Genomic DNA, 68,875 nt, shown 5'->3' with positions numbered 1-68,875 from the left:
GAGTTAATTAACGAGTTCTACTATATGGACTCTTAATTTTTACGTACTCCCTAATGTGGAAAGAGCTGATATGTTATCTTCATAACGTGAGTTTCAAAGAAAATATCAATATCAATATAAAAGCATGAAACAGAATTTGGGAGCCCAGATAATATTTTTTAAGGTTAACTAATAAAGATGGATGGCATATGATGAGACTAATGGTAGGTATATGTTTATAGTATTTTATAGGGTAGTGTGAACACTCTTCCTAGCTTATACTTGCTACTTCGGTCCAAGATAACCTTTATTCAGCTCCATATATCAAATGATATTATTAATATTTTATATCGATAAGCTTTCATGACTTAATTAATTGCAAAAAAAAAAAAAAAAAAAAAAGAATTATTACTATTCTTATCAATTGCTTTCAAAGTATGCCATTAAATCTAATGTAATAATAATTACATAAAAGGAAGGGTATACCAGGTGGTCCAAGAGCATATTACAAGAATCCCATGCGCCCACTGAATCCACCCACCACCACCATCATTCATACCCTGCATCTTATTCTGTTCCTTACATTTTGTCACAACCTCATTTTTCAGCTATTTTTTTTTTCCACATCTTAATTTAAAATTTATTTATTATATTGACAAAAAAAAAAAAAATCACCCACCTTTTTAAGTGTGACGGACTAGATGGAGCATGATTTTCGTAGTAAAAGATCACAAGTTCAATTTTGTTAACACATTCTCAATTGAGTTCTTTGTAGAAGATCTTCCTAATAAAACAATAGAATTTAATTTATCCACCTGTCTGCTGAGCCCACTGTTGTAAAAATCAGCCTAGGCGGCGCCTAAGCGCCTCTAGGCCGTTCCGCTTTCACTATTAGGCGCCCAAAAATCGACCGGGCGCCTAGGCGAAGAAATCGGTCAAAATTGGCCTAGTCGGCCAACTCGGCCGAATCGATCGATTTCGTCTGGTCCAGCCATCCATAGACTAGTTTGATGATTTGAATCTTTGGATGATTGAAGTTTTTGAGTATTTTTATTTTTTAATATTATTTTGATGTTATGACTTATGAATTATCATTATTTCATGTACTTCGATGTGTTATTTGATTGAATGTTGAAAACAGTCTCATTAAAATTGTCAAACTGCAAGTCTCCCACTATTTTTTGACGCCCGACTAGCGCCTAGCGCCTAGCGCCTAGCGCCTACTGCAACCATGGTTGGGCCATTGAATTACTGTGATTTACATTCTCCCAAATGCTTTATCAAATTTGGATGTGAGGCCTTAATTTGGGTTAAAAATTCAACCTTTTGAAAGAATAATTTAATTTATATAGACGCATCCTAATAATGATCGTAGATTTGTCTCGCTGTAACAAAAATCGATCTTTTATTTGATTGAGTCTCAATCTAAATGACAATATTAAATTCATTTAGGTAATGAGTAGTTTAGGAAAGTTATTATAGTTTGAAAAGTGTGGCATTTATATTTCCGGATATCGATCAATGAGGATCCAAAATCTTGCAAGATCATTAATCATTAAAGGTGACAACTTAATCATTTTTATGGATTGACATGATTTACCTAATTAGGATTCCATTCCAATCAAGCCACAATAACAAGAGTGCGCATTGATTAAACTCTACTTTTGTATAATAAGTCAAAAATTAAACATGAGAAATACACCGTATTAGGAAGGCCCTATGTAACATGTTTAACTAAAAAGTTATTGACAAGAATTGAATCGTGATTTTTGAGGGAGATAATTATGTTCCACTTACTCGATCACAATAATTTAATCTTTTTAGGCAACTTGCAGCCACGTGTTACATTAATTAACTATATGGCAAATTAATATAATGATGGTGACATGTTTTACGTGCGTGGAGGTTTTGAGTGATATTATTTTTTTATGATTGAAGTTAATCTAATCATGATCAACAATACTATAATCATATTACGAATTTTAAATTATTGAAATTAGTAATGTCACTTTTCTCCAATCTTTTCATAGAGCTTTCTAGTCATGCTTCAAATTATGTGAGTCCACTTGATCAATTTGTTGTGGATTTCTCTTGGTTATGGTTTCATTGGCTTCTCTTGGTTATGGTTTCATTTGGCAGTGTGTTTATGTTAATATTACTATGTTACAAAGTCTGTGTATAAAGGCTAGCTATTTACTGTGTTAATGTTACTGGCAGTTTACAAAAGGTTGTTTATGTTAATATATATTACTATGTTACAAAGGCTTGTTGGTATTTAATATTTTGTTATGGATATTTTTAAATTCATTTTAACTTCTCATTATTCTCTCCCACTCAAATAAAATTTTGGATCTGTTCCCGCATGTGTGCTCAGGTAATATGTAGGAGCGTAGAATATGATGAAATATTCATAAATATTTCAAATATATTAAACTGATTAAACATGAAATACTTGATAAAATGTGTTGAAATTCATATATATATATATATATATATATATATATATATATATATATATATATATATATCTACTATACTAATAAGAGCCCAAAAGAGTTAGGCCTATAATGGGTAGAAAAAATGGCGGTCACAGATTTTAATCAAATGTATGGCTCAGATTGATTAAAAGATTGATCAGATTTAAATTTTACACTAAAATTTACTAAAATACCCACACACCATTACTAATTCCGCTAAAATTTTAAGAATTGCCGTTAGTTCACCGTTAACTTACTCATTGATTTCATTAATAAAAAAAAAAAAAAGGTCTTAGGTTCGAACCTCATCCCAATCAAAGTTGGCATAATTAGTACTCTATTTTACTCTTATTAAATTATATAAATAATAATTTAGTAGTTACAACGAAAAATAATACATATGCATTTATTTAATTTAGAATTATGTGTCCACAATGTCTTTATTCAAAAAAAAATTATTCATTATCAATAAATTAAATAAGAGAAATAATTTTATTAGTTATATTGTCTTTATTTTTCTTCAATATAAAAATTCTTTATATTCAAATTTATTAATTGATTATATTCGCTACATTATCCTTACAATGTCTTTATTCAGTGAAAAAAAATTATTAATTATCAATAAATTAATTAAAAGAAATATTTTCATTAGTTATATTGTCTTTATTTTTCTCAAATGTAAAAATTTTTACATTCAAATTCATCAATTGATTAATTATATTCACTACATTATCTATTATATTTTTTGTGCACTATTTTTCTAATTAAATATCAAAGTTATAATACAAAATAATGCTATATATTTATTTACCAAGTATTTTATTAATACCATGAAAAAATTAAAAAAAAAAATTAATAAAGCCAACCATATTAACTACTTGAGAGATTTTGTGACAAAGAGAGTATTCAAATCACACAACAAATTGAAGTGAGAACTACCTCGCAATGTCCTTGTTTGACAATCAGCAGTTAGCGGTTAGCGTTAGCGGATTATACTAGCGGATTTGACCAGCGAATTTATTTAATTATTAACATTGGGTAAAAAAATGACCGCCAAATTATTAAATCAAATGAATGGTTCATATTGTTCAGGTTTTAATTTTTTTTCTTTTAAGATTTTATAATTTATCCTTAATTATATGATTATCCATTTAACTTTTCCGTTAATTCACCGGTAGTCTAATTCTAATATTAAAGTCTAATATAGAATTATAACTACACCATTAATCTAATTCTAATATTAAAGCTAAGTCTTAATAGAACTTAACCACAAATCCTAATGTCGGAATCTCCTCAAACAATATTAGTATATATTTAATATTTTATGCCCTAATTTTTATTTGTTTTCCCTTATGTCCCGTATTTGGTTTCAACCATACCTATACAATTATTTTATTGACAATTATAATCAATCTTGACTATATTATCTTGCATTTGTAAACTTAGAATTACCTATTTAACCTGCACGGGCTTAGCTCAATGGTTTAGTGGGTAGTATTTGGGAGAAGAGACCAAGATTTGAACCTCGGCAGCGGCAGTGCGGGAATTATGTCCAAAGTGGACAGATTCCTTGTGCGTATCAGCATTTGGCCCTGTCTGTTGAACCATTGAGTCACTGTGATTTACAACTTCCTACAATGCTCTGTCGGGTCGGAGTGTGGGAGGCCCTTGGGGTTGGGGACTCAACCTTTGGGAGAAGAATTACCTATTTAAATACGCAAATTCAACCTTCAATTATCTATGCATGAACAATTTCAATATAATCCTGCCTTAATATACTTTAAAGTACTTATTTAAAAAAAATGCATTGGGCATTATCCCAATCGCGCATTGCGCGTAAAAAACTAGTATGTATATATATATATATATATATATATATATATATATATATATATATAGCATAACCAAATGAGTAAAATTCGAATATATGTTGTCGTTTTTGCCTTTCTTACTCCAAAAGGCTGAATCCCCGACTCGAAGGGCCCCCACATTCCGACCCGACAGAGCATGTAGGAGGATGTAAATACTCAATGAGTTAGTAGATAGGGCCAAATGCCCGTGCACACAAGGAATCTGTCCACTTTAGACATAATTCCCACACTGCCGCCACCGAGGTTCAAACCTTGATCTCTTACCTCAAATACTGCCCACTAAACCATTGAGCTAAACCGGTGCGGGTAAAATGAAGTCAAATTCGAATATATGTTGTCGTTTTTGCCTTTCTTGTTTTGTCGTTTTGGATTATTACTTATTTACTTTTAACACAAAGCACTATGCAAGATATATGCGGCGAGCCGGCGAGGGAGATCAGTATGGACCACGACATGAAACGCACGGTTCAAACTTCAAACACGGCGACATTCGGCAAATTATACCATGGATCAGGGTATATCTTGCATTATAGATTTTAATTCAAAAATAATCTTCAGATTCTGCATCTATAGTTGACACATTTTGTATCTGTAGTTGATAGTTCTGTACATGTAGCTATCATATTGTGTGTCAGCAATTATCAGGTCAGATTCTGTATCTATAGGTTATATATTATGTACATGCAGTTAATAGTTTCTTTATCTGTAGCTATCATATTATGTGTCAGAAATTATCAAGTTATTTATTTACATGTACATAAATTGTTAACTATAAGTACATAATGTGTTAATTGAAGATACATAATTTTTGTATCAAAGTTCACAATGAAATATAAATCTTGGTCCATGGTATAACAATTGGCCACGTTCCATGTTGGCCGGCCTGCTCGCTAAAGAGCCATGCTCGGACCACCTGCGCACCGGTGACCCACTTCCTACTTTGAACTGGATCCCTCTTAAATCCATGGTTGACCAGAACAAGAATGTTCCCCCAAAAAAAAAAAAAAAAAATTTAAGAAAAGAGACAGAGAGAAATGCTTCACATTTTGTAAACTTTTGTATCTCGTGGTTATCGCTTCTGATTCCTTCCCTCCAGCGGTGAATTGGTTGATTCCCACCAATACTAAATTTAATTATGTACTTTGCGATTACTAAGAAAGTAAAGTTTATGAAACTCGATGAATTGAGTATGTAGCCAAATCAGTGGACGGACTCGGCTCATGTAGTTAGACTCGATAGCGACCAAAGTGAGCCGATCCTACTAATGTTTAAAAGGCAATAAGATATATTCTTCGAATATATATATATATATATATATATATATATATATATATTTGTGTGCATTAGAGGGATCAAAAGGTCCCGAGAATTAATAAATTCTTCTAGTGGCGATACTCTTACTTACTATATGAGCGGTTATGTTGGCCTGCCCTCTTAATTGTGAATTGAAATCAATAAAACTATTTTGAATTAGTTATTAACCAGTTGAGTTTTTTTTTATTAACCAGTTGAGTTGTAATATGCAAAATTTGGTTATCTAATAATAGTTTTACATATATATATATTTTTTAAAATACTGAAAATTGATGATAATATCTAATCATTTATTTGCAATCGTTAGGCTGTGGAACCATGTCCACCTTGCAAGGTGTACATGATTTTATATTCATAATAACTAAACTATATGTTCATAATTATAAAGCTATATATTCATAATTTTTGAACTTCATATTCATAATTATTGAACTCTATATTCACAATTACAGAACTCTATGTTCATAATTACTAACTATATGTTCATAATTATAAAGCTATATATTCATAATTTTTGAACTTCATATTCACAATTATTGAATCTCTATATTCATAATTACAGAACTATATGTTCATAATTATGTTCACAGCTCTATGTTCATAATTATAGAATTATATGTTCATAATTTTTAAATTATTATATTCATAATTATGAACATTTTTGAAACTGTGTCCACCTTACAATGTGGACACGGTTCCACAACATAATTTGCCATTTATTTGTGGAGAAATGTTGGGCCACTGGGAAAAGTTTGGTTTTTAGGCATGGGAGAGTATAAAAAAAAGGCCTTGAAACAAACCTGTTGTGGATAATGTTATATCTTATTGTGGGCTTCTCATTGTTCTTGTTGTCCTTGTGCCACAATGTAAATCGAGGAGCAAAAATATGTGCAGATTGAATGATCTCTCTTGCTTCAATGAGATTCAACGATTGATGTCACCCAATGTTATTGGCGTTGTTTATCCACGGTTTATGTTATCAAGAATTATACCATGGACCAAGGTTCATCTTACAAGATAGATTCGAGTTCAAAATACACAATTTACATAATGAATGTTTACAATTTACATACATAATTTATATACTTAATATTCACAATTTACTTTTTATAAAATTGTGAACATTCAGTATGTAAATTGTGTGTTTTGGATCTGCATCTATCTTGTAAGGTAGACCTGGTTCCACGAAATAATTTGCCTTATATTCTATATCAATAACTTAGTTTGGATAAGTTGGGGTCCATGATATTTACATGGTTACATAACTTACATTTAGTCAAATTAATACATTATAAAAATAAATTATATCAGGATGGCTAAATAACGAAAATGAAAGGTGTTAAGGTGATATAAGGTGTGTAGGGCGGCCGCTGATCGCACGTAATAATGAGCTGTCAGCTGTCCCCCAATTATTAATTTTGGTCAGCATATATATATATATATATATATATATATATATATATATATATATAGTTAATACCTAAAATAGTCCCTCGACTATGTCGTAATTATCAATTTGGTCATCGACTATCATTTTTACCCAATTAAGTCTTCAACTATATAATTTTTATCCAATTTAGTCATTTGTCAATTTGACTGTTTGTTGATTGTCAAAAGTGGAAATAAAGTTGTAATTTTACAAGTTTTCTCCTTCCTCCTCATTTAGCAGCGCCAAACCATGTAACAATAAGCTCCGGTTGGGTTCTAAACCTGTCAGTATCGAAGTAGTGGTTATGCATCGGATAGCCCATGAATTTGATTTCCAACGATTTTTTGACGATCGAAATCTGATCGGAGTGTATTACTGCATGGTTTGGCGCTGCTAAATGGAGAGGAAGGAGAAATCTTGTAAAATTATAATTTTATCCCGACTTTTGACAGTCAACAAACAGTCAAATTAATACAGATGACTAAATTGGGTAAGAATTGTATAGTTGAGGACTAAATTGGGTAAGAATTGTATAGTTGAGGACTTAATTGAGTAAAAGTTACATAGTTGAGGACTTAATTGAGTAAGAATGGTAGTTGAGGACCAAATTGGTAATTATGGCATAGTCGAGGGACCATTTTGGGTATTAACTATATATATATATATATATATATATATATATATATATATATATATATATATATAGCCCTGTTTGGTAAATGTCTGTTAGCTGATAGCTGTTTCTATTAGTTGATTGGATTAATTAGAGGATAAAACTAGTTAATAACATTAGATGATTGTAGAAAGGTGTTTGGTAAATTAATTGTTAGCTAACACTTGTTTGGTATAATTTATTTTCTCAAAAAAGCTAGTTGAAAAAGTTGTTTTGAATAGCTTTTTGAATTTTAACATTTTATAGTTACAAAAAGCTAATTAACCAAGTATTTATATTGAATTTAACCAAATTAAAGAGATAATAATGGTATTAAAATTAATCTCTAGATTAACTATTTTACCAAACAGGACCATAGAGAGCTGACTATTCTTTAATGTTTACTTTGTTTCTGGCCTTATATTCTAATTGTGAATTTTAGATAAGATTTATATATAGGTGGTATTTGCCCACAAGTTAAGTAATCTTGACTATCAAAAGTCACACTGTACTATTTAAGTATTTTAAATTATCCATAACGTATAAAACTATTAGCTGTCTGGTCAAAATTTGACCAAATTAGAGTCATGAGTCATAAATACAAGCATATAATCATATCCCTATTAATTATATATAAAGAAAAAAACTATAATGTTGATTAATAATGGTGTTTCTTGCATGATTACAGTTTACAACTAAAAAAAGGTTTGGGGTTATCGTATACCTTTTTATATTAATTTTTGGAATAAGGTTCAAATTGACCACTGAACGTAACTTGAAAATGTAATTAGGCCACTGAACGAAAAAAAAAAAAAGTGCAATTAGGCCACTGAACACTCCAAAAACGTGCAATTAGGCCACTGAACTCTTCAAACGTGTGCAATTTCACCGGATAGCAGGTTACCATCAATTTTAGCAGGTTACCTGCTTACGTGGCAGCTGAGTTGGCATTTTTAATAAATTTTAAATAATTTTTAATAATTAATTTTAATAATAAATTTTATAAAAAATTGGAAAAAAATAAATAAAAAATAAAATAGTCGTTTTTATTTTTTAAAAAAAATTTATTAAAAAATATTTAAAATTTATTAAAAATGACAACTCAGCTGCCACGTAAGCAGATAACCTGCTAAAATTGAGGGTAACATGCTGTCAGGTGAAATTGCACATTTTTGGAGTGTTCAGTGACCTAATTGTACTTTTTTTTTCGTTCAGTGGCCTAATTGCATTTTCAGGTTACGTTCAGTGGCCAATTTGAACCTTATTCCTTAATTTTTAATTGTATTTAGCTTAATTCACACTTTAAATCTGTCTCCAAAATTTAATATATAATAAATCACCACCTAAGAATGTATAGTGAGTAAACCTCATTTCATGATTCTAGCTAGCTGGTAAAAGAAACTCCAAAAAAAAAAAAAAAATTGTAAATCTACTTTTTTTTTAATGTACTTAAATTATTCATAATTGCACTTTCATGGTTCATAATAACGGTAAATAAGTAATCCAAATATATTTGAAAAGAAATACTTAACCAAAGTAGTATCTCTAATGGGGTGTTTGGTTGGGAGGAAGAAATTAGGAATAAAAGGAATTGTAATTTTGTGGGAAAAAAATAAGGTAGAAATAAAGAAGAATTCAAATTACATTGTTTGGTAAGGAATAATGGAATTATTGGGGATGAGAAGGAAAAAGTTGTATAAAGACTAAAATGTCCTTGTGTATTAATAATAATAACAATCAAAAAGGGTATTTTTGTCATTTCTTACATTTTTCCTTTCCCAAAAACATTGAATTGCAATTCACGGGTTTACCCCATGAATTGCAATTCAACAAAAGGAGGGAATTGCAATTCCAACCAAACACTGTAATTGAAGTCTTCATTGAATTACAATTCAATTACAACTATATTACATCCAACCAAACACCCCCTAAGAGTTTAAGTACAAGTTTGTGTATGTACGTGTCCACCCTGTTGTCATAGGGGTTCAACTTTTATGCCAGAGAATGAGTTACTAAGTATAACGGTTACAATAATGGTACAACGGCTCCCCGGCCTTACTAAGTGTCGTGACTCCTTAGTAATTGGTTTGCGCTCTCTTCCATAACTTATGTTCTTTGTCGGTCGGCATACCAATAAATGTGCTTTAAGTGTACTGTTCCACTTACTATCTGACCATGATTGTTATTATTTGATTGTCTTTACTGCTTTAACATGTTAGATCAAGAGCGTCAGGTCGAGTCCGATGCCTTGTCCAATTATCCTGTCACCCAATTATCAAATATTTGTAAGAGTTTTACTACATATACTCTCATTTCTCTCATTTTCTACTCTCTTACGTGACAATCATTGATCAATTATCTTTATTTTGTGATCTTAAAAAGAAAACATCTACATTCAAAGTTTAAATGAGTGAATTAAAGTTGAAAGTATAATTAGAGAATCCAACTAGCATTTTTCCATTTGTAAAGTAATCTACAAAAGAAAGCTTTATGCCTCGGGCCAGCCACTTGTTTGACAAGCCAAGAAGGTTCCTCATTAGCCTACCATCTTTGAATAGTCCTATTTGACAACTGTTCTCCGCGTACGTGTACGGATCACTCTCCACTGATACGTATAAATTATGGGCATTTCTTGCAACCTGCAACTCAAGCTACCTCTCAGCATCTACAATGGCGGCTTCTTCCATTATTCAGTTCTTGTCCTTCTCCTTCCTTCTCTTTCTCTGCTCCTCTTTTGCCCAAACCTCCTTTCGCCCTAAAGCTCTCGTCGTCCCCGTCACTAAACACGCTTCCACTCTCCAATACGTTACCAAAATCAACCAAAGAACGCCTCTTGTGCCGGTGAACCTCGTCGTGCATTTAGGCGGCGAGTTTCTCTGGGTTGACTGCGATAACGGCTACGTTTCGTCGTCTTACCGCCCGGTCCGGTGCCGGTCCGCGCAGTGCTCACTGGCGAAGTCCGCCGCGTGCGGCGATTGCTTCTCTGGGCCGAGGCCCGGGTGTAATAATAACACCTGCGGCGTGTTTCCGCATAATCCGATTATCCGGACGTCCACGAGCGGCGAGCTGGCGGAGGATGTCGTGTCGGTGGATTCGACGAACGGGTTTAATCCGGGGAAAGCGGCGGATGTTTCGCGTTTCATTTTCTCCTGCGCGCCGACTTCGCTGTTGGAAGGGCTAGCCACCGGCGCGGTTGGAATGGCGGGGCTTGGCCGGACCCGTATAGGACTCCCGTCGCAATTCTCCGCCGCTTTTAGCTTCCACCGGAAATTCGCCGTCTGCCTGTCGTCGTCCACCGGCGTTATCTTCTTCGGCGACGGGCCGTACCATTTCCTGCTAAACGTGGAGGCGTCGCAGCTCTTAACGTACACTCCGCTTCTGATCAACCCCGTCAGCACCGCCGGCGCTTCCGTCGCCGGCCAACCCTCGGCGGATTACTTCATCGGCGTCAAGTCAATCCAAGTCGAAGACAAATCCGTGGCGGTGAACACCTCACTGCTTAAAATCGACAGCCAAGGCAACGGCGGCACGAAAATCAGCACCGTCGATCCTTACACCGTCCTGGAAACCTCCATCTTCAAAGCCGTGACAAACGCCTTCATCAAAGCCGCCGCCGCGAGGAACATCACTAGAGTGGCGGCGGTTAAGCCGTTTAAGGTCTGTTTCAGCCCCGACAACGTTCTTGCCACGCGGCTCGGGGCGTCGGTGCCGTGGATCACTCTGGTCCTGCAAGGGCAGAGCGCGAGGTGGACGATCACCGGCTCGAATTCCATGGTGGACCTAAGGGACTCCGGGAAGAATGCGCTGTGCCTTGCGGTCTTGGACGGCGGCGTAGAGCCTAGAACTTCCATTGTTATCGGCGGTTACCAGTTGGAAGACAATCTTTTGCAGTTTGATCTGGCAACCTCGAGATTGGGTTTCAGTTCGACGCTGCTAGGAAGACAGACAACCTGCGCAAACTTTAACTTCACATCCAATGCTTGAGTGCATGGAATTGAATCTCATCACGTTATATATTGCTGCACAAGATTGCAATAAAAGGATCTTTCATGCCATGGGAGTTTCGGTTTGTTTTGTTTATATTTAAGATTTCTATGTTCTTTTTGTAACTTTTGTAGTATTGTCATGATGATAAAGAAAATAAATGAATAAAATACGATAATTATTGCACGAAATGTCATATTATACGATACAAAGTATTTATGTTATGGTTGGCGTGCAGTGGTGCAAATTGGGAGAAGCGGTCCCAATCACATTAATTAGGCATAATGTTTTGTATGTATACTAAATGGTAATGGGACATAATATAATGATGATAAAGTACGGAGTAGTACATCGCATTCATTGATTAGACACTCAAATTGGTCATAACACTTTATAAGTTGTTGAGGTGATGACGAAGTTGACCTACCTAACACTAATGGTCAAGAAATTTATTACTAATACATAGGTCGATAAGTCTACTAACATGAAGGTCGGTAAATTTACTAATGTAGAGCTGAAGTCGACAAGTAAACATGTACACTCTTGGGTTAGGAAATACACCCAAGTTACATCTATAAATACCCACTATGTTAGGGATTGCACATGTAGACTTCAGGGGTCGAGATGTAGACATGTAGACCCTCAACGGGGGTCGAGAAGTGTATATATAAGACCCTCATGAGATCGCGAAGTATACATGTAGACCATGTAGGCTTACTCTGGCAAATTATATCGTGCACCAGGGAGCACAATGCATTGTGCGTCCTGGCCAAAACGACGTCGTTTTGTATCTGTTTTTTTAAAAGAAATTCGTTTCCTATTTCTGCCGTTAATTTCTAAACAAAAAAAATCATCTGTTTCGAATGTACATAAACTCATAACAAAATACACATAATCTAATATAATACATAATACACAAACTCTTAACAGAATACACATAAATTCCTAACATAAAAACGACGTTATTTTAGATAGGACGCACAATGCATTGTGCGCCCTGGTGTACGATATAACGATATGCTTGCTTTATAACCCTATCAAAATGAATATATTTACTCAAAATTACGGATTTTGTAAGACCATATGGCCCATTTTTACTATTGGGCCACATAATTTTAGGCCCATAGGCTTTAGAAGGAACTTTACTATGTATATATAGCAAGACCCAATGCATAAAGTCGTTGCTCCGCCTGAAGATTGAAATTGCCCTAAGCGCCTAAAACCCTTCGCTCCAGCAAAGGCTCTGTAAGACCTAACGATTTTGTTCACTCTCTCTCAACGATGAAGCTCGTCAGGTCTGTTTTTCTTTCTTACTAATTTATTTTTATGAAAATTAGCATATTTCTGCCAAAATTAATCGCATAAAGCTTTCCGCTCAATGATTTACGCATTCATTTCAGGTTTTTGATGAAATTGAACAATGAGACTGTCTCCATCGAGCTCAAAAACGGCACTGTCGTTCATGGAACTATCACTGGTATCTCTCCGTCTACCTTATCTTTTGTTGTTATTTCTTGCAATCTCCTTTTTTTTCGAGCTGGATAGTGTGTGTTGTGATTTTAGGTTTTCACTAGGATTAATGGTTGTGGTGACAGTAATTGCGACTCTGTGAACTAGAAATGCTTGAACAGTCCACCCTTAAAGAATCAGAAGAACAGCTGTAGTAAAGATCTTCCTGTTTTATCTAAATCCTACTAGTTCTAATACTGGAGCAGGACTGGTGCAATGCACAAAGAAATGACAAAAGGAAATTGTTAATAGAAAGTTTAAGTGATAATACAATAAAATCAGTTGCATATATTGACTTGATTTGAATCTCTAGATTGAGTCAAGTGATTAGTTTTTGTTTAGAATGGCTAGTGGAAAAGTCTGGAATGTTGCATTTCCAAAATCAGGGGATCAATTTTTCGGTGTTCCTAATTTGTTGCATATAGGTAAGGGACTATAATACTGTATAAGCCTTTTCTGGTCCCATATTGATGGGGAAAGGGGCTATATAAGCTTTTCTAGTGACCAAGTGGCAAATGGGCTGTATAACTTTATATTTGTCTGTTTGTAGTAATTGAGCATTTAGATTCTTTAGAATGCCCGGGTTTCTATTGTTGAAATTGTTCTTATATGCATTGATTAGTTCATGGATGTCTTTGCTGCTGCTTAGTATACCACAATAGCATGATGCACAAAGTGGATGTGATTATGAATTCATATATATTATGTTATGAATTGCAATTTGCTTGTCATTTTCAGGTGTTGATGTCAGCATGAACACACACTTGAAGACTGTAAAGCTTACACCAAAAGGGAAGAATCCCGTGACAATGGATCACCTGAGTGTGAGGGGTAACAACATTCGTTATTACATACTGCCGGACAGTTTAAATCTCGAGACTTTGCTGGTGGAAGAAACACCTAGGGTGAAGCCAAAAAAGCCCACTGCTGGTATGGCCGTGTGTACTCCATTAGTTTTCGTATGCCTGCACTACTCCAATTCACTAACAACGTGCCTATATTTACTTCTAATGTTGTCTCCATTGTTTTGCTGTTTCAGGACGGGCAATGGGGAGGGGCCGAGGACGAGGGCGCGGGCGTGGACGTGGGCGAGGTCGCTAGATGGCTTCCACTGCTATCTCAGTGTTTTGTGTCATCTGTTCATGTACACATATATGTACCAATGCAGAGTTTATTTCAATCTATTTTACTAACCATGATTGGAATTATCCAATTAATCCAATTGTTCTTACATTCTAAGGACTCCTGCCGAATTATGTTATGTTTGAGCCTTGTCGGAACAGTTTTATTTCCTTTTTTTTTTTTTTTTTTTTTTCCCCACCTCACCATATTGGATTACCAGTAGACATGTAATTCTGGTAAAAAAGAATTTCTTGTCTAAAGCTTGCAACCATTATTTATTAGTATCATTGCAGGTATAAAAGTGACCTTAATTTCCTCTTTCTCCTTGACCCTTTAAAAGCATTTACCTCATTAGCTGCTTTAAAAAGAGTTATTTAGTGATCATTGATCAATCAACATATAGGCATATGATTGCCTATTAGAAGATTTTTGGAAAATTTTAGTATGGCTATTGTATTAGGTATAACTAAAAATGAATGTAAAAAATTTTGAGATTCATACTAGAAGATATAGTATACATTGTTAATACCATCTGAGGTCCTCTGAGTATAGTAGTTTTGCCACGTTTAGTTATAAATTTTCAAATTGACCATCTGTGGTCCTTCAACTTTCAAATTTAACCATTCGCGGTCCAAGTTAACCACCCGTGGTCCTTCAAGTTTCGAAATTTAACCAGCTATGGTCCTCTTGAAAGGACCATGGTTGGTTAAAATTTAATAGTTTAAGGACCATGGGTGGTAGATGGTCAATTTGAAAATTTAAGACTAAACGTGGCAAACCATTATACTCAAGAAGACCTTATATGGTATTAACTCTAGTATACATATCCCAAGTTTATATATACATTTTAGCTTCCATCTAAGTCCCGTACCCCAACTTTGATCATTCCTTGCGATAGCTTCAAACATCTTCCGGCGGCAGGGGTACATTCATTCTTTTAGGAACAGTTACATCACCCTAGCTGGGGTTTTCCGGCATTCTCACCGGCCGATATCTTTGGGTTTTCCATGATTCCTTCATATTCAATACGCCTCACTTTTCCTAGTTTTGATGAGGGGATTCTCCTAGTGAATATTGATAATTTGATTTGAGATTATAACTATTTTGCCTACTTATATATATTTTACTACTTTATTATCATATTTATGTTCCTTGATAATGACAAAAATGGGGGTAAATTTAAAGGAGTTAGATAATGACAAAAATGGGGGTAAATTTAATGGAGTTAGTTAGATAATTGATTTTGTATCATAAGGTTTTGCCTATTTGTCTTATTAGTTTGAGCCGATCAATTATGAACCAGTTATGTTGACTAAGGTTACAAAGTGGGCCCTAGGTCTTGTGGTCTTTTATCGATTAGGTTTATAAAGTGGATGAATTTTATGCTGGTTTATCTCATTGTGATATTTTATTGACTAAGATTACAAAGTGTGCTTTACTTATACGCACTTTTGGGTAATGGTAAATTGGTAATGACTCATTACCCTTCCCCTTTTTTGTATTTTTGGACTGAGAAATTCTATTTGCACCACCCTATTTGCTATTTACACCACCCATTTAAAAGGGGTAATAGCTTTATAGGTGGTGCAAATAGAAAAGTGTTATTTGCTCTACCTCATTAAATGTAGTCAAACATTAATCTTTATTATTTATTTTTATTTAATAATCAATCTATTAATTAAACAAAAAAAAAACATCACCTTCCCCCGCTGCCTTCTCACCGGAGACCCAGGCAGCCTTCTCCGGTGAGAATTTTGTTTGCGTTCTGGAGTTCCGTTTTATGGATTTAATCTGTTCTCTTCCGTTTTAAATTTACGTTGCTTTGTGCTTTTGAATTTAAAATGATTTATGAGCTTCCAGATTTCACGGTGACCATAGGTCTGTGCTCGGGTTGGTGGTGGATTCTTCATCTCAGGTACCTCCCTGTTTTTCTTGCTTTTTTCCTCTCATCGCTGGCGGGTTCTTGTGGTGGTTGGTCTATCCGGTGGTTTGGACTCATACGGCGAGAACCCCTCTTGGTTCTTTGACCTCTTTCTTGAACCTTTCTTTCTTGAAAATGGCGGCTGGAGTCCAGACTGAGATGGGGTGGCCGTTGGTGCATCTGCTCACTCTTTTCGTTGACATCCACGTTTTTCCGGTCATTTTTGGATGGGTATTTGGTTCGAGTTCATGGTGGTCTTTGTTCCCGGCGGTGTTCGTTGCTAGCTTCCATGGTTTCTTGCTCTGGCCACGACTTTTCTGGAGACTCTGCGTCGTATGGTTGCTTCTCCGGCGTTGAAATGTTTTCCGGCGTTTAGACAGTGGCCGGCAACCCGCCTTCTCCGACGGTTTCTTAGTTTTTTTTTTTTTTTTTTTAATATTTTATTTAACTAAATTTTGAATTAAAAATTATTAATTTAATTAAGGTGGTGCAAATAAGTACTTTGAATACCCCTTTTACCTATTTACATCACTTATGTAATTATTAAAATCTTTTACTTTTTTACAATTCTAAAGTACTATATATCAACTTTTGACCAAAGAGTGGTGCAAATAGCAACATCTATATAAATATGGATACAAAAGTTTAAAAGTCATCCCATTTATTTATTTATTTGTTTTTATTTTAATTATAGTTATTATTATTGTCAAATCAAGGAAAAGACAAAAAAAAGTATTTTAATTGTGAATATTTAATTTCAACCCCAAAATTTTTTTGAAATTTAAATTTGATTGTGAACCAAACACCCGGTCCGATTTCCTATGCGGCCCGGAAGTACAAATTTGGTCCGACAACCTATACGATATTACGATTTACCCTCTTTTGCAGCAGATTTACCCTCGTCTGCACCAAGAACAAGGGAGCAATAGTCGTCTTCTTCGCATAAACGATTGTTCGTTGTCGAGATAAACATCATGAAGAGGAAGCCCAAGGCTGCAAAAGAAGCTTCAGCAGACAAGGTATATATATCATATATGTTTGGAACACAAAAACGAATTCCAAGTTTCAGTCTTTTTCTCATTGTGTGTGGGTTTGGGGTTTGGGTTTACCTGGAATTGAAAAACGGGGCTTGGGGTGGGAGAACTTTGGGCGTTTTGAGCTTTAATTAATGCTGTAGTTCATCACAGAACCAGATGGTACAATGTAGTATGAAACTGTTAAGGATTCAGGATTGTGAGTTTTGGGTGTTATCTTTGAGACTGTAAAGACTGGAACTTTTTTGCAGTAATTGAAAAGTACAAAATCAGTTTCTGTACTTGTTTTCCTTTCCCTTTGTTGGTCATGTGGGAGTCACAAATGGTAGCTGCTTGGTGATATATTTTGTGTTTATTTAATGTAAAGCATTTGAAAATTTATAGATCTTGAAAATTAAGTGGATAGTGACTCTCTGGTTTAAGTAATAGGGCAGAAGATTTGGTTTTAGATTGCAAGTCTCTGCTCAATCAGACCATATTGAATTATATTTTGAATTTTGGTTAAAATCCTTGTTTGCAGGCCATGGAAAACAACCAAATAACGGTTTCAAAGCCCTCGAGCCCGGTGTCAAAGAAGACAGCATCCAAGTACATTGGTTCTGATGTTAGACGATCTGGTCGGCTTCAAAAGATAGTCTCACCTGCTGGGAACAAGCGTGTTGCTAAGGAAGTTGATCTTACTGATAACAAAATGGAAGAGGGGCGGGACCCTCACGCTGAGGAGCGGGGAGGGACCACTGAGCTCGCGCTGGAGACTGATCATGGTGATGGAAAACCCGAGGAGGTGCAGATTGTTGAGCCATTTATCGCCAATCCAACTGAGGAACAGATAGCCATGGAAGAGAAAATCGACTACCTGTATCAGACAGCAAAAGACCTAAAAGCTAAGGTACATATATATATATCCTAGTTGTTCTGTTCTTGGTTATGCTTTATTGTACGAGTATATTCTTTAATCCAATTCGTGAACAGGCTGCCAAAAAGTCGGTACCAAGTGGAACAACTACATGTGAAGACCTGAAATACAAGGACTTGTATATTGACTCGGAGAAAAAGGTTTAGCTTCTTAAATCGTTTTTACCCCTTTGTTTGTTTGATTCTTCCATAAGTGTTGCCTCATTTAGATTATTCTGATCGATTTTAGGTTGAAGAATTAACCCACGTAAACTTTCAGCTAGCCAAGGATTTGGAGTTTGCCCGTGGCAAAATCGAAGCTGTGAGTTAACAATACCTAATAGCTTATCAACATTCATAATTCGTTATTCTAACTATTGATAACTGCAGATTCTTGGAGTATGTTTCATTGCATATTATCTGTTCTTGTTTTCAGTATGAGAGATTTATTGATGCTTCCACGGGGAAGGTAAAGGAAATGATTGTTTTGACAAATTTTGAGAGAGTTGCTGAAACTGTCCTAAACCTATCTGAAGACGAACTAAAGAAAAGTTATGCAAACAAGAAAAGCGGTGCAGATACTGAGGCTCCTAATCCTTTGCCTCAACCGAAGATCGCCCACACAAACGCTCCGTCTGCAGCAAGAAATGCGAAAAGGAAGAAAACCTCTCAATAGCATAAGGAAAACGGAAAAGACCCTTGGTTTTGGTTGTATGTTTAATGATTATTCGGCATTGTAACGGGTAGAAGTCTTAACTGATATGGTTTTGTGGAAATTTTGTTTCCTGGAGAACAATGATCTGGTAGGAGGATTGATTGTGCTTTAGGCTTAATGACTTGAAAATTGGTAAAAACATCCGGCCCCTTTTACCTTAGAAAACTATTCTATGTTATCTGTTTTTTAATTTTTCTGTTTCCATTCTCTGTTTTTTTGTTTAGAAAATTTGTTTACTAACACTCATTTTTTTTAATTTATTTTTCCATAGAACAAGGTACTGCTCTTGTATTATAATAGTCTCTACTCGAGAACTGTATGAAAAATTGGATCATGGCAAAATGCGCCAAAAGCACAACATATATACTTTTTTTTTTTTTTTTTTTTAAGTGACGAAAATGCACGCAATTACTAAATTCTCACCTTGTGATTAAACCAGCTTAAGCTACCCATAATTAATTTGTCAAAACCAAGAAGGGCAATAAACCAAAACATTGTGGTTTTCGCTTGTGATTAAACCAGCCTAAGCTACCCATTATTCATTTGCCAAAATCAAGAAGCCCAATAAACCGAAATATTATGGTTACTTAGCTTACCAACTTGACTGAGATTGCTCTCTACAAAGCCTCTCTTTGACATCTGACCATGCATGCTAGTTAGCTCATTCTTATCGCCACCTTCATCCTATCCATGCATGCATGTGAATATATAGGCATCATGCATGCTTTAAGGAAAAACAGAGAGCAAAGAAGAAGAAAAACTCATGCATGCAGATACCTAATTCCATGGCCGTAGAAATTTTTGTGTGGAGTAGGTGAGAAGGAGCTATATATATATATATATATATATATATACCTGTTCCTACGGCGCATTAAAAACTTGCAGCTACTCACTGCTCCTATGGCGCATTTAAAACCCGCAGCTACTCACTCACTCGTAGCTATCTCGTCATATCACCATTCTATCTGGGAAGAAGATCGATCGATTGATCAGAATCATCATTATCCATCAAGATGTCTGGGCCTCAATGCTGTGAGAATCCACCCACTTTGGATCCAAGCGCCGGAGTTGGGTCGGTGGTGGAGCTGGGCGGCCTCAACTCATATGTTACCGGTTCTTCCGATTCCAACCTCGCTATCCTCCTCGCCTCCGACGTTTTTGGTACGAATTTCTCAGACCCACATACATACTTTGGGTTTCTTGATCTGCATTTAATTGTTCAAGAAATTAAACTGAGAATTGAAAGATTACACCTTTGTTGTTCTTCCATATATATATTCACTTTCCTCTCTTTCACTCTTGTTCTAATTTGCAGGTTTTGAAGCTCCAAATCTCAGGTACCCTCATCATTTCTCCTCATCAAACTGTTTCGCTGCTAGTACATACTACTGTTTGGTTTTCATCAGACTTATTATATATGCTGTAATAATATTATATATGAAGGAAGATAGCTGACAAAGTTGCAGCTAATGGATATTATGTTGTGGTTCCTGATTTCTTCTATGGAGATCCCTATGTTTCTGGCAGTTCTACCGATGACTGGCTTCAAGAGCATGGAACAGTATGTATATATTCTGTACTCATACGTACTGCAATAATATTGCCATACATATATACATACTCCTTAAGCCTCAAGTGAACTATTTCATTATATTGTGCAGAAATTTCCCATTCTTGCTTTATGATCTTTTTGTGTAGGAAAAAGGATTTGAAGACGCGAAATCTGTAATTGCTGCTCTAAAGAGCAAAGGAATCTCTTCCATAGGAGCTGCAGGATACTGCTGGGGTGGTGAGTATCAGATGAGATCAGATTAGAAATCCCATAATATATATATCCTCTTGTTTCAGATTGTATGTAATTATTGTGGCATCTGAATCTCTTTGCAGCTAAGCCTGTTGTGCAGCTGGCTCAGTCTAAGGATTATATTGAAGCTGCAGTTTTATTGCACCCATCATTTCTTACAGGGGATGATTTCAAGGGTATGTATGTACCATTGAAATTTGCATTGCACCAGGCAATCCAACCAAGTTGGTCATATAGTCTGACTTGATAACTACAAAGTTACAAGTTCGACTCACAGTGAAAGCGGCCTATTGGCCTTCATGGTTTAAGATGGTCAGCTATTGACAACTTAGACTAGTTTACCTCCTTGTGGTTCTTTGCTGGCTAAGGTCACAAGGCGGGGTTTACCTAGTGTACACCCTTTGGTATCACTCGCAAAAAAAATAAAAAATTGATTTGTTTTCAGAGGTGAAGGTTCCTATTGCTATTTTGGGGGCTGAACTTGACCAATTAACTCCACCAGAGATTATTAAAGAATTTGAAGAGATCCTTTCATCACAATCTGAGGTGACATTGCATGAAACTTATGGTCTGTCTGTTATGTAATTGGTATCTTCTCATAGTTTTAGGCTAAGCATATATATATATATATATATATATATATGCCTTTGTTGTTCATGGAAACAGGTGGATTACTTTGTGAAAATCTTCCCTGGTGTTGGCCATGGATGGACCATAAGGTACAATGATGAAGATGAGAAGGCTGTGCAGAGTGCTGAAGAAGCCTATCAAGACATGTTGAATTGGTTTATCAAGAACATCAAGAACTAATAATGTTTTTAGTACAATTAAGTGTTTGAATGTACTTTGCCGGCTAAACTAATGTAATTTTTAGTACAATCAGGTGTTTGAATTTGTCAAGTATCTTGTGATCTGATGACATCGTTATTAAGGTCACAGGCTTAATAAATCCCATCTCAATAAAGTATTGGAATACTTTAGACTAGAAATTTTAATTGTTCATACTTTCATCAGAGAGAACATAATTTTGATATTCTAGTCAATATAGGCCATAGAAAGATTATATGTACTCTGAAGCTTCCAGTTTACATGATTAGGCACATTTTCATCCTACTACACAGAGAAATGGACAATATAAGGCTTTCATCATTACAAGAAAACCCTAAATTTACAGCTTTGTTAATCTAGAATAGTGGCACCTGATGAAATATTTCTAACCCTAAAAATGCATTTTGGCTAGACCTCAGTTCTCGGTTTCTTGGCTACATTGCTGATGTTTACAACAAGGCAGCATCGACTATAGTCTCTGTTTCACACGCCTACCATTGGTGTCACTCCCATCTTGGATAGCTTCTTTTAACAGCTTGCTTGCAATCGCGGGGTGCTCATTCACCCTCGCCACATACTCCAACAGTTCTGTTAGGACCCGAGGACAGCTTTCTTTCAAGTATTCGAAACCATCTGTCTGCATGACAGCTGCAAAACAGTATTCAGTATATATAAGTGCCATTTATAACGGAGTTCTACTATATGGACTCCAAAATTTTACTCTCTGATGTGGCGGGCACTGATAAGCTACTTTTTTCATATGGGTCCCAATACAAGTGTCTACATCAAGATTCTGTGTGTGGGAGGATCCCTAATGTAATCCTCCTTAAAGGGTTTAATGTGATTACTGTGTGTTATGTGTTTGGCAAATCCCGACAAGTTCTTTGAAGATGAAACTGACCTCTAAGGTTTTCAGGCGACGCAATGAATTTGAGACAGACAGACTTCAGCTGGAAGCAATGGTGTTGTTCAGCTAAGGCTAAAGTTGTGGCAACAGTATTAATGGTCACGTCCTCGCACAAATTAGCCTCACAGAGCAACCTAAGCCTGTCTAAACCATACCGATCAGAAGCTGCGAGTAGATGCTGAGCCATCAAGGTTGAAGCCCACATTGAGTTCATACCCGTAAGTTCTTCCATATCAGGCAACACATCACAGTATATAAAATGCAGGAGAGCCTGAAAAGTGAAAAGCACATTCCATTAGCCAAATATTTGGAAAACTGGATTAAAGAACTTGTTGAACACCACATTCCATGAGAATTACACGAAAAAAACCTTAAAAACAGGGGCCTCCATATCTTCAACATTAATGCTCATGTTTTGATCCTTCATTGGACCAAAAAGTTGTGCTCTAAACACCGGTGACCGGGCAGAAAGTACCAACTTGTGAGCTGCAAAGGTCTCTCCATTAACTTCAAAGTTCACATCAGTCCCCTTTCCACTTTCCAGAAGCTGCCCAAAGTGCAAGCCAATGTCTGATGGCGGTACAGATATAGCGTAGGTCTTAGGCCCCTCGGTCCGAGACCTAACAACCCCAACACAACAATGAATTTGAAGGCAATCATCTTTCAGGTAGTCCGACGATTCAAGAACCGTTCTTTTGAAAAATCTTTTATATCCCCTGCATCATAATAACCCTAAACTCATCATATCATCCCAATTGAGTTAGTTCCAAACAGGCTATGAACACACAAACAAAGCTCACACTTGCAAACACACCAACAAGGCAACAACAACCAAAGCTACATCATGTTATATGGACTATATATTTAATATATAGAATCTCTATAGATTAGACAGTCTTCTAGCAAGAATTTATAGGGCTTTGTATTTCTCTTTTCTAATCTTATCTTTACTTTTAAGACATTAAACAAAATCTGGATTACAGAAAAACAAGAAAATGAAACTAACCACATGCTTCCACGGTATTTAAGGGTGTAAGGGCCGCTCTCCAACGCCCTGCCGAAATGGGTATGAACCTTATGCCTCTCCTTGCCGCTCTGATCAATAAGCGTCAATTCAAAAAGCGCCCTCACATCCGTCCCCTCGCTCGCAAGAGCGATGAACAGAGAAACGTAGGTAGCATTGTCCTCTACGCTCTTCCCGTCGGGATAGAAATAGATTGCCCAAGAAAATCCACCCACCACGAACGTATCGGAGGTCACGTACTTTCCGATCCCAATCCCCTTCGACAACGAGTACCCAGTGATCCTAAAATCGTGTGAGCCATTCACTGTCTCAGTGATCGACGTCGAAGCAGTCGCCGACGGCGATAACCTGTCATCGGTTTCTTTGTCAGCCCTTCTCATGCTCCAATTTGATCAAGCTTTCGACGATATCTTACGAGACTTTCCCGATTTGGAGTGCAATTAAAGCAATGAATTCGATTAAAGGGGTGAACTTGGGAATGGAATCCAGATCCACGGTACAGAGAGAGAAATTAAACGGAAATGGGTAAGAGAAACAGGGTTTATCTGCAGAAATCTAGGGCGTGGAAGCAATAATTCAGCGAGCTCTGGTACCCTAAAATTTCTAGGGTTTCCAACACGGAAAGAGAAGAGGAAATCAAGATTTTGAAAGAGGGGAGCAGAGACAACAATGGATTATATAGAGCAATCATTAAGCCCAGTGCAGTAATACTAGCTGACCTCGGGTCCCCATCGATACTAATGTCATATTGTATATGATACAATAATACTTATGTCATATTGTATATGATACAATAATACTTATCAAAAACTCGAATCAAGCCAGTATTGTATTATACCTAAATACAATATATCACACATATGTATATATTACAATAGCATGAGATATTGTTGAGATTAATACTGAATTGCTGATTGTAGTTGTAACAATTTGTAAGTGTTTGCAAGAAATATAATGATGCTAATAGTACTCATTATATCTTTGTGTGTACGTAGGATATAATGTAATGGCAATAAAGAGAACAAAGTGAGTGTGATTCATCTCTAATATAGTAAATACAGGTATGTCCATGAATACGTACAACCCGTAAGGTTGGGTTGTAGATGAATCCTTAATAGGTTGCTTATTAATTATAATCTAGAACTCGGGTAATGACTTGAGGTCAAAGGATCCTGAGCTATAGTGTGGTATGTAGAAATGTCAAAAGTCTCTCTGATTATATTTAATGTAGTATTTATAGCGAAAGAAACAGGAACACATGTCGGCATTCGGCATGCTCACCACGTGTCGCGCATGTAGCCGGTGGGCTCGGGAACAATGCCACGATAGCCACGTGTGTTTAGATTCCTGATTGTCCATTGAGATGGGTTCGAGTGAAGGCCAGGAATCTAGGTTCAAATTCTCAAGTGGCCCTGCTCGGGATGACCGTCTCGACCTAAACAGGTCGGAGCCGATTCTTAAGCAATGGGACACTACTGCAATATTTATTTAACCCGGTTATTGTCTTTAGGTCGGGAATATCATGCCAAATGGTCGGGAAAGATTTTTCTAGGCAATCTGACCGAATACCGAGCATGTATACAGTAAGTAAAGGAAGATATACTCAGGGAGTATTTCCTATCAATCTCTATTGTCTAATTTTCTGGTGATTACACAAGAATGAAATTTATTTTATACACGTGTAATTTACAAATAATTACACAATAGTAGAGTTTATTCATGGATACTTTTTACATAATAAATTTTTTTGTTGTAGTTAAAAAATGATAGGGTCCATTAATGAGTGTAGTTAGGTTGGCACCAACTATGAATGCATGGTCTAAGAGAGCAGGCGACGTGGGGCATCCCATGTCCGGTAGGAGATCCGTTTCCGGCAAGGATGTTCAACTTTAGTCACATTTCAGTCGTCACAACTTAAATAATTTCAATCGTCACAACTTAAATATTCTCCAATACATTGAATGATCGTAATAAACGTTACGTATGCAATTATTACAACTTATAATGGATAAAAAAAGAACGTCTAATACATTTTTACTATTGATCATCAAACTTAAATTAAAGTGACATAATTTGTAGACATATATTAAAATAATATTTAAATAATGATAATCGAACATCATATAAGAAAACAATTATAGACGAGAGGTTTGACGTAAAATATAATTCTTAAAATATTTTAAAACATTTATAATAATAATAATATAATAAGTTACACATAATAGGTAAATTACACTAAAAAGATTTTATGCAATAAAGTTGACTAGAAAATAATTAGAGTTAATTCCAGCAATGGTCCTCCGACTATATTGATTTTTCAAAATTAGTCTCTGACTTTTAATTTGGACACTTTACGTCCCTTGACTTTCAATTTCTTTCCAATTGAGATCCTTTCGTCATATTACGGTAAAATGGACTTTAAATGAAAGGGTAAAGTAGCCATTTCATCTGCTTAATGTATAATTCTTCGTATTTATTCCTTGTATACGCGACTTCGGACATCAGATTCACTTAATTGCTTAATGACATTTTGTTCTTCGAGTGAATTTATGGATTAAGCAATTAAGTGAATCTAATATCCGAAGTCGCGCATACAAGGGAGAAATACGAAGAATTATATATTAAGCAGATGAAATGACTACTTTACCCATTCATTTAAAGTCCAATTTACTGTAATTTGATGAAAGGACCTCAATTGAAAAGAAATTGAAAGTCAAAAGACGTAAAGTGTTCAAATTAAAAGTCAAAAACTAATTTTGAAAAATTAATGTAGTCGGAGGGCCATTGCTGGAGTTAACTCAAATTATTAATAAGAATTAAATTTATAATCAGTTATAATTATTCAGGTATAAAAATTAAAAATCATACTTTATCAATTTGGTTTTGTGGGGCCTATAAATTACTTAATATTTTTGTCGTTAAACAAAAAAAAAAAAAAAAAAAAAAAAACTGTGAATTTAACTGAGAAAATACATATATATATTTTTAATTAACAACTGGCTATCGCCAGGAACCACAGGAACCAATTGGATGACAGAGCTCTCATCCCGTGATATTTTGGTATCATTAGCGGTAGCAAATTCTGAGCCACTATCCGGAATTGGGAATAGAATCTCTGAAATTTGCGGTGCGGAGGAAGATAAGTCCAAAGATTACGATGATTTAACCCTCAATCCATTTCCTAACCAACAACTATAGCGACGATTAGCATTAGGGGTTGGTTGGTTGATTTCTCAACAACAAAAAATGGTTGGGTGTCTCATGGCTTCTCGTGGGTTCTCTCCTTGGCTCCTTCTCCCTCAAGAACAGGGCACGGCTAGGCTCTCCAAGGTATAAAGATCTGGTTTTGAATTTCTTATTAGTATTGGGTAGTTTCTGAATTCTGATTTCATCTCTGGTGTAGCTTGATTTAGATTTCCTATCTACAATTGTCAGTTTTTTTCCCCCAATATCTCTTTCTTCTGTGTGGTTGAGCTGCGGATTTCTTGTTCGTTTCTCCTAGAATTGGCCTCTTCTCTGCAAGATATACAAGTACCATTTGTATAACAGTATAATTAAATTAGGTAAAAAAAAAAAAATTTGGTTGCTATAGTCAAGAGATTTGAGCTGATATCTGCTATATATAATCATATCTATATGTTTTTTCGAATATGGAAGAATTTTTTTTGTGTGGCTAGAGAAACCCGCCTTGTGATCCGCTAAAGGGCAACCAACCAAGAAGGCCGATAGGCCGTTCCTGTTTGGAGTCGAATTTGTAACCTGGAAGAAGTTTAACAATGGATATAATAGATTGGGTAATTTGAAAGTTGGTTTCATGTAACTGATTACAATTGAATGCTGTAAGTAGTGCTGATATTGTACTTTAGCTAGAAGGTTCTTTATAGCAAGATGTGGATGCTTTGATATTGTAGTATATGTGTAATTTTACTGTTTTCTGCACTGCTTGGTTGGTGAAAATGGATGGTTGTGCTAATTTGTGTCAGCTTTTTTGAGAAATTTATGTGCCCTTTCAACTTTTCATTGAGGAGAAGTAATTTTCCATCTTGAAATGGCTTTAACCATACTAATCTCTGTATCTCGTGATTGCAACAATTTTACTACTCTAAATGCGATACTTTTGCATGATTACATGTTGGGTTATCTTTCGTCAATGATAGCTGCCCTTTTTTCTTGCAGAAGTTAATTAGTCTCGCGCTTTGAACTTCCATCGGTTTGCTTCATGCATAATTACACTCCCATATGGCCATATGTGTGTCTACAATTATTATTCTTTTTGTTTATGTGTGCTCCTTTCTTACAATGCTATTTTTTTCGATCTTTTTTGTTAAAGGAGCATCTGTCTTTTGTTCCAAGTCCTGGAACGAACCAAGATATACTCAAGTCAAGTTCAGTTAACCTAAGGTTGCAGCAAAAAGAGAACTTGTGGAAAACCGTGTGTATGCTCTTGGATGCTAAACAGATTATCCAGATGAATACCAACAGTGGGAGACCTGAACTAGTTGATATTCAAGGTCTGTAAATCGAGCTATTCTCGGAATATATGTTTCTGTAAATGCATCGTGCTGAAATAGTTTTCTTCGTTTTTACAGCTGAATCTCCTTCCAATTCAGAGCTCTTCAGCTTTGGGATTGCGGAACAATGCAGAAGGCACGAGAAGGTTCTGAAGTACTTCATGTCTGGTTCAAACGAAGTGGATTTGTCTACACTGCTCGATTTAACGAGTCCACAAGCTATGGCCATGCCTCAATCGCTATCTGATTCTCTTGCTGAGTCTCAGTCGTCTCTTATATACCCTAGTAGTTCGTTCTCCCTCCAGATTCCCCCTTCGGATGTTGCAGGGGCCTTGGGCCATGACCTAGAAATCGCCCCCCTTTCTGATGGACTACTGTGTCCTAGTGAATCCACTACTTTGGTCGAGATGAAGGATATACTTTCTATAGTTTCCGAGTATTATGAGTTGAAGAACTTGAACTCGATTAACGGTGGAAAGCAGTCATTGCTGGTTCCATACTTCGACAGGTATCTTATGGTTATATCGAATTCTATGGATAAGAATGTCTGGCTTTTTTTGCATTACTTTGATATGTATTCCCCGCTTCTCGTGGGCTATATCTTGTTTTTATTCATACATGATTCCAAACTGGTAATTTGCTTTGAATTCAGGAAAATGATCAGGGAAGTGAAGGCTAAACCTTCTACTCAGAAGCTTGAAAGGTAGGCAAATGCATACGCTTTTACTTCAATTGGTTATTTGACTCGATCCTTTCTTTCTGTATGAAGATGCTTTGTTCTTATAATCTTATATATCGCGCTGTTTTGTAGTCCCGAGAGATTCAAGACATCACCGAAAAAGAAAAGCAACAAAAAACTGGTCGACGAGAGAGATCTTTACAGGAACAACAATCTCCATGCCTGTGAAAGCCTCCTCTCCATAATGGTAGACAAGAAGCGACAGGGAAGAACAGCCATCGACTCGTTGAAGAAATCTGGCGGTGAGCTTCCCAGGTTTCTCACCCACTTCTCTGCTGTCATTGCTGGTACTGGCCTTGCTGTCATTTTCTCCGTCGCCTGCAACCTAGCTTGCGGGAGAGTGGCTTTCTCTGCACCCAAAATCTTCAACGCTGGGTTAGGTCTTACTCTGGTGTGGCTTTCATGGAGCGTGAACAATCTAAGGGACACGGTTATCTCGATCAGTAAATGTTCAGGCAAGGCGGGCACGAGAGAAGAGGAGATGATGAATAACCTGGACAAGAATGCGAAGGAGATTTACTTCAGGGCTGTAGCTTTCATGGCTGTTGCCGCTCTAAGGTTCATTTGACAGCAAGAACATCATAAAAGGGATCAAGAACATGGAGAATTAAATGTACATTTCCCTCGTAAAATGCTTTGTAGAATCTGTGAATGAAAACTTCTGGTCATACTAGTAGTAAAAGTAATTCCTCAGGGATTGTATTAGGCCTAGGCACATTTTTCGTGTTGTAAATCAAACTTGTTTCTAGTAAACATCAAAGCCTAGGCTTTTTTTTTTTTTGCAACTCTCTGGTCCTAAGTACCAAAGAACCATGAAACTATGTATTCAACAATAAATAACACATACAAAACATCAATAGATAAGAAACTGAAAATATGATAGTAAATTAGAAGCACTATTTATTCACTGATGCGTAGTAAAATTGTTGAGCAATTGCTACTTCAAAAACCTATAAGAAAATGCTAAAAGGGATTAAAAACCTTTTGAGTATGATGAATTTCACATCACCCTGCCTTGACATTAACCACAAATATATTTTGATCAGATGACGAGTACAAAACAAACCAAACACAGGATTGCAATGCGTAACACTAGAATAGTTCTAGTTCTAGTTCTAGCCCCTCTCTCTCCGACAAAAAGCATAGAGAAGCCTAAACTGCAATAGCATGTGCACCTCAGCTTATAACTTTGGAAACGACACCAGCACCGACTGTCCTGCCACCTTCCCTCAAGGCAAATCTTTGACCTGTGAAATGAAAAGCATCAAGTCAGTTGCTCATAGTATGTTACTATGTCGTGAAGGAAATCAAACCAATTTATAACTGGATTTGAAACAAGTTAAGCCTACAAAACAGGAAGTATTGTTCAAATCTTTCTAATATGGTAATGTGTTCACCTTTTTCCAGTGGAACAGCAGAGATTAGCTCAAAAGTAGCGGTTACATTATCCCCAGGCATGACCATCTTGACGTCTTCTGGCAACTCAACTTTACCCGTGATGTCAGCTGTCCTCATGTAAAACTGAGGCCTATAGTTTGAAAAAAATGCAGTGTGGCGGCCACCTTCGTCCTTGGTGAGCACATATATCTCTGCCTCAAACCTCTTATATGTCTTCACTGTTCCAGGCTTTGCGATCACCTGCAGAAAGAAACACAAAAAATTAAATAAACAGTGGAACTTTGTTTTATTTCAAGAACTTCATCAGAGCTAAGAAGAGCCAACATTTGCAACTATATAGGACTCCTTTCTGGATGGGTTTGGATTGTGTAAGGGAAGGTCAAAAGACTCAAAGGGGTATTAATGAGTAAAAATTCACTGCATATTAGTCACAGCTTCGCACATACCAAAAGCAATGGAAAAAAAATGCAAAATTGTAATACAAAACATGCCACTAACCATTCCTCGCTGGATATCATCACGCTTCAAACCACGCAATAGAAGACCAACATTGTCACCAGCCTAAATAAAGAAAAAAAAAAAAAATCAGTAAGTCCTACATGCAAAATTTAGGTTTAAAGTATATAATTCATCTCATGCTTACTTGTCCATAATCCAAGATCTTCTTGAACATTTCAACACCAGTCACTGTACTTTTGAGATTTCCCTAGAGACAAATACTCAAAGTCATGAGAACTGACAAATATGGCTATACAATTTAATCATACAGTGTATCCAACAATCCCACAAATCATGCTTATTTGAATTTAATAAACCACATAAACTAAATTCCAATTGAGAGTTTAAGTAGCACAACCTAGGTAGAGAAAAGCAACCTAACACACATCTATCAGTGCCATACTCGTCATAAATATATTACATATGTAGATAATGGGTCAAAGAAAAAAACAGAAACTCCCTCTAAATAGAATTCCAAAAAGTTTGTTATCAAACCAATGATCTCTCACCTGCATCAACCCCAAAATCTCCACATCTTCTCCCACCTTTATAGTTCCTTGCTCAACACGGCCAGTTGCCACAGTTCCACGTCCCTTCACAATCACAACAAACATCAATTTCATATTAGCATCAAAGCATTGGAAGGGAACTAATCACATTTTAATAAGTAACATAGATGTATCTCAACCCAACATCAATGTCATATTAGCATCAAAGCATTGACAGGGAACTAATCACCTTTTAATAAGTGACATAGATGTATCTCAACCCAAAATACATATTTCATTCAGCATTTTACATGTTACACCATCATCCTTTATTAAAAAATAATAATAATAAAATAAAAAGTAAAAAAGAGAGAAACATAAAATTTTGCTGGTGGTGCTAACAGTAAGGATTATTACAGTAGGTAAAAGATGTTGCTAGAATTCCACTAATTTGCTAGTAAACGAAATAGAACAACTGAATTTGAAGTGGAGCATCAGAGATATAACTTCAAAAGGAAATTAGAGCACCAAAATCCTGCTAAGCCAAAATAAAGGCTGAAAGGAAATTCAATGGATTCAAGAGAAATCACTGATCTATTTATTTACCTGAATAGAGAAAACGTCTTCAATTGGCATTAGGAATGGCTTATCAAGCACACGAACAGGATCTGGAATATATGCATCTACAGCATCCATTAACTTCAAAATAGCCTTCCTTCCAATTTCATCATTTGTACCCTGTAATGCTGACAGAGCAGAACCTCGAACGATAGGGATTTCATCCCCAGGGAACTTGTAGAAACTAAGCAATTCTGCAAGATTATAAATTCAATGGAAGAAAATTAAAGTTTATTCCAATCTGAAGAGTACTTGTACATAAAAGAGCATTTAAGAACAATAGAAAAGGAAAGAAAATTACTGGAAAACCAAACTTACCACGGAGTTCCATTTCCACGAGTTCAAGTAGTTCTTCATCATCAACAGCATCAACTTTGTTCAAAAAGCACACAAGTGATGGTACACCAACCTGCATCATATAGAAAGGGGAGGTTTATGTAATGACCAAAAAGTGGAATTTTATTTTTTTTATCCAAGACTGTCCATAAGTAGCAAGATCACCTGGCGTGCAAGTAAAATATGCTCTTTTGTTTGGGGCATGGGTCCATCGGGTGCAGATACAACAAGAATGCCACCATCCATTTGGGCAGCTCCAGTAATCATGTTCTGCAAATCAATTAAAAACATTTGGTGAACATAGAAATACATAAAGTCATAAACCTTCAGATTTTCAGAAGGATGCAAGTACTGAAAAAAAGGATGACTGCACAAACATTTTAAAGCCAAAGAATATAAAGACCAAGTTGTCTCACTTTAACATAATCAGCATGCCCAGGACAATCTACATGAGCATAGTGTCTCTTAGCAGTCTCATACTCCACATGAGCCTACACCATACATTTCAAATGTTAAAAAGTGAAGGAAAAACGATAACAAAAAGGAAATACAATAAACATTCTTGCTTGGAAGGTGACTGGTATTAAAATAAGTTATGTAATTTAAAGAAAATAGAGACCCAACCGTAGCAATAGTAATTCCTCTTTTTTTCTCTTCAGGAGCTTTATCAATTTCATCAAACGCAACAGCTTTAGCCTTTCCTTCTTCAGCTAGGACCTGAAGAAGAAAAATGCTTCAGAAGCAAAACCTTAAAGTATACTATTTAGACTAAGACTATGCAATATTAAAAAAAGGAACCTTAGTAATTGCTGCAGTTAGTGTAGTCTTTCCATGATCAACATGCCCAATTGTTCCCACATTAACATGAGGCTTTCTGCAATCATACACATTTTTATATACACAACTAGTTAAAATTAACATTCACTTTCTTTCTCTCAAATTTCTTAATTTTAATTTTCCGAAAACAGCAGAGCTCAATAGAAATGACTAGCAATTAGATTTGAAAAAACATTTGGTACTAGATGAAAAAGAAGCAAAAGATGAAAAACTCTGAAACATGTCTGATGAGAGTGGTGTTAAGATAGAAGTTAGAGCTCACGTTCGAGTAAAGGTAGCCATAGATCTCCACCAGGGGTTGGAGAACAAGGGAGTCTCATTTTGAGACGGCGATTCGGAGAGTGAAGGCTGAGCTAAAACCGATCCCCGGCAGCAGGCGTGGATTTGTGGAGATAGAGAGAGCAAACGCCTCGAGCTAGGGTTTCTGAACGCGACCGACGCCATTGGCAGATGAGCACGATGGGGTTTTCAGGGGTTTAGGACTCCACAGCTACCCTATTGCTACGCTTCTCTCCCACACCCCTTCAAGGGTTTTAGAAATCCCGGCAGTGCTTCAGGGAACGACGCCGTTTTGTTGCTTTCAGTGGGCTGGGCCATTGGGCTCATCGTGGGCTGGTTGATTCCGACTAGTTCAAATGCTCTTTTTTTTTTCTTTTTTTTTTTTATATTAAATTTAAATAAATTTATTTATTATTAAAGAATTTCAACTCTAATCTTCTTCCAAAAGGTTGAATCTCAATCTCAAAAGTTCTCCACAATTTGACCTAACAGAGTATTTAGGAGAATGTAAAATACAATGAGGGGTGTGCACATCTGTTCATTTTGGACATAACTCCTCACATTGTGACTGTAGAGGTTCGAACATAGTCTTTTTTTCAAATGTTGCCTATTGAACCAGTGGGTTAAGTTTGTGTAGGCAACTACGCCGTAATCTATATCTATAGTAATATTCGACGCAGTAAAAATAGTTTGTTGACTTTCACCAATAACCTTATGATTTATTGATTCTTTGTGCTTCAGTAATATAAACAGATATTACAAAAGAGATTATTGGCTTTCTAAGTTTAAAGTCGGTCTGTTGACCTTCTTGATTTAAACAGGTCAATTATGTGGTTTATCCTTTAAATAAATAAAAAAAAAAAGGTATTTTGCGTATAGACGGTGGAAGAATAACGGCGTTAAAATCGTCTGAACTCTACCCTAACTCTGCAACTGACGTCGTCGTGTCCTCCGCCAGCAGTTCTCTTCGATCGTCCGGTCCACACATTACTTTTGATTTCTTGATCCTGTTCTCCACTCTTGGCATCTATTCTAGAGTGTCGCCATCTCCAAACTCTACCTTCAATCTCAATTTTAGCCTTTTAGGATTCAGATTTATACCCAAAGTCCAATTCCCTGTTCTTTTCTTTTTAAAAAACGAAGCTTTTCTTTTTTCCTCCTTTCAGTGCAGAATAGGATTTTTTTCCCATATTTTTGTTCTTCTTTTTTTCTCACGTGGTGAGAATTTCATACTAAAGTTTGTGTGCGTTGGGGTTTAGGGTTATCGTTATAGGATTTTATAGTTTTATTTGAGCTTGTGAAAGATGGCTCCTTGGGGTGGGGTAACCTGCTGTTTGAGTGCGGCTGCTCTTTATCTTCTTGGGAGGAGCAGTGGAAGGTTTGTTCAGTTTAACTTTGTTTTGGATTGGTTTGAGTAAATTAGCTAATGTTGTTGACTGATTTGTGGTTGAATGCCTGCAACTTTGCAGGGATGCAGAGGCCTTGAAATCTGTTACCAGAGTGAATCATTTGAAGGATTTGGGTAGGCATGGAGTTCAATTATTTATGCTTCCTTTCATGATATGTCATAATGTTTATTATAGAATGAAGTATTTTTAGTTCTTTATGTGCTGTAATTCTGGAAGTGGAGATTGTCAAAAGAATGGGTTCTCAACATATAGTAGAATTTATAATTAAGTGTTTGGATTCAGAGGTTTTAAGAGTCCTTGCATTTGCAATCTGTTGTGACTTGTGAATGATCTTTTAAAATGGCATAATTGGAGTCTAAGGTCCTCGAAGTTCTAATTTCATTTTACATTCAGTAATCGATTCTGTTGCTTTGGTTGTAGCGCAATTGTTAGATACTGCTTCCAAGGTCTTGCCTTTTGTTGTCACGATATCTGGAAGGGTTGGTTCAGATACGCCAATTAGCTGCCAATATAGTGGCTTACGTGGAGTAATTCTCGAAGAAACGGTATGGGAAGTTATGTTTTCAAAATTCAAAGTGATATGGTTGTGATTATTTGAGTTGGTGGATATGTGGAATGCAATTGCTTTGATGTCTTTGCAGGCCGAGCAACATTTTCTTAAACACAATGATGCTGGTTCATGGATACAGGATTCCGCCTTAATGCTTTCCATGTGTAAAGAAGTTCCTTGGTATTTGGTGAGGTTTTATAACTTTCTTATTTCATCCCTTTCTTATCTTATTACTTAGTTTCACACCATTTCTAGAGCTAGCTCAATTCAGAAAGACAAGAAGTGTAAAGAAAATATTTCGAAGCCTTTGTTGGTTACTTGAAAGTTGAGTTCTTTTTGGACTAGGATGATGGAACTGGACGTGCGTTTGTAGTTGGTGGCCGAGGTGCCACGGGTTTGGTATTGACTGTTGGGAGTGAAGTGTTTGAAGAAGCGGGTCGATCCATTGGACGGGGAATGCTAGATTATCTTCAAGGTCTTAAGGTCTCTGTCAATCTATCACCTCTCCTTTATTATCTGCATATGCATGCCGTGTTCAAGTTCATCGTTGAGCCTAATGTCAATTATTGCTCTATTATTGTTAGCACATGCCAAAATACCAAATTGGCTTTACCACAATGCTATTAGCGAAAGCTTTTCCCATTGTAGTCCTGGGACCTTAGGTGTATCATCATGGTTGCAGTAGGCGCTAGGCGCTAGTCGGGCGGTAGAGTAGCGCCTAGACGGCTTAGGCGGGCGCTTATGCAGCTAACTAAAAAAAAAAAAAACAGTGCACGTGTGTGGGTGTATATATCATATTATACACACACACACACACACAAACACACACACACACACACATATATATATATATATATATATATATATATATATATATATATATAAGGCCGAGCCAACCGGGTTAACTCGGCTAACTCCACCGAAATGGACGAGTTATCTCGGCCGAGTTAGGCCCTAAGCGGCTGCCTAGGGGGGAAATCGCCACGGTCTAGGGGCGCCTAGACTGATTTTTACAACAGTGTGTATCATAGTTTTCCTTTAACAAATCTAAATATCCTCATTGCATCCGAAGTTCAAGATTACTAACACAAAATGTCTACATGAGTATTCTTTTACTTAACATTGATTACCCGATGCTTCTTTTTCAAGATGCTTGGCGTGAAGAGAGTTGAACGTGTACTTCCCGTTGGCACACCCTTGACGGTTATTGGTGAGGTATGTTTGCTGCTACTGGAGATAACCCAAGTTGATTCAATTTTGTTGTGATTGCTTTATTCGAGTATATTTTATCATGCTTTTTCAGTTGGAGGTTTTTGATAGTTGGTTGAGTTAATATATACTCAATTTATTGTATCAGGCTGTTAAGGATGACATAGGGACAGTTCGGATCCAACGACCTCATAAAGGCCCATTTTATATCTCTCGTAAAACTATTGACCAGCTTATTATGAATCTTGGGAAATGGGCGAGGTAAACATGCTTAACAATTATAATTTCACAAATTACCCATCACTTGTATATATGTTAAGTTGTTAACTATCCTTGAAAAGTTCCTTACGTAATAATCAAGTGTTTAAATATTTCAGGTGGTACAAATATGCTTCAATGGGGTTCACTGTCGTCGGTGTTTATCTGCTTGTAAAACATGCTTTCCAGTACATTACGGAAAGAAGGCGCCACTGGGAGCTGCGTAAGAGGTATAATACTATAATGTAATGTAATTACGAGAATTGGTATAAAGTGCAACACTTTCTTCGATGTTATTCCTTGTTTAAGATTAAGTGCAGTCTAATTACACTAAATATTTCCAATACATTAACGGAAACCCATTGTCGATGTAGAGTTCTTGCTGCTGCAGCTAAAAAATCTGGACAAGAAGATGAAGGTAGCTCGTTCGCTTTTTCAATATTCTACTTTTTTGTTGTTCGTAGAAATTGAAGCATGTGCTCCATCTCAACTAAAAGTTTAAAGCTGATAGTTGGATGGCTACATGCTCACACGCCCCCTCACGTGTGCGGTGGGTTCCAAGCAACACGTGGACCATAGTCACTTTTTTTTTTTTATCAGGTGGCGCGGAGATTCAAACCCATGACCTTTGGTCTGACTCTGATACTAAATTGAAGCATGTGCTCCATCTCAACTAAAAGCTTAAGCTGATAGTTGGATTGCATATTAATGGCTATATGCTCACAGTAGAGACGTAGACGGTTTTCATGTTCAAATTTTACATCTTCCACATTCCTTTGTGTTTATAGGTTCGAGTGTAAAAGAGGAAAACGGAGCGGATAGTAAAAAGGACCGGTTAATGCCAGATTTATGTGTAATATGCTTGGAGCAGGAATACAATACGGTTTTTGTCCAGTACGACCCGACCCTAATACAAAACAAAATCTTTTGATTTGCTTATCACTGAATCTCGGTACTAATGCATTCACGTTTTTGATTCAGGTGTGGGCATATGTGCTGTTGCATGGCGTGCTCGTCGCACTTGACAAACTGCCCGCTTTGCCGGAGACGGATCGAGCAGGTAGTCCGGACCTTTCGTCACTAAACTCTAAAACACGATTAATCTTTTTTTCCCTCCCCTGCCCTTAATACGAGACCTGGATGATTGTGGGGCCAATACTTTTGCGTCTGAGGCCGCCTAAGATGCACTACCGTGACAATGATACAGCTTCTGTCGAAACCGAAATTGTGTCCTTCAATTATGGTCATTCATACATCATCGTGTATGGTTCAGTGAAATGAGCAGACTGAGAATGAGTTGTGGGCTAATTTTTCTCGAACTTTATTCATGACCTGTAAATAGCACTGACCTGAAATGGTTTCTAGCTTTGCATTGTTTTTTTTGCACATTTCTCATGTTGTCACTAACTGTCTTATGTATGTATGTTATGTTCTGCTATTTGAGTAATCAAGAAATAAACTATGTTCAGGCTTCCTATAGTGTTTTCAAGTGAGGATTATTCTCTAGTTTCTTTTCACCGTTTCCTAACTGGAAAATTTCTCCAATTTTCTGGAAAACTCAAAAACTGGAGAACCAAGAAAACTTGGCAGGTAATAAATTTAAAGAAATGATCTAATAAAAGAAAATTCTGGGTAGTGCATTAAGCTATAGGAATAGGATGATAAGATTATTCTTTGAATGTACTTTTAACTTAACTATGATACAACTTTGGAATCCGATGCCCACAGCGTCGTCACCCTATTATACGTCAGAAGTGCTGAACTAATACCCCTTTCTGTTCTTGCACCATCCATATTTAGCAAATCTCATATACACACCTGTATAGTTAAGGACCAAACTCGTTGGGACAATCTAAGATAAGTTGGTCGATCCTCGTTGGGACAGTCTAAGATAAGTTGGTCAGATAATTCCATGGGAGCATCTATTGGTCTTTTTGGTTTGATCGAACCAGTTAGCTATGGACAAGCTAGGCTAGTTTGAGCTGATCAGCCTATACTAGTTTACCTTCTTATGGTCCTTTGCCGGCTGGTCCTTTAATTTGTCAATTCATATATAGAACACACAATTACAATAACGATTGTTCAGCAAATCAAATAAAATTTGTGACATTCTAATACTAGAGAGTATACTTCACCCACTCGTCTATCCCAACCTATTTAATATTTAATTTCTTGTCAGGAATTTAAGAAATTAAAGTTGGGAATATGATCCCTAATCCATTTCACAACTTGCTTATGAAAAGATTAATCACCTACTGGCTAAATGAAACCGTCTTTCAATTCACCTTTACCTATGGGAATAATGGCTGGAAATTCCACCCTCCATTCATACGTGAAGAACGTGTTTAAGCAACTAAATTCCCTTTAATCCCATCAATCATATTTATTTGGCTCTGCCCCTGTTTCTTCTTCCCCATCCCCTCTGCTTCCCAATGGCGAGAAACCAATCTCCAGATAGTATCTCAGTAGCCTACAACCATAACCAAGAGAAAACTGCAAAGAAAGTGACCATGGCGGATTATCTCCATCCCAGCAAAGAGAAAGGCGGCGGCGGCGGCCACCACGAAGCTAAGTTCTCTGAGTTTATTAACCGCGTTAGGGATAAAAGAACCAGAACCACCACGGTCCAAGGCGGCGGTGGCGGCGATGGCGGTGGCAAAACCCGGGCCGCGGCGGTGATGAGAAGAGATAGCTTTAATGACAGGGTTTCTCATTTCATCCATACCGCCATGCACAAGATCAAGAGGACTTCGTCTAACGTCGGAGCTGATGATCATGGTAACCCAAATTAAACACTACTGCCTCTGGTCTTTCAACAATTCCCCACTTCCATTACTGTACTGTTATAGAGTTCATCAAATAAATTTATAAAACACAAAGTTAATTTCAAACTCTTGTACTCAAATTATAAGAAAGCTTGCAACTAGCCAACTACTATATATATATATACTACGTATTGAACAAAGCCTATTTTATAACTCTATCCAGCAAAAGATCGCGCTAGAAAATAAATCAGTCTAAATCGTTGTTTATAGTTGAATCGGTGATTCATAAAAAGGTATTTTGTCATCATTAGACAGAAATTTTGAGTTGAAGTTATGAAACTCATGAAGAAATATGCATATGTGGTTGGGACGAAGACATTCTCTAGGGAACACACAGCCGTTTGAGGTTTTAATTTTGTCCTGAGAATCTATGCCACCAATATTAAATTACATGCATAGTTTGCTTAAGTAGTGCCACATGCATGCACTAACACATATCGTACCACAATGAACAATATATAAATTGTGCCATCTAATATTAAAATTATATATTTATCGATTATTTAAATAATATACATTACAATTTTTAAAAAAAATTATTCTCTACATAATATAATAAACTAATAATTTGAATTCTTCATAAGTAGTGTCATTGATCAAGATCCCTTAATTATCTGGAGAATCTCTTTATTTATAGTGTTACACGAAGAACATGTGTTGCGTTCCTCGTTGATAGGTTTTATTGGGCAGCACAACACGTAGTGTCGTCGTCGGCCCTTGGAGTGACATATGTAGCAATGGTGGTGGAAGTAATTGTTCTGTCATTTGTTCCTAGTGACTTTCAGATTATTAATTATGATATCATTAAATAATGGGTCATATAACCCTATCAAGTACAATTAGAGTTGTCAATACGAGTTGACGGGCCGGACTGGACTTGAGTGTTACTGGCCCAAACTGCCTTGTCCTTGGCCCGCGGGCCCTCGCTACACAACCCCCCCCCCCCCTCCTCTTTTTTTTTTTTTTTTGGGGGGGGGGGGGGTTCTTAACTCGTAAGGTTTTTTTTTTTTTTTTTTTTTTTTTTTTTTTTTTTTTTAAGGAGTTGTTAGTTTGTTACTTTGTTAAGTTTTACCATTTGTACACTCTAAAAATAATTAAAATAACTTCTTATATAACTAACATAAAACATAGTTCATCAAACATTAGACATTACATAATACATAACAATAATTATAAAGTTCATATACAGTCTAAAATTTTAAAACATTAAACTAAGGTTATGGTTATTTTATATATATATATATATATATATATATATATATATGTATATATATATATATATATATATATATATATATATATATATATATAAAAGTGACGGGCAACCCGCTCCATCCCGCCAAGTCCGCGGGCCTAGGTGGGCGGGTCAAAAAAATTCCGCACCTTAACGGACTGCTATTTTTGAAACCACACCTCCTACCTAAGTAGGGATAGGACGGGACGGGACGAGCCAGGGACAAAGTCCGTTTTGACAACTGCACTCTAGGTGGAGGACACAACGATGTCAGTTGAAGAGTTAGGGTAGAGCTCTGTGTACAATAATTTATACATATAATTATACTCAATACTGTCAGAATTAATGATGATGATCAACATCTTAATAAATCTATATATGTGTGTTGTTAACTTTGGTTTGGTCTTCTTGATCAATCAACTTCAACTTGATAAATAAAACCAAAAACATGATAATTGAGATGCTTGACAATGATGGAGGGGGAATTAGCAGCCTCTACTGCACTAATGTGACCAAATGGTCAATATTCATATTTATATTTAAATTTATTAATTATATTTTAATAATCCACAACTTTACAGAATTCACAGAATCACAGGTTCTCCACTGTCCCACACCAATGCAACTTTTTGTTTCCTAATTAATTAAATAATTCTTTTTATGAAACCATGTGTATAAAATATTTCTTCATATGAGTTTGCTTCCACACTACAAATCTAGTCCAGTATTCACTTTAAGAGGCTGTTTTCACATTATGACTGATAAGACTCGATCCTGAATTATTGTTCTTAAATTTGATACCTGTAAGTCCTGTGACTAACTGAGCTGTCCATGCAGATAGTATGCCTTCCTCCTTGTACCGGTGTTTATATGAAATGATTACACGTCTAGATGTTGCAATTGCCATGGTTAAGCCGTCATGGACGTGACGGCTAATTAATTTGAATTTTATATATTCAACGTGGCAAGTGACGGTCATGGAAGGATGGCTACGAGGTGGAGTTTAGTATTATTGTTCTAAGACTTTTGACAAATTAATTAATGAGTCTTGTTTTTAGGCAAACTGCAAAGACCATGCATGTGAAGCCAAGTAGCCAACACATGAAATTCTCTTTGGTTTTCATGATTTTGAGTTTGGTGAGGATGGTAAACTATGTAGGACATCATATATTATTGTGGTATTCCGATCCGCACACCCAACTACATGCAACTAACATGTAATTATTATTAACATTTTAATGATAGATATTGATGTTTATTGACTTATTACAATCTCAACATAAATTGTACCATAAGTTAAACATGAAATTAAATTATAATAGATGGTATAATGACGACGATATAATGAAATAAGCAAAGGGTTCTTGATCATTCAGGGTGAACCAAATACAATGTGTATTAAGTATAGTCGAATTGAATATCAATTCTTTTTATAGTGCATCTATATTGAATTTATAATTTAGGATGATGTCCGATCTAGTTGTTATAGAAAGGCTAATAGATTATAGATATGTGTCTAATGACGATTCTCTTCATAATCACGGCTGGTAGTTAGTGAAATTATAGAGTAATTGTAATAGATTTCACATGTATATTCTTAACTAAGACTAGTAGTTAGCTAGGTATGTCGGGTGTCCATAGCAAGGTTGAATTAGATACACCGAACTTTTAAAATATATTTTGAGAATTCGATCTTAGACTTTCTATCATACTTTATATGAGTTTGAGTAGTGGAGCCGGTGGCCTATTACCAAAGTGCTTGGCTGCTATCTCTTTTATAATTTTCCGTGATTTTATATAATTAATTTATACTGAGATTATCTAATTTACTAATGACGGAATGAAATATATAATGAAAAAATTCACCTAAATAACGTATTCCAAATTGTATTTAAAAATAGGAGGAGCCAGTTTGGGTGCGCTATTTTGCTGTAACCATGATTAAAAATCTTGAAATATTCCGGGACAGAATCATTGCTCAATAATATAATCAATTATGTGCTGTTGTAAAATCAGCACCGTCGATCCATGCCACCTGTTCGCCCCCATCCATTTCAAAATGAGTAAATGCTAGCCAAGATCCTCCGAGTTTGGTGATTTTGCTACCTTTACTCCTAAATTTTTAAATCGATCTTCCGAGTTTCGAAATTAACTTATCATAGTCCTTCCGTTAAAATATTCCGTCTTATACATAAAAATTAAGGGTGAAACAGTTTTTTTTTTTGTTTTTTTTTTATTGCAACCTCAGCCAAAACAATTCATTTTCCTCATAAATTAGCCCTAATCCATTTCTTCGTACCTTCTTCCTCCCACTTCTTCCTCCGCGACCGGTGCTGTTCCGGAGGGGGTTCAACTCTTTCTCGGATGTAATAAAATGAATTGTTTTGACTGAGGTTGCAATAAAAAGACTGTTTTGCCTTTAAATTTCTTAGCTGAGACAGAATATCTTAATGGAAGGACTACGAAAGGTCGATTTCGAAACTCGGGAGATCACGAGGGGTTAATTTGAATGTTTAGGACTAAAGGTGGCGAAATCACCAAACTCGGATGACCTTGGCTGGTATTTACTCATTTCAAAATTGTTTTCAATTTTATTTTTTCTACTGTACATATTGGCTTTATTTGGTAAAATAATTAGCTTATCAACTAATTTTGACTTATTTGACAACTATTAGTTGTTTGACTTAGTAAAACAATCTATATGAGTATTTGATTAATTAACTTTTTATAACAACTTATTGCTTTAAAATGCTAAAATTCAAAAAAACTGTTCAAAGTAATTTTTTCAATCAAATTTTGTGAGAAAGTCATTTTGTAGGTAATCAATTATCAAATAACAGTTAATTTACCAAATACTTTCCTACAATCAACTAATACTATCAACCTGTCAAACCACTAACCCAATAAGCTAACATCGTAGTTATTTACCAAACACTTCCATTATAATAATCCAACTTAAAAATGATTATTGTTCATGAATTTAACCATTCCCCCGGTCCAATGGGGACGGGAATGAGGAACACCCTCCATTATTAATGTATTCCAACTCAAAACCTCAATCAATATCAATTCGGTCCAGAAAATCCAGCCCCATCGTCCCATCTAGCAAAAATTGTTTGCATCTTAGAAGGAAACTTCTTCCTTTTGGTACAATGCTAATTCCTCTATATTTGGCTTTCCAAATTTGATTTTCCACCCCGGTATTTTTAACATATTACCCACATGGCCACATGCATTATATTTATAAGAAAAATACTATATGTATTCCCATTCTCTACTCTCACACTTAAAATTTGAATTAATATCCAATTTAGTCATTGACTATAATAATTTTTCTTGATTTAATTCTAAATGACTTTTTGTGCTTAATTAAGTCCCCGACTTTGATGATTTTCTCAATTGGGTCCTATATTTAAAGTGGTAATTTCACTTCTATTAATACCCAATTTATTCAAAAAAAAAAAAGTAATACCCAATTTAATCATTAACTTGAGTAGTTTTATCCAAGTTAGTCTTCAACTATAATTATTTTACCCAATTTAATCCTTAGATTCTAACAACCGAGAACTCAATTGGTAAAATCATCAAAGTCGAGAACCTAATTAAGGCTCCGTTTGGCAAACATAGCTGAAAAGCTATAAGCTAAGAGCTGAAAGCTGAAAAGCTATAAGCTCGGAGCTGAAAATTAAAGAGTTGTTAAGCTAGCTGTTATGATTGAAAGTGTTTGGTAAAATTAGTTTTTTGATGAGCTGATAAATGTAAAAAGACTAAAAAGGACATCTTCATAAAATTTAAATTAGTTTGTTTACATATTAAAATTTAACATTTTATCTTTAAAAAAATTAGCATTTTGAAATAAAACTATTAGCATAATCATGATCTAGCATCTCATAATGAAATAGCAATATTGTTGCAAATCTCATAATAATAATAATAACAATAATAATAATAATAACAACAACAACAACAACAAAAACAATAATAATAATAATAATAATAATAATAATAATAATAATAATAATAATATTTGTGGTGAAAGATGCTGGTAAAGGAGAAAGAGAAAAGGTTTTAATTGGGAATGGTAAATTATGTCATTTTATTAAAAAAAATAATAAGAATAAAGATAAAAAAAAAAGTTAAGAAGTTAGGAGCTTATTATGGAATGCTACCTAAGGTAGCATTTCAAAATAAGCTCTTATTTTAAGTTAGAAGCTTATTTTGATAACATTACCAAACAGAGCTTATTAGTAGCTTAAAATAAACTATAAAGTACAAAAGGTCGTTAGTTCATATGACTAAATTGGATATTATTTTAACTCCTTAAAATTTTGATGTAGACATATTTACTGGGGTTTACATAAAAAAAAATAGTCTATCAATATCTGGCACATAAAAAGCAAATTTGAGGGATTAAGATTTGAGAATATATATGGTAAAACTCTATTTATAAAATCCAATTTTCATCCGAACCCTTCTCCCAACTAACCTCTCCGCCTAGCTACCTTCTTCTTCCATCTCTCACTGACTCACTTTGCCTGCTTAAAGAAATTATTTTTTCAAGAAAATCTGAATCTTTAGCTGATATATATATATATAACACGTGTATATATATATATGTGTGTGTGTATAGCCAACGCATTGCGACTGCGACTTGACTGGAATATTTATGTGTATATATAATATATAGTAATTTAGAGCGTTGGAGTTGTATAGGTGGAGTGAATTTGGTGATATAAGAGTGGGGAAGATGCCGCCGGCGGCCGGCTCTATATCGCAGTTTGATGGAGTGGGGTTCAGGGCACCTCTGTTGCCGACGACAGTAGTGCAGCCACCGGCCGCGGTGGTGCCGGAGGCGGTAGCCAAGGACGCCATCATTGCGTGGTTCAGGGGGGAGTTTGCGGCGGCCAACGCCATTATTGACGCCCTCTGCAGCCACCTGGCGCAGATGGAGGGCGGCGGCGGCGGCGGCGGCGGGTGCGAGTACGAGTCCCTGTTCACCGCCGTCCACCGCCGGAGGTTTAACTGGATCCCGATCCTCCAGATGCAGAAGTACTTCTCCATTGCTGACGTCACGCTCGAGCTCCAGAAAGTCGCCGCCAGAAGGGCTAAGGAGAGAGAGGCGGCGGCCGCGGCCGCCGAACAGAGCGTGTCTGAAGCCGACGAGTCTTCTGGGGAGAAGGTGACGGTTCCGGCGGCTCCTGCGGAGGAATACGGCGAGATCAGTTGCGAAAATGGCGGAGATGACGCAGCAGATTCCATTAAAGAAGACTCACATGATGCACCTGAAAGTGAGATCATCGATACAGGTAATTAATTCTCCGTACTGATTATTTCAACGCTTAACCATTTATTAATCATTAATAATTAACAATTCATGAGATTAAGAAATCTTAATCTTAATCTACTTTTCTTTGACGTTAAATAACGGCAACATAGTGACAGAAATGTTTGGTATTTTCCCGAGATTTGGGAAAAGTTAAGAGATTGAAAAAGGTTACAGAGGGTGACGGTGACGGTGGCGGTGGCCACCTCATGTCACCGCTAGCCGCCGCCACCAGGAGGTGGGCACGCGATCAAAAGATTTAAACTTTAATGAAAATTCACGGTGGGCGGCGAGTGGCAGCAGCCATCACGTTAAACTTAACGGACGTCAGGCTGCGCCGCCGAGCCTTCTTGACTCCGTTGGGACCCAGATGGTCGGAGCCTTTGACAATTCTCCTCGAGTCCAACTCACCTAACTCAGACGAGTTAACTCGTCTGTCAGTCAGTCAGCATCCAACTTAGAATTGAGTGATCCGAATTCCAATGAGGCAATGAAGACTGACAGATACAGTAATATTGTACTAATTCTAGTCTTTTTTTAAGTAGAAATTCGTATTCACTAGAAGTGTATATATGATCATAAAAAAATAAATTAACTTAGGTTATTTATAGGTGACCGGTTCAAATTAAGAGGATTTGTCCCACTAAAGTTGTGGTTATGAAGTCAATAGTCTAACCAACTTGGCTGGAGCTATTCCTGACCTACAACATTTACTTGAAAGTGGCTTTGGGTAAAGTCCTACCTACCGTCTAAGTTGTTCATAGTTGACCAGCTCAACCAAGAAAGCCAATAGCAACGCCTATGAAGAGTCGAACTTGCAATTTTATGATATCATCTGATCACCTTTATTTTCCAAAAAAAAAAAAAAAAAATCTGATCACCTTAATTGGGATTGTCTTTGAGTTTTACTTTTTGGAGTTACACTTGTCACAAAAGATACAAAAATGTTTGGCCTTACACATAGCTGATAGCTCTTTCCTAGTACATGGTACTAGTTGTCACACGACAAGGGTTCTTTCCTATTCTTGTCACAACATGTTTTTGCCAGCTAGGTGTCTTGAAGAAGAAAAGTATGTGGGTAGGCAACAATAATTCAAAGGGCAACCCCAATATAGCAAGTCCTATGATTATTCATGTTCATTTCCTCATCCAATATAGTAAACATTGTTGTTTTCCTGCCATGATTGTGATGCAGGATCTCAAGAAGTGCGCCCTTCACCAGAGTGCGTCGGGTTCTGCTCTAGCCCCGAGGACTGTGAGGCACACCGGGCTCAGATCAAGATGAGAAAGGGGTTTTCAGCGAGGGAGCCGGTCAAAGGGCATATGGTGAAGCCTCTATCCATACAAGCATTTATATGTTCTTTGGAATGGTTAGACTTTAGAAGCTGTTATCCTCTGGCCTTAAACTCGTTTTTTTTTTTGGTGAATGGCAGGTAAATGTTGTCAGAGGTCTGAAGTTGTATGAGGATATGTTTTCTTCGACTGAAGTTTCTGAGTTAAATGAGTTTGTGAATGAACTCCGAGTTGCTGGCCAAAACGGAGAACTCTCAGGTGGATCCTGTGATCCGTGACGCTTTTATAGTTATTCTTGTTTCCTTTTTGGAGAGATAGTAAAGGACACCTTCTGTAGGTTTACTTGAGAGCAGGTTTGGGCATTCATATTTCCTTAGCTTGAATCGAAATCTTTCGTTCCTGAACTTGTCTTTTATCTGTTCAAACTTCTGCAATGTGTTTAGGTGTACTTTGCAGCACTCTTTTATGATGCTTTCCAATTTCTGATCTTATAGTCTCCAAACAGTGGTTGTGGCTATTTCCCAAGTTTCAGACCCTGATTGTTAATCGTTTTCAGGTGAAACTTTTGTTCTGTATAACCAGCAACTGAAGGGCAACAAACGAGAGATGATTCAACTCGGTGCCCCAATTTTCGGCCACGTAGAAGACAATCCTACATGTCAGAAGATTGAGGCTATTCCAGCTCTGCTTGAAGGTGTCATCAGTCGCTTGATTCAGTGCCATTTGATTTCAGAGAATCGGAGACCAAATGGCTGCATCATTAACTTCTTCGACGAGGTATATATCTTTCTGCACCATATATTCTTCGAGTCTGGATATATAGACTTACAGAGTTACGAGTATGCAGGGGGAGTATTCGCAACCTTTCTTGAAGCCGCCTCATTTGGACCAACCTGTCTCTACCCTTCTCTTATCTGAATCAACAATGGCGTTTGGTCGAGCTCTTGTCAATAACAGTGATGGGAACTATAGAGGATCACTCATGCTTCCCTTGAAGGAAGGGTATGTTATTATCTTTTGAAGCATGTGCTCCATCTCCCCCATGACCGTTGGTCTGACTCTGATACCAAATTGAAGCATGTGCTCCATCTCAACTAAAGCTAATAGTTGGATTGCACATTAATGGTTATATGCTCAACACATAGTATTGATAAGAACAAAACAATGAGAACTTCGATTATGATGCATATTTTGCAGGTCGCTTTTAGTGATGAGGGGAAACAGTGCTGATACAGCAAGGCATGCTATGTGCTCGTCGCCTAACAAAAGAGTAAGCGTTACATTCTTCAAAGTCCGGGCTGCACAGATCGAAAACAGCTTATCAGCAGCAGTTCCGCCTTTCACCCGAGCCATGACCTTATGGAAACCCGGTGTCCCCTCAGCTCCAAATGGAAACACTGGCTACGAAACAATGCCCAGTTGGGGTGTTCTTCGGGCTCCACTCGTTATGTTGGCGCCTGTACGCCCGATAGTCCTGAGGCCTCGAAAGGCTCCTCGTGCTGGTACTGGGGTGTTCTTTCCTTGGAAAGTTGGATCCAAGAAACCCGTTAAGCAACTCCCTCCACGTGCCCAGAAAGCTCGGCTCCTGGGACTGCCTTCCTCAGGCGAAACACGTAAAGTAGACACCCCCGACGAAGATCTTGATGGGGAACAAGTCTAAGTTTCCTTAGTTTGGTATAGGATGTTCATCCAACTGTACAATGAAATCTGGTAATCTGGTGTTGAGGAAAGAGTCTCTGCTTCTTTGCTATCTAGTTTTTGGTTTCTTTCTTCCCTAGGCATTACAAACAGTTGTGCTTTTTAAGTTAAAAGTGAATTTTGTATTAAATTTCATTTTTTTTTTCTTGTCCTGATGTGAATGTTTGTCCATTTGATGAGTACAATACAGTTGCTAGAGATTTCATTGAGTGTATATACAGTCATATGATCTAATAAACTAGACAGTTGAGATACAAGATTCTTATTAAGGTGGTTGGTTGGTCCTACACAAGAATATGGCATGCTTCACAACGACACAGGAATCTAAAGTTGAATATTGGACGAAAATGGGAACTATGAAAAAATCACAGATGGGGATGCTCTAGTATTGATTGCCTAATTTCATATGATTTTTACCTGTTCAGAGTTCGAAATGTGAGGTGAAGATCGGATAAAATAATTAGCATTAAAATTGATATATACTAACAAGGAATATGTATTGAGTTATGAAAGAAAATTGAGAGTTGTGTAAAGAAAACAAAAGTTTAAAGACAAGGTAATTAATTGGGATCCAAATTGGCAACATTTAGAACATAGAGATTGTATATTTTTGAGAGATTAAATTGTATAACAAGTAATAAGTAAGGGACCAAATATACAATTTTTTATTTCAAGAAACAAAAGTGAGATTTCATATAAAAATGATTATTTTTATTCATTCATGATTTGAATCTCAACATGAAGCACAATAAGTAGTAAAACAAACAAGATAATTGGACTTGATCAAATCCAATAATAGAGTTCAAACTCCATGAACCAAACACGCACATAAAGATAATAGCAAAATTAAATCTATTCTTTAAAAAAAAAAAAAAAGGAACACTATCATTTTAGTAAATGATCAAAGAAATCCCAAACATATACCCTCGTATCACTGTTCATTAAGACATGAAAGAGGTGTAACATAAGATCTAATTCGAATATAATAAATTCCAAAAATTTTATAAGAAACACAAGGAGAAAATCATCATACCTTTGTATTTCAATACAAGTGCATAATTGAAAAATAAGTAGTTCTCTACCACAAAATTCTCAAAATGAATTAATAGGTTGGTCCGAATCTGCTTCTTGGCAGACTTTAGCCGTGTGGCTATTAGCCTTTGGTCCATTTTCGGTCATTTAGCTTATGCCTTTTCTCTTCGCAAATTATGCTGTGCAACCGAATGCACCTTGCAAGGTGCATACGGTTGCAAAACGGCGCCGTTTTGGTTAAAAAAACGCGCGTCCCACTTAAAGAAGAAATCAGGTTTGATTCCCGGCAATAGCATTTTTATATATCCAGAAATTCATAACTATATAACCACAATTTCATAACTATATATCCACAATTTCATAATTATATATCCACAGTGAATGAATGAAGTAAAAATCCACAATGAATGAATGAATGAAGTAAAAATCCACAATGAATGAACTAAATATCCACAATATATGATTGAACTAAATATCCACAATGAATGAAATAAATATCTATAAATTCATAACTATATAACCACAATTTCATAACTATATATCCACAATAATGCTATTGCTGAGAGTCGAACCTGATTTTTTTTTTTAAAGTGGGACGCGCGTTTTTAATCAAAACGACGTCGTTTTGAACCGTATGCACCATGCGCATGGTACATTCGGTTGCACAGCATAACTATTGTTTTCTCTTTAGTCCTTATGGACCTTGCTTTGATTAGGGCCTTGGGCCCCTTGAATGGCAAATTATTGTATGGACCATGGTCCACATAATGTTATGTGGACCCTAACAAAAAGTACATTTTTAATATACTAAATGTACATTATACAATATAATGTACACTCAGAACAAAAATATTGTATATCCCCTGTATACAATACACATTATTTTTGTAATGAATATACATTATTTTTGTACTGAATGTACATTATTTTATAATAGACAAAATATGGTCCATACAACTTGTGTAGACCATAGTCCACACAATAATGACTGCCCTTGAATAGTTTAGGCTATACTTAGTCCTTTTAGATTATAAGGCCTTTCGGCCTTTGGCCTTTAGCCTTAGGTCACTTTTGGGCCTAAGGTGGTTGTAAGGCTTATGCCTTTTTTGCATTGAATAAAAGTTGTGGCTTATGGAAAAAAAAATTAGTAGGTAAATTTAAGATGAAAAGAAGTTCAATGTCTCAACTCTCAAGGTTGCAAATTATAAAACAAGAAAAAAAAAAATCTAATTTCTAATCCAACAAAAAAATCAAAGCCACACGTAGAGCACAACAAAAATCAAAGGGAAAATAAATTTTAAGGAAAAATCTTATATATAATTAAAATTTTAATTAAAAAAAAAGAATTTTAAAACAATCAGACAAGTAATCAAAATTCAAAAAGGTATTCTTGATAATAGATTAGGAAGAGAAACAAAGAACAATTAGTGGGATAAATCAAACCAAGATCTAGCAAAAGTTCAATATGGAATGAAAACGGAAACTCACAACAAAATTATCTCTATTTTGAAGTTGTGTAGAAGTTCAAGAAGAAATTAAGTTCACTTGATTTCTTGCATATGTGCTCTTCTTTAACATTGATGTTCGGCAAAAGTTATATATAGGTATGGCGTGGTGCTTTTGTGTCACTTTTACACATTGATGTTCGGCTATTATATTGTTATTTATTCTATATGATATGATAAAACAATAATGTTGTTTCGTTCGTGCGTCTTTCGTGCGTTGCAGCTAAAGCTAAGATGGAGTTTGAATTGAATTCCTAGCAAAAATGGTTAACCCAAACGCAGGAGGAGGCGGTGAAGGCAACAACAAAGGCGACAAGGGCAAGGGAAAGATGATAGTGATGGAAGACAACAGCGATAAGGGGAAGATGATAATAAAGACTTCCATTAATTCCAAGGACGATGATATCCTAGTTCTACCTGACTTGGATTTGCAGAACTATGGAACGTTAGCAGAATCGCTCCACAAACAAATGCTTGAGGTGAAGGCATGGAAGGAGATAAGAGCTCAAATCTCTGCAATTCAAGAAATGCAAGAGTTCGATCTAGTGCTTCAATGGTTGCATGTAATTTCTTTATAATATTTTCATGTTTTGGTATTCCCTTTTTTGCTCCTATTATATTGTTATTTATTCTAATCTGTGTGATAAAATAATGTTGTTTTCTTTCGTGCGTCTTTCGTGCGTGTTTTATTTCCAAATTTACAGATTTTCTTTTATTTAAAAGTAGTTTACAATTTTTGATGTTTTTGTTTTTTTTTAATGTTTTTAAAACATACTAATTTAACCCCATAGTCGACTCATAAAGGTTTAAAATTTCTAGTCCGTCGCAAGTAAGATAAACCAACCCTCACGTGCATGGAGCGTTATGCTGTGTGCACCATACATAGTGCACACGGTTGCACAAACGATATCATTTTAACGTCCGACTTTAAAAAAAAAAAATTAATTTCGATTGCCGTTAACAGCGTTATGTTGTGCATAATTTGAACTATATAGTTTATTCATTCTGGATATATAGTTCAAATTATGCACAACATAACGCCTTTAACAGCAATCGAAACTGATTTTTTTTTTATAAAGTCGGACGCGTTGTTTTTTTTTATCAAAATAATATCGTTTTTGCAACCGTGTGCACAATGCAGCATGACATAATTTGCGCATGGACATCCTTCTTAGAAGTCTCATTAATATTGGGTTGAATTGTGGGCTTCCCTTTTGTTGAGCATATAACCATTAATGTGCAATCCAATTATCAGCTTAGGCTTTTAGTTGAGATAGAACACATGCTTCAATTTGGTATCAGAGTCAGACTAAAGATCATGGGTCCACACACGTGAGGGAGCGTGTTGAGCATATAACCATTAATGTGCAATTTAACTATCAGCTTAGACTTTTAGTTGAGATGGAGCCTGCTTCAATTCCTTTCAATTTGAATTTCCATCTAAATGCAATGCAACCCTTTTATGTGTGTGTATATATATATATATATATATATATATATATATATATAATTCTTTATGTTTATTAATAATTTATATATTGATTATTCTCAATAGATAACTACTATACAGTACGTACACATATAACAACTATATAAAACTCTACCTTAGCTTCTAGTAAAGTTTGAAGTTTGGACTAATTAATGTTCAAAGATAAGATACATATTTTTGAGATAATAAAATTGAATTCATCAAGTACCAATACAGCAAATATATTTAAATTTATCATACTTGAGCTGCAAAAATCTTGCATAGATACCAATTAATCGGCGCCTAAGCGCAAGGTGCTGGCCGGCCACCTAGCGTCTTACCATAATCAGTGGTTTAGGCGGCTGGCCGAATAGGCCACCTAAGCATCGTCTAAGCTGTTTAGGCGCTGACCGGCTAGGCCTTCTAGGCACCGATTGGGTTGCCTAGTCGGCCAATTAGCAATTGTTCCATTCTTTTTTAAATGAGATATTTCACTCAAAACAACATCGCTTTTAGCGAAATAACCATAAGCTAAATTGTTCAAACTCTAGATATTTTTAAGGTTAATAACTTAATATTTAATATTTTAGTATTAACTATTAAAGTATTATAGTTTATAATTATCAAATCTTAAAAAATTTAAAATTTGTACACAAATTTTTAAAAAAATAAAAAAAATAAAAAAAAAATTACACGGGTGCCTAGATCAATATGAAATCACTTAATTGTCTCTCTATTTAAACCATCAATTTGACGGAATAACCAACGGAGAATTACATTAAGCAAAAACACAAAAGTCTGGTATTACTAGGGGTGTGCAAACTTCGGATAATTTTCGGTTAACCGACCGAATCGACAAAGTTCGGTTAACAGTTTTCGAACCGAACTTTTTCAGTTCGGTTAATGGTTAAAGAAATTTTAAAATTTCGGTTAATGGTTAATTCGGTTCGAAAGGTCGGTTAATCGAATGGTTAACCGAAGTTTTTAATATATATATAAATAATAATATAAATATAAATACTAATTTGAAGTTATGGATGTTTGGAGGTTATAATTCATGTTTTTTATATGTTATTATGAATTTATTATGATATATATTTTTATTTTAATTGAATTTATTATTTTAGGTGTTATTTTTAGAATTTTAAATTTTAGCTTTAAAAAGTTAGGTTAATCGGTTAACCGACCGATTAACCTAAAAAATTTCGGTTCGGTGAATTCGGTCAATGTTGCAAAAATCGCGCCTAGGCGCTAGGCGTCATTGCGCCGCCGCGAAGAAGGCCGAAATCGGCCATCTCCGCGGCCGGCCGCCTAGCCGGCTGAACCGGCGCTTTTATTTATTTATTTATTTCTTTATTTATTTATTTTTTGCGTTTTAAATTGCGAAAACTTCGGGAAGGCATAACTTTTGACTCGGTTGTCCGTTTTGGACAATTTTTTTTTTTTCAAATCGCCAAAGGCGGTTTGGTCCACTAATTTCTCAAAAAAAATGCTTCTTTAGCTCTTAATTTTAGTTTTTTTATGTATTTAGATGGTTTAAACAATCTTTTGAACACTTTTACAACCACTTTCGTAAATAGTTTCTAAGAAATAACTATGGAAACCTTATGTTTTATTACTAAATTTTAAAAAATTTTAATTTTTAATTAAAAAAATAAAAAAAATATAAAAAAAATATAAAAAAAAAATCGGCGCCTAGCGTGTTTTGCAACATTAATTCGGTAGAGCAAATTTTGGTTCGGTTAACGGTTAAAGAAAAAAAAATCGGTTAATTCGGTTCGGTTAACCGATTGAACACCCCTAGGTATTACATTAGGTCATCAAAGTCGTTTAGGATGAAATTGGAGAAAGTCACTATAGTTGAGGACTATTTTGTGTATTAACTCTAATATAAACATCTTAATTATAATAAAGCTATATGGTCTTGTGAAAATTAAATGTTGATATTAATGGTTAAATGTTGGTATTAACAACATTTAATTTTCACAAGATCATATGGCTTTAAGAAACATGCATGCACACCACACATACAACCCCAAAGTGCATAAGTTTGAAATTAATATATAGCATAGCTAGGCGGCCTAATATTTAAGATTGTTGATGTGCATATCGAGGACTACGGAGACAAAGATGTGTTATTCGTGGATTCATCGGATACTATCCAATAACACTCTCCAACTTAATTGACGTGAAGTAGGGTTAGTAACATTAAGATTATATTCTCGAATTATTAGTTCTCATCTTTTATTGATTACACACTTAATTCGATAGTATTTGGAAGAAAAAATCAATGTTCAAACTAATTAGATTGTGATTGTTTGGTCTTTAAAGGTCAATTATGTTGCTACATCTAGAGTTAGAAATCTCAAAGGTCTAAAAATTTTAATCTGTGGTGACGGTAAAATTGTAATTCAATTACTATTGTAGTTTACTAAGTTCTTAAAAATTTGTAATATTAAATACTATGTACTAAATTTTTAATATAGTTTAAGATTTGTAGTAATCACCCACCTTAAATATTATTTTAATTGTAAATATATTTATGTTCATAATTTTATCATATAGGAATTCACACATAATAATTATTAAATAACAAAAATTTTATATATGAATAAACCTCATATAGGTATATTTTTATAACATATTTTTCGTGCATTGCACGGGACAAATACTAGTTATAACATAATAACTTATTAATTGTTCAAAATTTTTAAAGGTAAATAAATATTTATCAAAATTTTAAATAAATTTCATTCGTCCAAAATTAAAATTAATAGTTAAAACATTGGGCGGACAAAAATTTATATGGATAGTGTGTTTATGTATATACACACACAATTCAAATATGTGACATGTATAAATTTAAAATCTATCACCATATACCACTTATTATTACTCAAAAAAATTGACATATCACCATTCACCACTTACAATTACCTAGACCTGTCAATTCGTGTATACGGGTTCGTTAACGGGTCGACATGATAACGACACGAACACGATAAGGCTAAACACGGACACGACACGTTAAGGTTAACGGGTTCAAATTTTTAGCACGAATACGAACACGATTTGTCAACGGGTTAAACGGGTTGACACGATAGACACATTTTGTTAACAGGTTTCAGGTCGTGTCGACACGATATGACACGAAACTCGTTTAAACCCGCTAAAATTATTAATATATTTTTTAAAAAACTAAAATTTAAATTTAAGTTATATAAAAAAGAAATAAAACCTACAATTCAATCTATCAAACAAACTAAACAAAATATTCAATTTATAACACTCATAAAATGATAAAATAACATACAAAAATAATAATTAAAGAAGTCCATGCTAGTTTTTAGAATAAAATTGAACACAATAAAAATTCAAATTTCATATTGTTGAACATCAATAATTGGTATATGATCTTGGCCTAATGTAGTAAATTCATCATTAGTCATGTTCATGATATCTTTTGTAATCTCATTCATGAAAATGGTTCTTAGCGGGTTATAAATAGGTTTGTGTAAACGGATTGACACGATAATATTAACGGGTTAAACGGGTTCTTAATAGGTTTAACGGGTTGACCCGTTAAGACATGAAACATAACGGGTTATTAACGGGTCACCCCGTTAACGACCCGGGACACATTAAGGCTAAACACTAACCCGTTATTTTCATGTCCAGTTTCGTGTCGTGTTAACGGGTCGTGTCCATAATTGCCAGGTCTACAATTACCCAAAAAATTGATCCATGTTAGCTGGATTTAAATGAATATCTGTGATTTGGATTATACCATACTAAATACTCCGTATTGTTGTAAATATTAATATGGACATTATTATATATATGGTAGTAGTTGTAATTGATAGGTGACTACCTTTTATATGTATTGTTATTACCTTATAATTGGTGATACCTTTGTATATGAATTCTACCGATGAATGAGAAACCCCCCCGGCCTTCCTTCCCTGATCTCGCTAATTATTAATAATTCTCTTTATTACAATACACCGTTGAGAGTTAACCCCGAAGGTTACAAGTGGGTGTGTGCACGAAAGAGAAATAAGAATAATGAGGTGATATGATATAAAGCGAGTTATAGTCTTATGGGTTCACGCAGATACCCTTGATTGATTTTAATCAAACATATTTTCCCACGATAAATGGCATTAAGTTCCGCTACATCATTGGCAGAATAATAAATTAGATATGCAACTAATATTAAATTCAAAAATCCCCGAAGGATTTTAAGTTCTCAAAATGAGAAAAGTGAAAATCGCACATTAAAATTTTAAGGTCTTTATAGAATTATAGGACCTGAAATAGTTAATAATTGACCGAGTATTTTCCTCTCGAAGAAGGAATATGTATTTACTATGTGCCATTATGTACTCTTTAAAGAGTTGCGAATGGAGTTATTATCCTCATGAAGAAGGAATAATATGTACCATTATGTGCTCGATAAAGGGTTCATAATGAACTTATTTATTCATTATCTCAGTTAATTTTGATAGTGTAAACATCAATGAAATATCTAAACAATTTGATGATATCAGTTCATGTCTAAAGGCGGAGCCCTTTTAATAAAAGGCTAGAAAAATCTAAGTATTATCTTGACTTAAAGATCGAGTTTTTGCTTGAAGAATTTTATACACCAGTTAGCCTATATATGATTTTGATTGGATATTTAGATAAACAAATATATAATTGCTACTTGAGTACTGGCTATTACTTTTGTATCTCTATAATGCCAAGTTCCAAAACTGGTTGTACTATATTTACCCCATTGTCCCATAGAGGGTCAATAAAAGGATATATAATGAAATCCTTTTGACTAGATACTATGATATTAATATTATACCACGTGAACTCCAGAAGAGTCACGAGATTATTATAGAGTATATTTATTCAATTGACAATTGTATATATTTATTTACAAAATTCCTCTATATAATTTGGAAATTTAATGTATGGGATTAAAGATTGTTATCTTGAGGGGGAGTATCATTTTACATGAATCAATCCTGAAGATTGTGTCTTAGATGACTAACGGCTGTACACTTTTCCTTAGTTAAGTTTTTCCCTACGGGTTTTTCTTTAAATCTAAGGTTTTTAATGAGGCAGTTAATCTAAAACAAGAATACACATACATCATGCACTCTTTTCCTCAACTAATTTTTCCCACTGGGTTTTATAGTGAGGTTTTTAATGAGGCATAAGTATGATATAATTATTTAATGGGGAAATGTTGCAAAGCAATTACTTAAGTAGACAAACCCCAAAATCCTGAAGATTATATCGATTATGCCTTGAAGGCTTATGATTGTACTCTTTTTCCCTTAACTAAGTTTTTCCCACATGGTTTTCTTAAGTTAAGGTTTTTAATGAGGCAATCAGTACAAAATATGTTCTTACAAATATCATGTACTCTTTTCTTCAACTAGGTTTTTCCCACGTGGTTTTCCTAGTGAAGTTTTTAACGAGGCATGAATATATACATTTATACTTTTTTGTCTAGGTTTTTCCCATAGGGTTTTCCTAGCAAAATTTTACAAGGCAGGATCATGTCAAATAATGTCCAAGGGGGAGTGTTGTAAATATTAATATGGACATTATTATATATATGGTAGTAGTTGTAATTGATAGGTGACTACCTTTTATATGTATTGTTATTACCTTATAATTGGTGATACCTTTGTATATGAATTCTACCGATGAATGAGAAACCCCCCCGGCCTTCCTTCCCTGATCTCTCTATTCTCTATTCTGATATTCTTACAACACGTATTAAATATTAAGAATGTTATTTTACATCGCATTATAAAGACTATGTAACGAACTTAAGGAAGATTACGATTCAAAATGTGATTTTATCTTTATAAGTTGTAACATATATGTAATAAGTAGTTTGGTAGTAATATAATAGTTGACTTAGTGCCAAATGAATTTTCAATTTGACAACTTTAATTTGTTTGTTCATTTTATATTATTTGAGTTTTTATTAAGATGAAAAAATAGCTTGAATTCGCACTCAATGGAAATAATGTAAAATTTTAAAATATACACTAACTCCAAGGTAGGGTTAGGGTGGGTGAAGTGATGCAAAATTTTAAAATGTACACTAATTTCGAGGTGGGTCAATGTTAGTTGGGAAATTGCAAGAATGACAAATAAAATTTACTTTTTATTAAATAAGATTACATCCAAAACTAATTATTACATGTACGTTAAATATAAATGTAATAATTGCATACGTTACACTTCTAAATGTGAGAGATTGACAATACATTTAGCACTGAATCAACTATTACTACCAAACTAATTATTACTTAAATGCTACAACTTATAAAGGTGAAAACACATTTTGCATCGTCTTCCTCGAGTCCATCACCTAAAGAGTTTTTTCTAATGAGATTTATATCATGCGTGGTTTACGGGTTAAATTAGTACATATGAAGGAATGTGCATACCTTCAAGTAGTTGTTGTGATTTTTTATTGTCACCCAAAAAATTATTACTTCATGAATAACAACAGAAAATTTGAATTCAATTTTATTATCTAAAAAAAAAAATATTTACTTATCTTTGAACTTTCAAACCTCATTGGAAGGTAAAGTTTGATATAGTTATTAGGTCCACCCGACTAACTCTCAATCGCTCTAGGAGGCACGGGAGTTGGTCCAAGAGGAATCATAACTTGTAGAAAGTTGGCCCAAGGAGAATCATCATTTGTAGAAATTGAACTTGGATTATTTCAAAATTCTTTCCCACAAAGAAAGTTCATTTGCTACTTGAGCTACCCCGTTACCCGTTAAATTAATTTTATATAGTTATTATGTGTAGTAGTGTAGTTATCTCTATTTATATCGACAATAATCAATGCATAAATTGTTAATAAACTTGTTATTATGTATTTATATTATATTAATTTTTTATTAAGGATTAGAAACTTTAATTTGTTTGTTTATTTTATATTATTTGAGTTTTTCTTAAGGTGAAAAATAGATTGTATTCGCACAAAGGGGAATTAATTCAAAATTTTGAAATGTACAGTTGTACACTAACTCAAGGTTGGGCCACGGCCCACGTGGGTGAAGTGATATAAAATTTAAAAATGTGTACTACTTTCGAAGTGGATTAATGCGAGATGCGAAATTACAAGAATGACAAATAAAATTTAATTTATACTTTATATTAAAAAAGATTACATCTAACACTATTATTACATGTACGTTAAATTAAAAGTGTAATCATTGCATACGTTTAGAAGTGTAACGTATGTAATTATTACATACATTACACTTCTCAATGTGAGAGATTGACAAATGACAATACATTTAGCACTAATTCAAAATTTTGTCAATCTCTCACATTTTGAAATGTAACGTATGCACGTTTAGAAGTGTAACGTATGTAATAATTACATACGTTACACTTCTAAATATGGGAGATTGACAATACATTTGGCACTGATTCAAAATTTTGTCAATCTCTCACGTTTAGAAATGTAACGTATGCATTTATTATATACGTTACACTTCTAAACGTGGAAAATTGACAATACATTTGGCACTGATTCAAAATTTTGTCAATCTCTTATGTTTAGAAGTGTAACATATACAATTATTACATACATTACACTTCTCAATGTGAGAGATTGGCAAGACAATACATTTGGCACTGATTCAAAATTTTGTCAATCTCTCACATTTAGTAGTGTAATGTATGTAATAATTGCCCTATTGAAGCACAAAGAGCCCTCTTTAGGGTTCGGACCCATGACTTTTCATTTGAATGAGTCACTTCATGTCACTAGACCACGAGGTCATTAGCGTTTTGGATGTAATCTTATTTAATATAAATTAAATTTTATTTGTCATTCATGCAATTTCACAACTCACAATGGCCCACCTCGAAATCAATGTATATTTTTAAAATTTTGCATCATTTCACCCACCCAAACCCTATCTGGGAGTTAGTGTACATTTTAAAATTTTGCGTTATTATTTTCACTGGGTGCAAATAAAGGCTCTGTTTTGCAGAGCTTATTTAGGAGTTTATAGCTTATTTTAAACTACAAGTTATAAGCTCTGTTTGGTAATGTTTCCAAAATAAGCTCATAGTTTCATAATTTTTTTTTCATCTTTATCCTTATTATTTTAAAGAAATGATACAATTTATCGTTCCCAATTAAACCCTTTTCTCTTATCCTTTATCCACAATTTTCACAGCAAATATTATTATTATTATTATTATTATTATTATTATTATTATTATTATTATTATTATTATTATTAGATTTGCAATAATATTGTTACTTCATTATGAGATGCTAGATCATGATTATGCTAATAATTTTATTTCAAAATGTTAATTTTTTTCTTAAAGACAAAATGTTAAATTTTAATATGTAATCAAACTAATTTAAATGTTATGAAGATGTCCTTTTTAGTCTTTTTACATTTATCATCTTATCAAAAAACTAATTTTATCAAACACTTTTAATCATAACAGCTCTTCAGTTTTAAGCTCCAAGCATATAGCTTTTCAGCTAGGTTTGTCAAACAGAGCCAAAAGCTATTTTTTCATCTTAATAAAAACTCAAATACAAAATGAATAAACAAATTAAAGTTAAATGTAAAATTTTAAAACGTACACTAACTCCAAGGGTGGGTAAAATGATGCAAAATTTTAAAATGTACACTAATTTCGAGGTGAGCCAATGTGAGTACAGTTGTGAAATTGCAAGAATGACAAATAAAATTTAATTTATATAAAATAAAATTGCAACAAAACCATGTACGGTAAATGTAAATGTAACGTGAGAGATTATTGACAATACATTTGACACTGATTCAAAATTTTGTCAATCTCACACGTTTAGAAGTGTTACTTATGTAATTCAAAATTTTGTCAGTCTCTCAAATTTAGAAGTGTAGTGTATGTAATAATTGCATACATTACACTTCTAAACGTGAGAGATTGACAATACATTTGGCACTGATTTAAAATTTTGTCAATCTCACACGTTTAGAAGTGTAACGTGTGCAATTCAAAATTTTGTCAATCTCTCACGTTTAAAAGTGTAATGTATGTAATAATTTCATACATTACACTTCTAAACGTGAAAGATTGACCATACATTTGGCACTTATTCAAAATTTTGTCAATCTCACACGTTTAGAAGTGTAATGTATGTAATTCAAAATTTTGTCAATTTCTCACGTTTAGAAATGTAACGTATGTAAGTTTATATTACGGAGTAATTTTTATTATGGATTATAAACCTTAATTTTTATGTATTTATTTTATATTATTTAAGTTTAATTAATAACATATAAAATTTAAATTCAATTTTATTATCTAAAAAATATGTAACTTATCTTTGAACATGAGTCCGAACTTCAAACTTGACTAGAAGGTAGAGTTTTATATACTTGTTATGTGTAGTGTAGTTATCTCTATTTATATTGAGAATAATTAATACATAAATTATTAATAAGCATAAAGAATTATATATACATAATTCAATTCATTTTGTAAGGGGTTATTTTATTTGACACATGTTTAACACATCAAATAAAATCTATATATGGGACTGAAATTAAAAGTAAGTTAAAATAGTTTAAACAATCTCAAAATTTACTTTAATTTGCATTATGCGATTAGGGTTGCATTGCATTTAGTTAGTTAGGAATTCAAACTAAAATGAAGCCCACAATTCAACCCAATATTAGTAAGACTTCTAAATGTGTGCATGAGGGTTGGTTTATTAGTATTGGAATTGTGAACTTCTAGAATATAAATTGTGTTTTTAAGTTTTGTGAATTTGTGAATACAATACGGCAAATTATATTGTGTACCGCGGTGCATAATGAATTATGCATAATTATTCACCGAGATTCTAAACGACGTTGTTTTGTTTAATGAAAAGAAACGACACCTATTTTGCGCCATTCCGCAAAAAGTAATTTTTTTTATTCAGTTTCATTTTGTATACACTGCAGTTTCATTTCAACACAACTACAGTTTTATTTCGATATTATAACTACAGTTCAATTCGATATTTATACACTCAAATATGTGAAAATGTTATTTAATTTTATTTTATATACACTATAGTTTCATTAAAACACAACTACATTATCATTTCGATATAACTACAGTTTCATTATATTGCACAATATACACTCAAATATGTGAAATGTTATTCAGTTTCATTTTATATACAATGCAGTTTCATTTCAATTCAATTGCGATTGTGCGGTTAAATGTGAGTCATTGATCTTGTTTAAGTCAACGTTCAGGAGTATCAAAATTGAAAAAAAAAAATGCGGTGACAATTTGATAATTTCAAGACTCACCCTAACGTCACAATAGAGTTGGTGTACATTTAAAAAAATTGCATCAGCTCCACTGAGTGTGAATACTAAACTAAATAATTAAACAATATATAATAAATACACAAATTAACCAAAGACCTTATGGTCGAGAGATATAGTTGTGGCCCTTCAAATGAGAGCTCTCACGTTTAAATTTTAGTATGGAAATAAAACTAAATATAGTATGAATTGTATATTCGTCATTCGTGTCATTTTAAAATTAATTTAGAACTAAATTTACATTCGCTCCACGTTATTCTTGTAACTTCACAACTCATCTTATTCTTGTAACTTCACAACTCACCTTGGTCCTACCATTGAGAATATAATGTGAATATTTTAAAATTTTACATCGCTTCCATTTAGTGTGAGCACAAACTATTTTCATCTTGATAAAAAATTCAAATAATATAAAATAAATAAACAAATTAAAGTTGAGAATCCATTATAAAAATGTTATTCAGTTTCATTTTATATACAATACAGTTTCATTTCAACACAACTACAGTTTCATTTCAATTCAATTGCAGTTTCATTTGATGATATAAAAATAATACGTGAGGCAGTGTTAGTTTAGATACACTGTAGTTTCAGTTGGTAATTAATACACCAAACATGTGCGCTCCGTTAACTATAACGGCGCGTCGTTTTTAGACCGCGGTCCACAGTATAATTATTCCATACAATACAGGGTCATTACAAATTGTGAAAACAAAAAAGCCCACGAAAGAAATTAAAACAACAGTTTATCCGGAGTGCTGAGCATGCAGCCAATCAAGCACTAGACCCAACTCGATCTTGCATTTCTTGAATTGCATGCATGCATGCCATTATCAACTTAACCTAAGCTAGCTTCTTGTTCTCATGGCTTTCGGGGAGGAGAAAAATGGACACGGATCCGCTGCATGATTAGGGTTCGACAAGTAGGACAGTCGTTCATTCCCAGCCTTTCGTGAAGCTCACTGCACTCTTCACAAAAAGCCAGATGAGCACATGGGAGGAGAACTACTGTTCTATCCACACTCAAGCACATAACACATTCCTTTTCGTGTCGTTTCATTTCTGCTGCAGATTCAGCTTTCCCAGAACTTGAACTACTTTCAGCCCCCAGTTTAAGTGCAGAGATTCGAGCTCTTATCTCCTTCATGCGTTCCTCATACTTAACCCTATTCTCTTCTGTCTTTGCTATCAACTTATCCTCCTCCATTTTTGCCTTCTCATTCATTTCTTGTCTTTCCCTCCTCAGCGACTCCGCCTTCTCCAGAAGCTTTATCTTCTCCCTCTCTTCATTCTGCCGGAGAACCTGCAGAAAGATAAGTTAACACCCATATATGACAGTTGTCCAAAATTGTATATATGAGCCTCAAGGCAAATCAGAGAAAAACTAACATTATGCAATTAATAATAAGCATATATACTATATATACCTCAAATTCATGTTCGCGCTTCCTAGCTTTATCTATTTGTTGCTGCAAATTCGCTGATTCGGGCTTGAGACGTGCAAGATCTTCCTGCAAAAACCTTATCTCCGCCTCCAATTTACTGCACTGCTTAAGCAACTCCTGTTCCCTCAGCTTAATCTCCTGCAGATTTTGATTTGGGGAAAGGAAAGCCAGTTTTGAATCCTCTAGCTTTTTCACCAGCATGGTGTGCTCCTCCTGGAGCTTAAGATGAGTAGTAGTAGCCGTTTCCATCATGTACTTAGCATTGTTTAGTGCAACATCCAACTCAGAAATGTTCTTCGCATTATGAGTGCACTTATCAGCAGCTGCAGCCTCCTTATCCTGCCTCAATATCTTCTTCTGTTCATTGTTTCTCTTCAGCTTCTGAGCTGCCTGCCCGACCTTCGTGCTTGTACAATCTCTCCATCCCTGCAACTCTCTCTCCAGCTGCTTCTTGCGCTGGGTTAGGGCAGCTAACATTTCGTCTTTCTCTGTGGTTTTTGGGGTTTCTGCAGGTTTCTTTTCTGGGATAATAATAATGCTCCTACTACTTTGGGTTTTCATTTTCATTGTCACCTTCCTTGAGCTTGCAGGGGCTTTCCCAGTTGCGTTTCTTCCCCGTTTGCCTCCTTCTAATTCTGGAACAATGGTGGTAACAGCAGGCATATCATACACAGTCTTCTTCTTCAGAAACATGTCTTCTTTGGTGGAAGATGAAGATGATGATCGTTTTGGATTGGTGGAGCTAAAATGGTTTACAGACTGTGCTTCCCAGGCTGCTTGTATGAGGTGTATGAGGTTGAGATCGAATAAGAAGAGTAGCCACATTGCATCAGCCACACTTAGATATGGCTTCACTTGTTTCACCACATTCAACATTTCCACCAAAGCATAATTGGCCAAGCTTTCCACATTATCAAACATGTAGCGCTTAGAGGGATCAAACTCCTTCTTCTGCTCAGCCAGGAACGCCATGGCAGCCGCTACAATATTTGAAGTGATATCGTAATAGTTCCCCATGTAAAACCCGCTATTCAGCACACCCCATTCTGCTTGCTCCATACTGTAATAACCATTTGCAGCGATCTTCTTGATTACAGTCTGGAAACAATCCATCAATTTCTGAAATAGAAGTTCTTGAAGCTGGACTGCTAGGGGCTCATTCCATTCTGCAGGGCTTTCTTCTTCTTTTTCTTTCTCCTCCTTCACTTCAGATGATCTCTCCTTCCATGCCTTCACCTCAAGCATTTGTTTGTGGAGCGATTCTGCTAACGTTCCATAGCTCTGCAAATCCAAGTAAGGTAGAACTAGGATATCGTCCTTGGAATTTGAAGTCTTTATTATCATCTTTCTCTTGCCCTTGTCGCCTTTGTTGTTGCCTTCACCGCCTCCTCTTGCCATTGGGTTAACCATTTTTGCTGGGAATTGAATTCAAACAACTCGATCTTTAACTGCAACTCGATCGTAATACAATACCAAATTCTAATTAAGATACACATAAATTAAATATTAGAGAAAATAAGATGCATGTTTACTCTTACTACCCTAAATAAATAAATAAAAATAAAGTTCTCACTTAGCTTCCATAGATAAACAAAGAAATAGGTGTAACATATACTCCCTCCCTCCCATTTTATGTGTTTGGTTCGATTAATAATGTTTGACTAAATGTATTTTTAATTTTAATTTTTTATAATATTAAGTTTAGTACTCCGTATTAGTTAGGGATGACAATGCGTCGGGGAAGACTATATCCATCACCCGACCCACCTTATATTTTCTTCGCTCACCCACACCTCAGCTCCAACCCGCATCGGATGGACTTTTTCAAAACTTACCCCACCCCCACCGGGTGCGGGTGCCTACTATGGATATCCACAACTTATTATCTTATTATTTTATTCAAAAATAATATTTAAAAGTACTTACACTGTTACACACTTACACATAATAAAATAATAAAATTTATTAGTGATAATAAAACATAAAATAATAGAAATATTTAAATATAATAACTAAATTGTTAATTTTTAAAAATAAACTTAGTAGTTTAGATATAAAAATAGTAAAAAGATACACGAAGTTATATAAACTTTTATAAATAACTACATACTAATACTTATTTTACTATTATATATACATACACACACATGGTGGGTCAGGTGGGGTTTTAGACGAGTTTTGTACATAGAACCCGAATTCAACCCAACTCACCGCGGGTTTACTTTTTAAAGACCCACCCCGACCCACCACCCACCATCACCCAAAAAAACCCGATCCATGCGGGGCGGATTTGGGTGAATTTCCGCGGGGCGGATTGAAATTGTCATCCCTAGTATTAGTGTACAAAATTTATATATTTAGAAACTGCACTAAAATACTATTAAACACAAAAAATCAAATTTAAAAATAAGTTCAGAATACTAAAGAAAATAAACAAAGAAAAAAGAATTGGTTTGACCAATAAATAGTAAGTAGGACAGATAAAATGAGACAAAAAGAAGTAACATCTTTTTTTTTTTTTTTTTTGAGGGGACCCTCCAATTTTAATCGATCGGAAATTTACGATATTTTAAAAGATACCCAGAGAGAAAATTAAACAAGCATATATACCTTTTGATTTTTTTGCAAGTGTAGAACGGAAAAGAAGTAGTCCTCACTCCCCTGCAACAAAATCAAGTACGAAACGAATCCTCAATAAAATTTAAGATGAAAAAAAATATTATTGAGAAACATATCAGAAAGACGAAAAACGCTCACATGTGGTCATGTCATTAGGTGTGGTCGTGTGGTCGTATCTGAGTCGTAGAATCAGTTTAATCTAAAGGTTGTGGTAATTCTGAGGATTTTCGCGCGTTTTAGTAAGTGGGGGTGTTATGGTAATTACAGTGACCATTTATAGCGGGCGCGTTCCAGAATACACCAACAGTGTTGACAACATACACCAATGGTGTAATAAAACACACCACAGTGAAACACACCAATGGTGTATTCCCGTGTTATGGTAATTACAGTGGCCATTTATAGCGGTCGAGTTCCAGAATACACCAACCGTGTTGACAACATGCACCAATAGTGTAATAAAACACACAACAATGTGATTTTCCTTATTCCGGTGTTTTATGACAAGTTTACCCTTACAGTTCGCTGGGTAGGAAAATGTGCGCGAAAATACTGAAAAAATCTTGATTAATATGATTCATTAGATCTATCTAATCTAATGGTCTTTAATTGACCATATGACCACACTTAACAACATGGCCACATGTGATCACTCCTCTCAGAAAGACTAGAAAAATCACACACACACACACACACACACACACACACACACACACACACACACACACACACACACACACACACACACACATATATATATATATATATATATATATATATATATATATATATATATATATATATATACACACACTAATATTAAAAAAAAAGTTTTAACATAAGGTCTAATTCTAACAGTACAGAGCAAGAATTCATGAAATTTTAAAAGAAAATGGGAAATGGATAAATCAAAATCAAATTAATTACGTACTAGACCAACTAAAAACAACAAAACAAGAAAGAGGAAAATGAAAATTAGGCCGGAAAAATGACTACAAGAAATCAAAGGCTGGAAGAGTATTTCTAGAATCTAACACCAAGCGAAATAAAGATTGAAGAACAATTAAACATCAATGAAATAAATTAGAGCAAGAACTAGAAAAAATTAAATTTCAAATGAGACTCACCAAAACACCGTTTAAACAAATAATAACAAAGGAATGAAGTTTGAGCAACGGAGGCAATATATAAGAAGTTAATGGCGCGATGAGGTGTTGCTTGCGTGATTTTTTGTTTGGTGGTACTTTGAAACGGTTTGACGTTAAGTTTCAATTCACTTTTTAATTACTTATTTGGGCTTCTATTTTACTATATCCGGAGGTAGCTAAATAAAAATTTAAGGAAAGTTTATTATGCTAATAGCCGCTATATCTTTTACACTTTAATATAATCATGTATTGGGTTTTGTCTTTTAATTAATTACTTATTTGGGTTTCTATTTTACTATATCCAGAGGAGTAGCT

General features: G+C 35.1%; 10 protein-coding genes across 16 annotated transcripts; 7 read left to right on the top strand and 3 right to left on the bottom strand.

The window, feature by feature from the left end:
* The first annotated feature begins 10,180 nt into the window (after positions 1-10,180).
* LOC109160758 (basic 7S globulin-like) lies at positions 10,181-11,909 on the top strand. The gene has a single exon (XM_019308999.1). The coding sequence runs from the start codon at positions 10,393-10,395 to the stop codon at positions 11,704-11,706; it is 1,314 nt and encodes a 437-aa protein (XP_019164544.1). The 5' UTR covers positions 10,181-10,392; the 3' UTR covers positions 11,707-11,909.
* Positions 11,910-12,886: 977 nt separating this feature from the next.
* Positions 12,887-14,515, top strand: LOC109160748 (small nuclear ribonucleoprotein Sm D1-like). The gene is made up of 4 exons (XM_019308990.1): positions 12,887-13,001; positions 13,107-13,183; positions 13,954-14,145; positions 14,255-14,515. The coding sequence occupies exons 1-4, from the start codon at positions 12,988-12,990 to the stop codon at positions 14,314-14,316; spliced, it is 345 nt and encodes a 114-aa protein (XP_019164535.1). The 5' UTR covers positions 12,887-12,987; the 3' UTR covers positions 14,317-14,515.
* A 1,720-nt stretch (positions 14,516-16,235) lies between these two features.
* LOC109160701 lies at positions 16,236-19,093 on the top strand. Of its 3 annotated transcripts, none has more exons than XM_019308979.1 (6): positions 16,236-16,252; positions 17,150-17,277; positions 17,813-18,181; positions 18,265-18,348; positions 18,437-18,508; positions 18,623-19,093. In XM_019308979.1, the coding sequence occupies exons 2-6, from the start codon at positions 17,233-17,235 to the stop codon at positions 18,860-18,862; spliced, it is 810 nt and encodes a 269-aa protein (XP_019164524.1). In that variant the 5' UTR covers positions 16,236-16,252; positions 17,150-17,232; the 3' UTR covers positions 18,863-19,093. The 3 variants fall into 3 exon arrangements, with proteins under 3 accessions (XP_019164524.1, XP_019164523.1, XP_019164522.1); XM_019308978.1 differs by having other exon boundaries at positions 17,147-17,277; XM_019308977.1 differs by lacking the exon at positions 16,236-16,252 and having other exon boundaries at positions 17,089-17,277.
* Positions 19,094-19,853: 760 nt separating this feature from the next.
* On the top strand, positions 19,854-21,608 carry LOC109160737 (endo-1,3;1,4-beta-D-glucanase-like). Its single transcript, XM_019308980.1, has 7 exons — positions 19,854-20,062; positions 20,217-20,238; positions 20,345-20,462; positions 20,600-20,690; positions 20,789-20,881; positions 21,151-21,251; positions 21,372-21,608. Exons 1-7 carry the CDS (start codon positions 19,915-19,917, stop codon positions 21,513-21,515), a joined length of 717 nt encoding a protein of 238 aa, XP_019164525.1. The 5' UTR covers positions 19,854-19,914; the 3' UTR covers positions 21,516-21,608.
* Positions 21,609-21,730: 122 nt separating this feature from the next.
* Positions 21,731-24,146, bottom strand: LOC109160695 (BTB/POZ and MATH domain-containing protein 2-like). Its single transcript, XM_019308972.1, has 4 exons — positions 23,447-24,146; positions 22,811-23,156; positions 22,435-22,711; positions 21,731-22,181 (listed from the first exon to the last, which is right to left on the bottom strand). The coding sequence occupies exons 1-4, from the start codon at positions 23,842-23,844 to the stop codon at positions 22,003-22,005; spliced, it is 1,200 nt and encodes a 399-aa protein (XP_019164517.1). The 5' UTR covers positions 23,845-24,146; the 3' UTR covers positions 21,731-22,002.
* A 2,323-nt stretch (positions 24,147-26,469) lies between these two features.
* LOC109160681 lies at positions 26,470-29,499 on the top strand. Of its 2 annotated transcripts, none has more exons than XM_019308964.1 (5): positions 26,470-26,794; positions 27,795-27,948; positions 28,054-28,483; positions 28,628-28,678; positions 28,787-29,499. In XM_019308964.1, exons 1-5 carry the CDS (start codon positions 26,711-26,713, stop codon positions 29,280-29,282), a joined length of 1,215 nt encoding a protein of 404 aa, XP_019164509.1. In that variant the 5' UTR covers positions 26,470-26,710; the 3' UTR covers positions 29,283-29,499. The 2 variants fall into 2 exon arrangements, with proteins under 2 accessions (XP_019164509.1, XP_019164504.1); XM_019308959.1 differs by having other exon boundaries at positions 27,795-27,975.
* Positions 29,500-29,591: 92 nt separating this feature from the next.
* On the bottom strand, positions 29,592-33,428 carry LOC109160672 (elongation factor Tu, mitochondrial). Its single transcript, XM_019308954.1, has 12 exons — positions 33,152-33,428; positions 32,851-32,926; positions 32,677-32,769; positions 32,469-32,543; positions 32,218-32,322; positions 32,035-32,125; positions 31,705-31,910; positions 31,120-31,203; positions 30,756-30,818; positions 30,611-30,673; positions 30,112-30,352; positions 29,592-29,961 (listed from the first exon to the last, which is right to left on the bottom strand). The coding sequence occupies exons 1-12, from the start codon at positions 33,331-33,333 to the stop codon at positions 29,891-29,893; spliced, it is 1,350 nt and encodes a 449-aa protein (XP_019164499.1). The 5' UTR covers positions 33,334-33,428; the 3' UTR covers positions 29,592-29,890.
* Positions 33,429-34,105: 677 nt separating this feature from the next.
* Positions 34,106-38,069, top strand: LOC109158049 (E3 ubiquitin-protein ligase SP1). 2 transcript variants are annotated; one of them, XM_019305869.1, is made up of 11 exons: positions 34,106-34,546; positions 34,638-34,690; positions 34,998-35,122; positions 35,219-35,314; positions 35,473-35,610; positions 36,277-36,342; positions 36,485-36,597; positions 36,714-36,824; positions 36,969-37,054; positions 37,326-37,488; positions 37,576-38,069. In XM_019305869.1, exons 1-11 carry the CDS (start codon positions 34,473-34,475, stop codon positions 37,676-37,678), a joined length of 1,128 nt encoding a protein of 375 aa, XP_019161414.1. In that variant the 5' UTR covers positions 34,106-34,472; the 3' UTR covers positions 37,679-38,069. The 2 variants fall into 2 exon arrangements, with proteins under 2 accessions (XP_019161414.1, XP_019161419.1); XM_019305874.1 differs by having other exon boundaries at positions 34,110-34,546; positions 36,969-37,012; positions 37,383-37,488.
* A 5,718-nt stretch (positions 38,070-43,787) lies between these two features.
* On the top strand, positions 43,788-49,119 carry LOC109160655. Of its 3 annotated transcripts, none has more exons than XM_019308945.1 (8): positions 43,788-43,806; positions 45,365-45,411; positions 45,442-45,959; positions 47,172-47,302; positions 47,410-47,527; positions 47,826-48,046; positions 48,117-48,271; positions 48,467-49,119. In XM_019308945.1, exons 2-8 carry the CDS (start codon positions 45,401-45,403, stop codon positions 48,927-48,929), a joined length of 1,617 nt encoding a protein of 538 aa, XP_019164490.1. In that variant the 5' UTR covers positions 43,788-43,806; positions 45,365-45,400; the 3' UTR covers positions 48,930-49,119. The 3 variants fall into 3 exon arrangements, with proteins under 3 accessions (XP_019164490.1, XP_019164488.1, XP_019164485.1); XM_019308943.1 differs by lacking the exon at positions 43,788-43,806 and having other exon boundaries at positions 45,129-45,411; positions 45,442-45,778; positions 45,821-45,959; XM_019308940.1 differs by lacking the exon at positions 43,788-43,806 and having other exon boundaries at positions 45,129-45,411.
* A 14,980-nt stretch (positions 49,120-64,099) lies between these two features.
* LOC109159452 (putative E3 ubiquitin-protein ligase RF4) lies at positions 64,100-65,062 on the bottom strand. Its single transcript, XM_019307556.1, has 2 exons — positions 64,776-65,062; positions 64,100-64,651 (listed from the first exon to the last, which is right to left on the bottom strand). Exons 1-2 carry the CDS (start codon positions 65,043-65,045, stop codon positions 64,211-64,213), a joined length of 711 nt encoding a protein of 236 aa, XP_019163101.1. The 5' UTR covers positions 65,046-65,062; the 3' UTR covers positions 64,100-64,210.
* Between the last annotated feature and the right edge of the window lie 3,813 nt (positions 65,063-68,875).

This window comes from Ipomoea nil, unplaced genomic scaffold (assembly GCF_001879475.1).
Source record: "Ipomoea nil cultivar Tokyo-kokei standard unplaced genomic scaffold, Asagao_1.1 scaffold0302, whole genome shotgun sequence".
NCBI classification, from domain to species: domain Eukaryota; kingdom Viridiplantae; phylum Streptophyta; class Magnoliopsida; order Solanales; family Convolvulaceae; genus Ipomoea; species Ipomoea nil.
The sequence above is the reverse complement of the archived record's forward strand: the minus strand, read 5'-3'. Positions and strand labels throughout refer to the sequence as shown.

What these genes read in the sequence shown, in the direction of transcription:
- LOC109160737 (XM_019308980.1), top strand. Translation starts at nt 19,915, where the DNA reads ATGTCTGGGCCTCAATGCTGTGAGAATCCACCCACTTTGGATCCAAGC. An exon ending in CCTCGCCTCCGACGTTTTTG is followed by an intron (nt 20,063 to 20,216) that starts GTACGAATTTCT and finishes TCTAATTTGCAG; the next exon opens with GTTTTGAAGCTCCAAATCTC. An exon ending in GGCTTCAAGAGCATGGAACA is followed by an intron (nt 20,463 to 20,599) that starts GTATGTATATAT and finishes CTTTTTGTGTAG; the next exon opens with GAAAAAGGATTTGAAGACGC.
- LOC109160681 (XM_019308959.1), top strand. Translation starts at nt 26,711, where the DNA reads ATGGTTGGGTGTCTCATGGCTTCTCGTGGGTTCTCTCCTTGGCTCCTT. An exon ending in TGAACTAGTTGATATTCAAG is followed by an intron (nt 27,976 to 28,053) that starts GTCTGTAAATCG and finishes TCGTTTTTACAG; the next exon opens with CTGAATCTCCTTCCAATTCA. An exon ending in TCTACTCAGAAGCTTGAAAG is followed by an intron (nt 28,679 to 28,786) that starts GTAGGCAAATGC and finishes GCTGTTTTGTAG; the next exon opens with TCCCGAGAGATTCAAGACAT.
- LOC109160758 (XM_019308999.1), top strand. Translation starts at nt 10,393, where the DNA reads ATGGCGGCTTCTTCCATTATTCAGTTCTTGTCCTTCTCCTTCCTTCTC.
- LOC109159452 (XM_019307556.1), bottom strand. Translation starts at nt 65,045, where the DNA reads ATGATGGAAACGGCTACTACTACTCATCTTAAGCTCCAGGAGGAGCAC. An exon ending in AGCGCGAACATGAATTTGAG is followed by an intron (nt 64,652 to 64,775) that starts GTATATATAGTA and finishes ATCTTTCTGCAG; the next exon opens with GTTCTCCGGCAGAATGAAGA.
- LOC109158049 (XM_019305869.1), top strand. Translation starts at nt 34,473, where the DNA reads ATGGCTCCTTGGGGTGGGGTAACCTGCTGTTTGAGTGCGGCTGCTCTT. An exon ending in ATTATCTTCAAGGTCTTAAG is followed by an intron (nt 35,611 to 36,276) that starts GTCTCTGTCAAT and finishes TTCTTTTTCAAG; the next exon opens with ATGCTTGGCGTGAAGAGAGT. An exon ending in AATCTTGGGAAATGGGCGAG is followed by an intron (nt 36,598 to 36,713) that starts GTAAACATGCTT and finishes TAAATATTTCAG; the next exon opens with GTGGTACAAATATGCTTCAA.
- LOC109160748 (XM_019308990.1), top strand. An exon ending in CGTTCATGGAACTATCACTG is followed by an intron (nt 13,184 to 13,953) that starts GTATCTCTCCGT and finishes TGTCATTTTCAG; the next exon opens with GTGTTGATGTCAGCATGAAC. An exon ending in GCCAAAAAAGCCCACTGCTG is followed by an intron (nt 14,146 to 14,254) that starts GTATGGCCGTGT and finishes TTGCTGTTTCAG; the next exon opens with GACGGGCAATGGGGAGGGGC.
- LOC109160695 (XM_019308972.1), bottom strand. Translation starts at nt 23,844, where the DNA reads ATGAGAAGGGCTGACAAAGAAACCGATGACAGGTTATCGCCGTCGGCG. An exon ending in AAATACCGTGGAAGCATGTG is followed by an intron (nt 23,157 to 23,446) that starts GTTAGTTTCATT and finishes ATTATGATGCAG; the next exon opens with GGGATATAAAAGATTTTTCA. An exon ending in TGGAGGCCCCTGTTTTTAAG is followed by an intron (nt 22,712 to 22,810) that starts GTTTTTTTCGTG and finishes TTCACTTTTCAG; the next exon opens with GCTCTCCTGCATTTTATATA.
- LOC109160701 (XM_019308979.1), top strand. Translation starts at nt 17,233, where the DNA reads ATGAAGAGGAAGCCCAAGGCTGCAAAAGAAGCTTCAGCAGACAAG. An exon ending in CAAAAGACCTAAAAGCTAAG is followed by an intron (nt 18,182 to 18,264) that starts GTACATATATAT and finishes ATTCGTGAACAG; the next exon opens with GCTGCCAAAAAGTCGGTACC. An exon ending in ATATTGACTCGGAGAAAAAG is followed by an intron (nt 18,349 to 18,436) that starts GTTTAGCTTCTT and finishes GATCGATTTTAG; the next exon opens with GTTGAAGAATTAACCCACGT.
- LOC109160655 (XM_019308945.1), top strand. An exon ending in AAGTGAGATCATCGATACAG is followed by an intron (nt 45,960 to 47,171) that starts GTAATTAATTCT and finishes ATTGTGATGCAG; the next exon opens with GATCTCAAGAAGTGCGCCCT. An exon ending in TCATTAACTTCTTCGACGAG is followed by an intron (nt 48,047 to 48,116) that starts GTATATATCTTT and finishes ACGAGTATGCAG; the next exon opens with GGGGAGTATTCGCAACCTTT.
- LOC109160672 (XM_019308954.1), bottom strand. Translation starts at nt 33,333, where the DNA reads ATGGCGTCGGTCGCGTTCAGAAACCCTAGCTCGAGGCGTTTGCTCTCT. An exon ending in AGATTTTGGGGTTGATGCAG is followed by an intron (nt 30,819 to 31,119) that starts GTGAGAGATCAT and finishes ATTTGTCTCTAG; the next exon opens with GGAAATCTCAAAAGTACAGT. An exon ending in AGATCTTGGATTATGGACAA is followed by an intron (nt 30,674 to 30,755) that starts GTAAGCATGAGA and finishes TTCTTTATTTAG; the next exon opens with GCTGGTGACAATGTTGGTCT.